This window comes from Dryobates pubescens, chromosome 33, assembly GCF_014839835.1.
Source record: "Dryobates pubescens isolate bDryPub1 chromosome 33, bDryPub1.pri, whole genome shotgun sequence".
In the NCBI taxonomy this organism is placed as follows: domain Eukaryota; kingdom Metazoa; phylum Chordata; class Aves; order Piciformes; family Picidae; genus Dryobates; species Dryobates pubescens.
Genome location: NC_071644.1, coordinates 3261057 through 3321822, shown reverse-complemented (window position 1 = coordinate 3321822; position 60766 = coordinate 3261057). Strand labels below are relative to the sequence as shown.

General features: G+C 59.9%; 4 protein-coding genes across 4 annotated transcripts; 3 read left to right on the top strand and 1 right to left on the bottom strand.

Annotated features, from left to right (window-relative positions):
- Positions 1-6591: 6591 nt before the first annotated feature.
- On the top strand, positions 6592-9993 carry LOC104302523 (phospholipase A2, membrane associated). The gene is made up of 4 exons (XM_054175911.1): positions 6592-6634; positions 8492-8636; positions 8825-8931; positions 9848-9993. The coding sequence occupies exons 1-4, from the start codon at positions 6598-6600 to the stop codon at positions 9991-9993; spliced, it is 435 nt and encodes a 144-aa protein (XP_054031886.1). The 5' UTR covers positions 6592-6597.
- A 1932-nt stretch (positions 9994-11925) lies between these two features.
- On the top strand, positions 11926-15339 carry LOC104302522 (basic phospholipase A2 sphenotoxin subunit B). The gene is made up of 5 exons (XM_009903037.2): positions 11926-11936; positions 12305-12357; positions 12768-12912; positions 13937-14046; positions 15215-15339. Exons 2-5 carry the CDS (start codon positions 12318-12320, stop codon positions 15337-15339), a joined length of 420 nt encoding a protein of 139 aa, XP_009901339.2. The 5' UTR covers positions 11926-11936; positions 12305-12317.
- A 19489-nt stretch (positions 15340-34828) lies between these two features.
- OTUD3 (OTU deubiquitinase 3) lies at positions 34829-46478 on the bottom strand. The gene is made up of 8 exons (XM_054175918.1): positions 46312-46478; positions 44800-44948; positions 43683-43795; positions 39088-39210; positions 37623-37748; positions 36990-37086; positions 36559-36740; positions 34829-35136 (listed from the first exon to the last, which is right to left on the bottom strand). Exons 1-8 carry the CDS (start codon positions 46476-46478, stop codon positions 34960-34962), a joined length of 1134 nt encoding a protein of 377 aa, XP_054031893.1. The 3' UTR covers positions 34829-34959.
- A 5805-nt stretch (positions 46479-52283) lies between these two features.
- Positions 52284-53168, top strand: RNF186 (ring finger protein 186). Its single transcript, XM_009903036.2, has one exon. It carries the CDS (start codon positions 52284-52286, stop codon positions 53166-53168), a length of 885 nt encoding a protein of 294 aa, XP_009901338.2.
- The last annotated feature ends 7598 nt before the right edge of the window (positions 53169-60766 follow it).

Genomic DNA, 60766 nt, shown 5'->3' with positions numbered 1-60766 from the left:
AGCCCACTTCCGGTCGCGCGTCAGGCAGGCCCCGCCCCGCAACCACCGAGACGAGGCGGCCGGAGCGGCGCCGCGCGCGGGCCTGCGCCGCCGGCCCCGGAGCCGCGAGCCAGAGCGGGGCAGCGACAGAGCGACCGGGGGGGAGGGGACCCTGACCGTGCCCAGCACTGGCCAAGCCGAACCTCAGCCCCGTGCCCAGCGATGGCCAAGCCGAACCTGAGCCCTGTGCCCAGCGATGGCCAAGCCGAACCTCAGCCCCGTGCCCAGCACTGGCCAAGCCCAACCTGAGCCCCGTGCCCAGCAATGGCCAAGCCCAACCTGAGCCCCGTGCCCAGCAATGGCCAAGCCCAACCTCAGCCCCGTGCCCAGCACTGGCCAAGCCGAACCTGAGCCCTGTGCCCAGCAATGGCCAAGCCGAACCTGAGCCCCGTGCCCAGCGATGGCCAAGCCGAACCTGAGCCCTGTGCCCAGCGATGGCCAAGCCGAACCTGAGCCCTGTGCCCAGCAATGGCCAAGCCGAACCTGAGCCCCGTGCCCAGCAATGGCCAAGCCGAACCTGAGCCCTGTGCCCAGCAATGGCCAAGCCGAACCTGAGCCCTGTGCCCAGCGATGGCCAAGCCGACCCTCAGCCCTGTGCCCAGCGATGGCCAAGCCGACCCTCAGCCCTGTGCCCAGCAATGGCCAAGCCGACCCTCAGCCCTGTGCCCAGCAATGGCCAAGCCGAACCTCAGCCCCGTGCTCAGCACTGGCCAAGCCGAACCTCAGCCCCGTGCCCAGCACTGGCCAAGCCGACCCTCAGCCCTGTGCCCAGCGATGGCCAAGCTGACCCTCAGCCCTGTGCCCAGCGATGGCCAAGCCGACCCTCAGCCCTGTGCCCAGCAATGGCCAAGCCGACCCTCAGCCCTGTGCCCAGCAATGGCCAAGCCGAACCTGAGCCCCGTGCCCAGCGATGGCCAAGCCGAACCTCAGCCCCGTGCCCAGCACTGGCCAAGCCGACCCTCAGCCCTGTGCCCAGCGATGGCCAAGCTGACCCTCAGCCCTGTGCCCAGCAATGGCCAAGCCGAACCTGAGCCCCGTGCCCAGCGATGGCCAAGCCGACCCTCAGCCCCGTGCCCAGCAATGGCCAAGCTGACCCTCAGCCCGTGCCCAGCGATGGCCAAGCCGAACCTGAGCCCCGTGCCCAGCGATGGCCAAGCCGACCCTCAGCCCTGTGCCCAGCACTGGCCAAGCCGACCCTCAGCCCTGTGCCCAGTTCTGGGCTCCTCAGGTTAGGAAAGAGGTTGAGCTGCTGGAAGGTGTCCAGAGAAGGGCAACAAAGCTGGGGAGGGGTCTGGAGCACAGCCCTGGGAGGAGAGGCTGAGGGAGCTGGGGTTGCTTAGCCTGCAGAAGAGGAGGCTCAGGGGAGACCTTCTTGCTCTCTCCAACTCCCTGCAGGGAGGTTGGAGCCAGGTGGGGGTTGGTCTCTTCTCCCAGGCAGGCACCCAGCACCAGAACAAGAGGCCACAGTCTCAAGCTGTGCCAGGGGAGGTTCAGGCTGGAGGTGAGGAGAAAGTTCTTCCCAGCAAGAGTCATAGAATCAACAAGGTTGGCAAAGACCTCAGAGCTCAGCAAGTCCAAGCTGTCACCCAACACCTCCTGACAACTAAACCATGGCTCCAAGTGCCACATCCAGGCTCCTCTTGAACACCCCCAGGGATGGGGACTCCACCACCTCCTGGGCAGCACATTCCTATGGCCAATTCCTCTGTCCCTGGAGGTGTTCAAGAGGGGCTTGGCTGTGGCACTCTGAGCCATGGATTAGTGGTCAGGAGCTGTTGGGTGGCAGGTTGGAGTCGCTGATCTCTGAGGTCTTTGCCAACCTTATTGATTCCATGATTCCCTGGTGAGTGTGATCCTGGTGTGACCGAACAGCTTCCACCCCTGAGCAGTCTCTGACCTCACTGATGTCTCTGACAGCCCTTTCAAACTAACTACACTTTATGCCCAAGGTCATCCAGGGACCTAACAAAGCTTCTCCGGAGGACTTCCTAAGCCTGTGTAGGAGAAGAGCTGCAGCTGACAGGGAGCCTCCCTGATCTCCCCACCCCCTCCAAGCTATAAAGGATCCCCCAGCGAGTTTTCCCGGTGGGAACACACCACCCCACCGCTGACATTTCCATCCCTCCCTCCTAAGCCCCTTTTAAAGCCACTCTTCTTCAACCAGATGCTTCTCCCGCTGCCAGCTGCCTCCCAGAGGCAATGAATGACTGCAGATAAAGTATCTGCCCCGCAGCTGGGAGAAGATCAAGGCCCTACCCCCGACTAAAGAGGGAGGAAGATCGTTGCCTATCAGCTGCTCCCATCCAGGGGGTGTTCAGCACAGTCGCACCCCAGGCACCATTTGCAGATCAAAGCCTTGGGCACATTTGCACTTCAAGAAGGCCCCCAACAAACAGCCGTTTGAGTGGATCCTTCCCTTTGCTCCACTGGAAGGCTGGAAAAAAAAACCCCTACTTGCATGGCTCCTAAGTTCCAGGGCTGGTTTGCGAGCCCCTGGGCTCGGTGGAAAGAGAGTTTAGCTCTGTGGGGTTGCTCTCCTGAGATCCCCTGCAGAAAGGGAGGGCTTAAAATGAAGGGGATTTGGTTGAAGCCACCTGGGGAATGGGAAGGGAAGGGAAGGGAAGGGAAAAGGGAAGGGAAGGGAAAAGGGAAGGGAAGGGAAGGGAAGGGAAGGGAAGGGAAGGGAAGGGAAGGGAAGGGAAGGGAAGGGAAGGGAAGGGAAGGGAAGGGAAGGGAAGGGAAGGGAAGGGAAGAGGGAAGGGAAGGGAAGAAGGAAGGGAAGGGAAGAGGGAAGGGAAGGGAAGGGAAGAGGGAAGGGAAGGGAAGAGGGAAGGGAAGGGAAGGGAAGAGGGAAGGGAAGGGAAGAGGGAAGGGAAGGGAAGAGGGAAGGGAAGGGAAGAGGGAAGGGAAGGGAAAAGGGAAGGGAAGAGGAGAGGAGGGGAGGAGGGGAGGGGAGGAGAGGAAAGGGGAGGGGAGGGGAGGGGAGGGGAGGGGAGGGGAGGGGAGGGGAGGGGAGGGGAGGGGAGGGGAGGGGAGGGGAGGGGAGGGGAGAGGAGGGAGAGGAGGGGAGGGGAGGGGAGGGGAGGGGAGAGGAGAGGAGAGGAGAGGAGAGGAGAGGAGAGGAGAGGAGAGGAGAGGAGAGGAGAGGAGAGGAGAGGAGAGGAGAGGAGAGGAGAGGAGAGGAGAGGAGAGGAGAGGAGAGGAGAGGAGAGGAGAGGAGAGGAGAGGAGAGGAGAGGAGAGGAGAGGAGAGGAGAGGAGAGGAGAGGAGAGGAGAGGAGAGGAGAGGAGAGGAGAGGAGAGGAGGGGAGGGGAGGGGAGGGGAGGGGAGGGGAGGGGCAAAGGCATGGGGTGACAGGGTGAGAGGTGATGGCTTCAAACTGGAAGAAGCTGGATTTAGATCAGACAGGAGGAAGAAATTCCTCCCCATGAGGAGGCACTGGAAGAGGCTGCCCAGAGAAGTTGTGAAGGCTGCAAGCCTGAAAGTGTTGAAAGCCAGGTTGGATGAGGCCTTGGATGGGGTCTAGCAGGAGGTGTCCCTGCCTGTGGCAGGGGGGTTACAGCAGACAGAATGAACCAGGTTGGGAAAGAGCTTTGAGCTCATCCAGTCCAACCTCTCACCCAACACCTCCTGACAACTCAACCATGGCACCAAGGGCCTCAGCCAGGCTCTTCCTAAACCCCTCCAGGGATGAGGACTCCACCACCTCCCTGGGAGGCACATTCCCAGGGCCAATCTCTCTTGCTGGGAAGAACTTCTTCCTCACATCCAACCTGAACCTCCCCTGGCACAGCTTGAGACTGGGTCCTCCTGTTCTGGGGCTGGGTGCCTGGGAGAAGAGCCCAACCCCCAGCTGGCTCCAAGCTCTCTTCAGGGAGTTGCAGAGAGCAAGAAGGTCTCCCCTGAGCCTCCTCTTCTGCAGGCTAAGCAACCCCAGCTCCCTCAGCCTCTCCTCCCAGGGCTGTGCTCCAGACCCCTCCCCAGCTTTCTTGCCCTTCCCTGGACAGCAGCTTGGATCCCCAGGGTTGCAGCCCTCGACTCTTCCTTCGGAGCCCCAGCCTGTGCCTTTCGCGCAGGTTGAGCCAAGCTCCCCAGCGCTGGAGTGGGCGCAGGCTCCCCAGAGCCCAGTTCCCTTACCCCCTCCCCCGCCGTGCCCTGCTGCATTGCCTTTCCCAGCAGCCTGGGTCGCCGCTGATCCTCTTCCAGGGGGCTGATAGAGCTCCTTTGTCCTCCCTGTTTGCCCTCCGCCCTGCGGTGTCGCCAGGCAGATAGCAGCTTTTGTTCCTTATCTCCCCTGCTGCTCTGCCTCCCTCAGCTCTCTCTATCAGCCTCTCAGCCCCGGTGATTCAATAAACTCTGCTCCCCAAAGCAATTCCAAGTCGGGAAAGGCTGATGCCCCCATCAGGGGGCATCAGCCTTTCCCGACTTGGAATTGCTTTGGGGAGCAGAGTGGGGGGATGTGATCTCACCACCCCTGCTCCCCACCTGCCCCTGCAGGCTCCTGAGCGCCCCCAGAATCCATCCTTTGCCTCCCCCTTGCAGCTTGGTGTGGGCAGGTTGGGTGCAGAGGTGGATTTGGGGAGGGGGAGGGAAGGAGAGAAGGGAAGGGGGGGAGGGAGGGAGGAAAGGGAAGGGAGGGAGGAAAGGGAAGGGAGGGAGGGAGGGAAGGGAAGGGGGGGAGGGAGGGAACAGTGCAGGGAAATCCCCAAGGGAAAACACCTCTGAGGGTGCAGAGAGTGGGGAGGCAAAGGCAAGCACCCACTCAAGGCCCAAGTGTCATTCTGTGATGCCCAAGTGCCACTCTGTAGGGCCCAAGTGCCACTCTGTGATGCCCAAGTGCCACTCTGTAGGGCCCTAGTGCCACTCTGTGATGCCCAAGTGCCACTCTGTAGGGCCCTAGTGCCACTCTGTGATGCCCAAGTGCCACTCTGTGGGGCCCTAGTGCCACTCTGTGATGCCCTAGTGCCACTCTGTGATGCCCAAGTGCCACTCTGTAGGGCCCTAGTGCCACTCTATGATGCCCAAGTGCCACTCTGTGGGGCCCTAGTGCCACTCTATGATGCCCAAGTGCCACTCTGTGATGCCCAAGTGCCACTCTGTGGGGCCCTAGTGCCACTCTGTGATGCCCAAGTGCCACTCTGTGATGCCCAAGTGCCACTCTGTGGGGCCCTAGTGCCACTCTGTGATGCCCAAGTGCCACTCTGTAGGGCCCTAGTGCCACTCTGTGATGCCCTATTGCCACTCTGTGGGGCCCAAATGCCACCTCTGTGGCTGCAACACAGATCCAACAACCTCTGCAGTGCCAGCTGGGCACCTGCTGCCCACAAATCTCTTTGGTCATGACCTTTCAGCCACCAAATTCAGGGCAAGACCTTGCCTGGCATCATCCAGAAGCTGCATTACCCCCAGGTGCTGCCAGCCTCATGCCAGGGCAAGGAGCAGGAGGGGGATGGAGGAGGGAACTCCAGGTGCTGAGGAGGAGGAGGAGGAGGCCCTGGGCTGAGGAGCAGGAGGGGGATGGAGGAGGGAACTCCAGGTGCTGAGGAGGAGGAGGATGGAGCCCTGGGCCCAGGAGCAGGAGGGAGATGGAGGAGGGAACTCCAGGTGCTGAGGAGGAGGAGGATGGAGCCCTGGGCCCAGGAGCAGGAGGGAGATGGAGGAGGGAACTCCAGGTGCTGAGGAGGAGGAGGAGGATGGAGCCCTGGGTTCAGGAGCAGGAGGGGGATGGAGGAGGGAACTCCAGGTGCTGAGGAGGAGGAGGAGGATGGAGCCCTGGGCTCAGGAGCAGGAGGGGGATGGAGGAGGGAACTCCAGGTGCCGACGAGGAGGAGGATGGAGCCCTGGGCTCAGGAGCAGGAGGGGGACGGAGGAGGGAACTCCAGGTGCTGAGGAGGAGGAGGATGGAGCCCTGGGCCCAGGAGCAGGAGGGGGATGGAGGAGGGAACTCCAGGTGCCGACGAGGAGGAGGATGGAGCCCTGGGCTCAGGAGCAGGAGGGGGACGGAGGAGGGAACTCCAGGTGCTGAGGAGGAGGAGGAGGATGGAGCCCTGGGCCCAGGAGCAGGAGGGGGATGGAGGAGGGAACTCCAGGTGCTGAGGAGGAGGAGGAGGATGGAGCCCTGGGCCCAGGAGCAGGAGCTGCTGGCTGACAAATTGCACCATCAGCCTGGGCAGGGAGGGTTGGCCCTCCCCCAGCACATAAAGCCACCCCACTCCCAGCGGGCTCGGAGCTGCCAGGTCCAGCCGCGGTAAGGAGCGGAGGGACTGCTGCTGCCCTCTGCTCTCAGCAGCTGGCTCCAGGGGTGCTGGGGGCGCGCAGCAGAGGGCCAGCTTCTCCATCAGCCTCCCCTTAACCTCTCTGCCGAGCTCTGGATCCCCCAGCCCCAGCCTGAAGCCCCCACCGGGAGCCAGCTGTGTGCCCTCCGGGGTGCTGGGCATCCCCGGGGGCACTCGTGCCTCCCCCTGCTGCTGGCTGGGCACAGGAGCGGCCTCGGCCGCGGCCCCGGGGCGCTGCTGCTGGCACATCACTCTGCTTTCCTCCTCCAGGAGCAGCCTGAGGATGAGGAATCTCCTCTTTGCCGTGCTCTTGGCTTGTGGTGAGTGCCCCAGGGTCACTGGGCTGCCTTGGGAGCTCCTCTGTGCGGCAGGGGTTAAAAGGACCTCACCCCCCCCCCCCACCTCCCCCCGAGTCTTTGTGCGTGGTCTGGGGGCTTGGTTTCAACCTGGCTGCTTCTCTCTGGTGCTTCAGGGGGCAGTGCTCTGCGTGCCAGGGAAGCTCTGGGGCTGCTCAGATCCAGGGGTTTCATGCCCAGGAGCCCTGCAGCCTGTTGGGAACCTGCTTGCCTGGGGCTGAGCCTGGCAAGGGGGCATTGGCAGCCAGCAATGGCATCAGCTGCCAGGCTGGGGCAGGCTGCCCAGAGAGCCTCTGCAGGCATTCCAGCCCCCAGCTGGCTCTGCTCCTGGGTGACCTGCTCCTGGTGCTCCTGCTCTGGCAGGGGGGGGTGGACTGGATGAGGGGTTTTTTTGGGGGGGTTCCCTTCCTCATGGGGAAGAAACTTCTTCCTAACATCCAATCTGATGGGAGGTGGGAGATGGGATAGGGGATAGGGGAGATGGGATAGGGGAGATGGGATATGCTCTGGTTTGTGCCTGCTATCACCTGGCTTTGGAATAGGGGATATGGGATATGGGATATAGGATAGGGGATGGGGATATGGGGTAGGGGATATGGGATATGGGGCAGGGGATATGGGATAGTGGATAGGGGATAGGGGACATGGGGTAGGGCATAGGGGGTAGGGGATATGGGATAGGGGATATGGGGTAGGGGATAGGGGGTAGGGAATATGGGATAGGGGATATGGAGTAGGGAATAGGGGGTAGGGGATATGGGATAGGGGATATGGGGTAGGGGATAGGGGATATGGGATAGGGGATATAGGATAGGGGATATGGGATAGGGGATATAGGATAGGGGATAGGGGATATGGGATAGAGGATATGGGATAGGGGATAGGGGATAGGGGATAGGGGATAGGGGATAGGGGATAGGGGATAGGGGATATGGGATAGGGGATAGGGGATAGGGGATAGGGGATATGGGATAGAGGATATGGGGTAGGGGATATGGGATAGGGGATAGGGGATATGGGATAGAGGATAGGGGATAGGGGATAGGGGATATGGGATAAGGGATAGGAGTTATGGGATAGGGGATAAGAGGTATGGGATATGGGATATGGGATCTGGGATCTGCCCTAGTTTGTGCCTGCAGTCACCTGGCTTTGGGAAAAATCCCTGCTGGAGCTGTTTCACCAAGGGCTGCAGCCTGCCTCTCCATACCCATGTGGGTTGTGCAGGCTGGAGAGGAGAAGGCTCCCAGGGAGACCTCATTGTGCCCTTCCAGGATCTGCAGGGGGCTCCAAGAAAGCTGGGGAGGGACTTTTGAGGGTGTCAGGGAGGGATAGGACTGGGGGGGATGGAGCAAAAGTAGAAGTGGGGAGATTGAGGTTGGCTGTGAGGAAGAAGTTGTTCCCCAGGAGGGTGGTGAGAGCCTGGCACAGGCTGCCCAGGGAGGTGGTGGAAGCCTCCTGCCTGGAGGTGTTTGCAGCCAGGCTGGAGGTGGCTGTGAGCAACCTGCTGCGGTGTGAGGTGTCCCTGCCCATGGCAGGGGGGTTGGAGCTGGCTGAGCCTGGAGCTCCCTTCCAACCCTGACGATTCTGTGGTTCTGTGACTGTGATGCTGTGAGCTGGGAGGCTGCACACAGCACACAGCAGCCTGGGGAGGTGTTTGCAGGGGTTGGTGGTGGTGGTTTGGAGCTTCTCAGGGCTCACCTCCCTGGCAGGCTCTGCTTCCAGCAAGCCCCAGACTTATTTAACGCAGGGCACCGCAGTCAGCCTGGCCCTCTGTCCTTCTGTCCCTCTGTCCTTCCGTCCCTCCCGTCCCCGGCTCAGGGCTGCTGCCCGCTCGCAGCAGCGTCGTGGAGCTGGAGCGGATGATCCGGGCGAGCACCGGCAGAAGCGCCCTCTGGTCCTACAGCTGGTACGGCTGCTTCTGCGGCATCGGGGGCAGAGGCACCCCGCTGGACTCCACCGACCGGTGAGGACCCGAAGAGCATCTCCCCCCCCTGCCCCACTGCCCCCCCAAACCTCCTCACCAGCAGCCTCGGAGGGGGGGAGGTTGGGGCCGTGCCGCATCTCGCCGCTGCCTGATCACCCCCTGCAACCTGAGGCTCGGGAGCCAAGGGAGGCTTGCAGGGCAGCGCTGTGATGTGGTCCTTCCCCCAGCTGCTGCCAGGCACACGACTGCTGCTACAGGAGGCTGAGGGAGGGCAGCTGCAGCCCCCTGGTCACCCCCTACCACTTCAGCACCACCGATGGAGACATCGTCTGCAGTGAGTACTGGGAGAGCAGAGTGGGTCAGGCTTGGAAGGGACCTTCAAGATCAGCCAGTTCCAAGCCCCCTGCCACGGGCAGGGACCCCTCCCACCAGCCCAGGCTGCTCAAGGCCTCATCCAGCCTGGCCCTGAGCACCTCCAGGGAGGGGGCAGCCACAGCCTCCCTGGGCAGCCTGTGCCAGTGGCTCCCCAGCCTCACTCTGTAAAGCTTTCCTGCCCAGCCTCCAGTCTCAACCTCCCCAGTCTCCAGTCTCAACCTCCCCAGTCTCCAGTCTCAATCTCCCCAACCTCCAGTCTCAGTCTCCCCAGTCTCCAGTCTCAGCCTCCCCAGTCTCCAGTCTCAGTCTCCCCAGCCTCCAGTCTCAGCCTCCCCAGTCTCCAGTCTCAGTCTCCCCAGTCTCCAGTCTCAGTCTCCCCAGCCTCCAGTCTCAGTCTCCCCAATCTCCAGTTTCAGTCTCCCCAGTCTCCAGTCTCAGTCTCTCCAGTCTCAACCTCCCCAACCTCCAGTCTCAGTCTCCCCAGCCTCCAGTCTCAACCTCCCCTCTCCCAGCTCCAATCCATTCCCTCTTGCCCTCCCCCAAGCCCTTGTGAGGAGTCCCTCCCCAGCTTCCTCCTAAGCCCCTTTCAGGCAGCAGGTCCCAGAGAGGTGGGGAACCAGCACTGCTCCCCCACAGCACCCCAGCCCCAGAGCAAGGCACACAGGAGGGCATCCCCCTGGGGACCAACCCAGCCTGGTGCTCAGCCTGGGGGGCACACAGGGCATGAGAAACCAGTGGGCACCGTGGGGGGCACGGGCAGCCTGGAGCCTGCTTGTGCACTTCCCCTGGGCACTGGGGAGCCCTGAGGGGACTCCATCACCCCTGGCAGCCCCCAAGGCCACCAGAGAGCGTTGTGTTTGCCTCCACACACACAGGTAAAGAGCAGAGCTGGTGCAGGAGAGAGACCTGCCTGTGTGACAAGGAGGTGGCATCCTGCTTCGCCAGCGCCCTGGGGTCCTACAACAGCTCCTACCGCTTCTACTTCAGGCTGAGGTGCAGAGGAAGCAAGCTCCAGTGCTGAGGGAGGCAAAGCTGTGCCCAGCTTCCCAGGTTGGGACTGGTTTTACCCCTGGCTACAGCCTGATGTGGGGGCTGAAGGGACCTGGAGCCACCGAGGCTCCCTGCGAGGTGCTTGGGGTGAGGAGAGGCCAGGGATGGACTTCCCCCCCCTGGCGCCCACAGAGCACAGCAGCTGCCCCTGGGGGGTCCTTCCTCCCCTCTCTTTCGCTTCTCATTTGGTTTCCCAGCAAAGATGACTCAATAAAAGGTGTCCAGGAGGATTCTCTGGGGTGCCTTTGTCTGTCATGGTGGCATCTGTGGGCAGCTTACTGGAGAGCAGCCCCCAAGAAAGAGCCTTGGGGGTGCAGGGTGCTGAGCAGCTCCCCAGCAGCCAGCAGTGCCCTCCTGCAGCCCTGCAGGCAGCTGTGTGCTGGCTGCAGCCACAGCAGGGTGGGCAGCAGAGGGGATTCTGCCCCTGGGCTCTGCTCTGCTCACACCTCACCTCCAAGCCTGCCTCCAGCTCTGCTGTCCCCAGCAGCAGAAGGACACAGAGCTGCTGGAGGCAGTCCAGAGGAGGCCACAGAGAGGATCCACAGTGTGCTCAGGGCCACATCTGGTTTGACCTTGGATGTCTCCAGGCATGAGGCTTCCAGCCCCTCTCTGGGCAACCTGTGCCAGTCTTTCACTGCCCTCAGTGTGAAGAACTTCCTCTGGGGGAACCCAGGACTGACCTTGAATCACCTTCCCAGCATGGCCAAGGGACATCTCCCAGGCCCTTGAAAAGCTCAAATCTGCTTCACTCCCACAAGCAGAGAATGGTTGGGGCTGGAAGGGACCTCCAAAGGGCATCCAGTCCATGCCCCTGCAGTCAGCAGGGACATCCTCCCCTAGAGCAGGTTGCCCAGAGCTCTGTTGAGCCTCACCTTGAGTATCCCCAGGGATGGGACCTCAGCTCCCTCCCTGGGCAGCCTGCTGCAGTGTTCCAGCAGCCTCCTGGTGCAGAACTTGTTCCTCACATCCAATCTAACTCTGCTCTGCTCTCATTTCAAACCACTGCTCCTCATCCTGTCCCTGCAGGCCTTTGCAAACAGCCTCTCTGCAGCCTTCCTGTAGCCCCCTTCAGGTCCTGGCAGGCTGCTGCTGGGATGCAGAAGCTGACTCAGGGTTTTGCTTGAGTCCTGTGTCCAGCTCTGGGCTCCTCAGGTCAGGAAAGAGGTTGAGCTGCTGGAAGGTGTCCAGAGAAGGGCAACAAAGCTGGGGAGGGGTCTGGAGCACAGCCCTGGGAGGAGAGGCTGAGGGAGCTGGGGTTGCTTAGCCTGCAGAAGAGGAGGCTCAGGGGAGACCTTCTTGCTCTCTCCAACTCCCTGAAGGGAGCTTGGAGCCAGATGGGGGTTGGGCTCTTCTCCCAGCAGCAGAACAAGAGGACACAGTCTCAAGCTGTGCCAGGGGAGGTTTAGGCTGGTGGTGAAGAGAAAGTTCTTCCCAGCAAGAGACATTGGCCATGGGAATGTGCTGCCCAGGGAGGTGGTGGAGTCCCCAGCCCTGGAGGTGTTCAAGAGGGGCCTGGATGTGGCCCTTGGAGCCATGGTGTAGCTGTCAGGAGGTGCTGGGTGCCAGCTTGGACTTGCTGAGCTCTGAGCTCTTTTCCAGCCTTACTGACTGTATGATTCCACCCCCCCCCAGTGCACCACTGTGGCCCTGAGGCTCCTCAGCTGGGGGCAGAGTGTGAGCTTCCTCCTCGGGGTGGAAATGCTGCTGCCTGGCCAGCTCACCCCACCCAGTGCCAGGGTGCTGGGGGTATTTCTGGGGTTCCTGTGAAGAGGAAGGATGGCACTTGGGCTTCTGCAGAAGAGCCCAGTCAGCAGCTTGTGGGTGAAACGAACCTCCCCCTGCAGGCAGCACAGCCTATATAAAGCAGGTCCTGCTGGCTGCAGGCTCCTGAGAGCAGGGGGAGGCTTTCCTGAGGTGAGCAGGGATGGAGGAGAAGCCTCTCCTCCTGGAACCAGAAGCCGTGGGGAGAGGGCATCCCTGCTGGGAAGCAGGAGGAGAAGCCAGGCCAGCTGGGATGCCAGCCCCGAGGCAGAGCCCCACGGCCCTCAGGGGCTGTTCCTTCCTCCAGCTGCTCTTCCTTCCCCTTCACCTTGCTTTTCCCCCAGCCTGCTGCCTCCTGCTGCCTCTCCCTCCCCACCCCTGAGCACACTTTGCCCCTCTCCAGCTGCCCCAGCCCCTGGAGGTGGGGAGCAGCTCTGCCCCCGGGCAGGGGGAGGGAAGCACAGCAGGCAGGGGTCTGTGGAAGGGGTTAATGGTTTGGTTTCCTTCCCCCCCACCCCCAGGGCTGTCAGAAGGATGAACTCTCTCCTGGCCTTCACTCTGCTGCTTGCTCTGGGTAAGTGTCCTCTCCCACACCGTGCCCAGGCCCTCCTGCAGGATGCATCCCTGGCCAGCAGGACCGGGCTGGGGATGGCTTCACCCTCCCCCACCCCCACCCCTGCCCTCAGCTGGCAGTGGCTCTGCATCTGCTCCTTCCCAAGGCTCACAGGCACCTGCCTGCTGCCCATCTAGGGGCTGGAGGGGTCTGGGGATGCCAGTGGGGAGCTGGGCTGGCATCCCAGCTGGCCTGGCTTCTCCTCCTGCTTCCCAGCAGGGATGCCCTCTCCCCACAGTCCCAGGAGGAAAGGCAGGAGAGGCTTCTCCTCCATCCCTGCCCACCCCAGGAAAGCCTCCCCCTGCTCTCAGGAGCCTGCAGCCAGCAGGATCTGCTTCACCTAGGGTTTGCTGCCTGCTTTTCCCACCCAGGCTTGGCCCCAGCTGGTGGAGGAATCCTGCAGCTCTACAAGATGATCAAAAAAGCCACAGGGAAGAATGCTCTGCTGCATTACTCCTCCTATGGCTGCTACTGTGGCCTGGGGGGCAGGGGGACACCCATGGATGCCACAGACAGGTAAGTGCCCACCTCAGAACCCCACAATGGTTGGGGGCAGTGGGCTGAACTTTCCTCCCCAGCACACAGGGGTTGGAAGGGACCCCTGGAGACCATCAGGGCAGGTCCCACAGGAATGCATCCAGGTGGCTCTTGAATGCCCCCACACCAGGAGACTCCCTGGGCAGCCTGCTCCAGGCCTCCAGCACCCTCACACCAAGCAGCTTTCTCCTCCTGCTCAGGTGGAACCTCCTGAGTGCCAGTTTGTGCTCCTTGGGCTGTCCCTGGGCACCACTGAGCAGAGCCTGGCCCCAGCCTCTTGCCCCCCAGCCTTTAGCTCTTGCTGAGCATTGCTCAGCTGCCCTCTGGGGCTGCTCTTCCCCAGGCTCAGCAGCCTGGAGGGCTCTCAGCCCCTCTCAGTTTCTCCTTGTGTTGAGATGGAACTTCCTGGGCTCCACTTTGTGTCTGGTTCCCTTCATCTCCTCACAGGAGACCCCTGGGAAGAGCAGCCTGGCCCCTTCCTCTTGACACCCACCCTCCAGAGTCCCAGCAACCTTCCCCTGCCCTCCTCTCAGCCTTCCCTTCTCCAGGCTAAACAGCTCCAGGGCTCTCTGCCTGCACAAACCCTTCACAGAATCAACCAGGCTGGAAAAGAGCTCAGAGCTCAGCAAGTCCAAGCTGGCACCCAGCACCTCCTGGCAGCTAAACCATGGCTCCAAGGGCCACAGCCAAGCCCCTCTTGAACACCTCCAGGGCTGGGGACTCCACCACCTCCCTGGGCAGCACATCCCAATGGCCAAAAGAACTTTCTCCTCCCCTCCAGCCTGGCACAGCTTGAGGCTGTGTCCTCTTGTTCTGCTGCTGGGTGCCTGGGGCAAGAACCCAACCCCCACCTGGCTCCAAGCTCCCTTCAGGGGGTTGGGGAGAGCAAGAAGGTCTCCCCTGAGCCTCCCCTTCTGCAGGCTCTCCAAATATGGGGAGGGAAGGAGAGGGGTTAAAAATAAACCCAACCCAACCTCCCCCCCAACCTCTCTCTGCCCCTCAGGTGCTGCCAGCTGCATGATCAGTGCTACAGCAGCCTCCTGCAGAGGTACCACTGCGATGCCAAGGTGCAGAGCTACAGCTTCAGCTGGCTTGGGGGCCACCCCACCTGCAGTAAGTGAGACCTGGGGGGGGGGGTTTTAGGCTGTGCCTTTAACATGTGTCCTCCCCTCCCCAGATCCTGAGCAGGGGGTGGTAGGATGTGAATCAAATCCCCACTGGGTGTAAACCAAACAAATAAAGAGAGGGGGGAATGATGATGAGCTCTAAGCAATCCCTCTGGCCAGATCATGGGCATGAAGTTAGGTGTCAGGATCTGCAAGGGGCTCCAGGGAAGCTGGGGAGGGACTTCTGAGGCTGTCAGGGAGGGATAGGGCTGGGGGGGATGGAGCAAAAGTAGAAGTGGAGAGGCTGAGATTGGATGTGAGGCAGAAGTTGTTCCCCAGGAGGGTGGTGAGAGCCTGGCACAGGCTGCCCAGGGAGGTGGTGGAAGCCTCCTGCCTGGAGGTGTTTGCAGCCAGGCTGGAGGTGGCTGTGAGCAACCTGCTGTGGTGTGAGGTGTCCCTGCCCATGGCAGGGGGTTGGGGCTGGCTGAGCCTTGAGCTCCCTTCCAGCCCTGCCAGTTCTGTGAGTCTGTGATGTGTACACTAAATTTTCTCTCTTTTTTTGCTGCTTCCTCACTCTGGGGAGCACTGACTGTGCTTCTGCTGGCTCTTTTCTGACCTTGGCTGCATTGCTTTGCTTTGGCTAAGTCTAACAGAACATGAGCAGAGGGCTGGAGCTGCTCTGCTGTGAGCACAGCCTGAGGGAGTTGGGGTTGTGCAGGCTGGAGAGGAGAAGGCTCCCAGGAGACCTCATTGTGGCCTTCCAGGATCTGAAGGGGGCTGCAAGAAAGCTGGGGAGGGACTTTTGAGGCTGTCAGGGAGGGATAGGACTGGGGGGGATGGAGCAAAACTAGAAGTGGGGAGATTGAGATTGGCTGTGAGGAAGAAGTTGTTCCTCAGGAGGGTGGTGAGAGCCTGGCACAGGCTGCCCAGGGAGGTGGTGGAAGCCTCCTGCCTGGAGGTGTTTGCAGCCAGGCTGGAGGTGGCTGTGAGCAACCTGCTGCGGTGTGAGGTGTCCCTGCCCATGGCAGGGGGTTGGAGCTGGCTGAGCCTTGAGCTCCCTTCCAACCCTGACCATTCTGTGAGTGTAACCAGGACCCTGGCCCAGGAGCTGTGCTCTGTCTGTCCCCTACCTTCCCAAAAGCCAAAGCTGACCCTGGGCTGCCTTCTGCCTGCAGATGAGGAGTCCTGGTGCAGCCACCACTCCTGTGAGTGTGACCTCAGCCTGGCTCTCTGCCTCAAGAGGAACATCAGGAGCTACAAGGTGAAGCACCTCTTCCACAAGAGGAACAAGTGCTACTGAGGGGAGCTGGGATGTGTGGCTGGAGCGTGGAGCAGCCCTGCAGCCTCCTCCTGCATGGAGCAGCTCTGCAGCCTCCTCCTGCATGGAGCAGCTCTGCAGCCTCCTCCTGCATGGAGCAGCCCTGCAGCCTCCTCCTGCATGGAGCAGCCCTGCAGCCTCCTCCTGCATGGAGCAGCCCTGCAGCCTCCTCCTGCATAGAGCAGCCCTGCAGCCTCCTCCTGCATGGAGCCCCCCTGCAGCCTCCTCCTGCATGGAGCCCCCCTGCAGCCTCCTCCTGCATAGAGCAGCCCTGCAGCCTCCTCCTGCATGGAGCCCCCCTGCAGCCTCCTCCTGCATGGAGCCCCCCTGCAGCCTCCTCCTGCATGGAGCCCCCCTGCAGCCTCCTCCTGCATGGGGCACCCCTGCAGCCTCCTCCTGCATGGAGCCCCCCTGCAGCCTCCTCCTGCATAGAGCAGCTCTGCAGCCTCCTCCTGCATGGGGCACCCCTGCAGCCTCCTCCTGCAGCCTCCTCCAGCTCAGTGCTGCTGGAAATGTAATCGGTGTGACAATAAACCAGCTGCTCAAAGCAGCCCAGGCCTCTGTCAGCTGCTGCTGGCCAGAGAGAGAACTCCTCATCAGTTCAGGGCTTCACAGAATGGTTTGGGATGGAAGGGACCTTAAAGTCCATCCAGTCCCAGCCCCCCTGCCATGGGCAGGGACACCTCCCACTGGGGCAGGTCGCTCCAGGTCTCATCCAGCCTGGCCTTGAGCACCTCCAGGGAGGAGGCAGCCACAGCCTCCCTGGGCAGCCTGTGCCAGGCTCTCCCTACCCTCACTGTGAAGAATTTCTTCCTCATCTCCAGTCTCAATCTCCCCTCCCCAGGCTTCACTCCATTCCCTCTCATCCTACCCCTGCAAGCCCTTAGGAAGAGTTCCCTCCCCAGCTCCCCTGCAGCCCCCTTGGGGTACTGGCAGGCTGCTGTGAGGCTCTCCCCGGAGCCTTCTCTCCTCCAGGCTGCACAGCCCCAACTTGTTTCGATGCTGTGCTTCAAGCCTGGCCTGCAAACACTCCAAGTCCTCCTCCCCCGAACCACCGAGGAGCTCCAGCTCGGCCCCTGCGTCACTCGGGGCCCGGGGGGAGAGGGCTGGGAGGGGGCTGTGGCCTCGGCCAGGGAGGGAAGGGGCGTAGCACCGAGTGGGTTTGGGACCGAGGAATCGCTTCAGCGCTTCCACTTTGGAGCCTGCAAAGGCTGGAGACAGAGGGCAGCCTCTCCCCTGGCAGCGAGGAAGCAGAGCTGGAGCAAATCCCCCCCAGCCCCCTCCCCCGGTGAGCAGCTCCCACCCCGGTCCCACCGCGGAGGGAGGGATGCTGGCAGGAGGGAGCAGGAGGGCTGCCTGCTGCTTGCTTCCCGTGGCAGGAGATGAAGAGGCAGAGCTTTCAGCCTGAAGCAAGCAAAAGAGAGCCAAAAAGCAGCTGGGGAGTTGCAGCTCTGCTGCTGGGAAGTGCCAAAAGGGGTGGGATGGGAGGTGGGAGATGCTGGGGGGGTGGGATGGGAGGTGGGATGGGAGGTGGGAGATGCTGGGGAGGTGGGATGGGAGGTGGGAGATGCTGGGGGGTGGGATGGGAGGTGGGAGATGCTGAGGGGGTGGGATGGGAGGTGGGAGATGCTGGGGGGTGGGATGGGAGGTGGGAGATGCTGGGGAGGTGGGATGGGAGGTGGGAGATGCTGGGGGGAGGGGGGACAGCTTCAGGAAGGGTTTGCTTCTGGCCAGCAGGCAGCAACATTTGTCAGCAGGAGGAGATGGCCTCAAGCTGCACCAGGAGAGGTTTAGCTTGGCCATGAGGGATGATCTCCTCCCCTCAGGGCCTGGCCCAGGCTGCCCAGGGCAGGTGGAGCCCCCATCCCTGGAGGGGTGTCAGAGCTGGGGGGGATGTGGTGCTGAGGGGCACTGCTCAGTGGTGCCCTGGCAGGGCTGGGGTGAAGGGTTGGATGTGGTGGTCTCAAAGGTCCCTTCCAACCACAAGGGCTCTGTGGCTCTGGCACAGATGCAGGAGGCCTTTGGCTGCCTTCCTCCCTCCAAATTTTGGGGTCCCCTGACTTGTTTTCAGAAGGAGCAGGCTTGCATGGCAGCCCCTGTCAGCCAGCCCTGCTGTGGGGCTCAGCCTGTCCTCTCCTTCTCCTCCCAGGCTCTGCTGAGAGGAAGATGAAGGTCCTGCTGGTGCTGGGGATGCTGCTTGCCTGCAGTAAGTGCAGCCATTCCCCATCCCCACGCCTGGGAGCCAAGCTGTGGCCCCACACCAACGTAGGGAGCACCCCCAGACCCCTCTGAGCATCCCCCTGGGAGCCAAGCTGTGGCCCCACAAAGGGAGCACCCCCAAACCCCTCTGAGCATCCCCCTGGGAGCCAAGCTGTGGGGCCACATAGGGAGCACCCCCAAACCCCTCTGAGCATCCTCCTGGGAACCAAGCTGTGGCCCCACATAGGGAGCACCCCCAAACCCCTCTGAGCATCCTCCTGGGAACCAAGCTGTGGCCCCACATAGGGAGCACCCCCAAACCCCTCTGAGCATCCTCCTGGGAGCCAAGCTGTGGCCCCACATAGGGAGCACCCCCAAACCCCTCTGAGCATCCCCCTGGGAGCCAAGCTGTGGCCCCACATAGGGAGCACCCCCAAACCCCTCTGAGCATCCTCCTGGGAGCCAAGCTGTGGGGCCACATAGGGAGCACCTCCAAACCCCTCTGAGCATCCCCAGCTCCCCCAGCAAAGCCTTTTTCTCCCTGCTGGCTCCCCAGGCCTCATTACAAACAGAACCTGCCCCCCAAAACAGCCTTTCTCTGGTCACCCCAGGTGTGTTCTCAGCTCAGGGGAAGCACCCAAGTGCCATTGCCCCGGGACTGGAGGGAAGCACTGTAGGAAACCTGACAGCCCTGAGCTGCTACTCAGGACGGGGCAGAGGCACAGCCAGGGCTTCCCTGGACAGGTACAGCCAACACCAAACCCCGGGAGGGCTAATGCTGGCCCGGGGGAGGGCTAATACTGGCCCGGGGGAGGGCTAATGCTGACCCCGGGCGAGGGCTAAGCTCATGGCTTTCAGCAGCCCCAGCAGCACCCTCTGAAGCTCTGCACAGATGCAGGACAAGGCAAAGGGCAGCAGCGGGAAGGGAACAGGTTTTAGGGAAGGGGTAGGGGTGGTGGGGGGAAAGCAAGGCGGTGTTCCCCCCTCCCCTAATCGCAGCCCTGGGGGCAGGAGGGTTGTGCGGGTGAGGAGCGGCTGAAGCCAGCGGGGCGGCGCCGGAGGATGGGGACAGCTCCCAGCACGAAGCCAGGAGGCGCAGGGGCTCCAGGGCCCGGGCAGGGGCTCCGGTACCCGGGCAAGGGCTCCTGGACCCGGGCAGGGGCTCCAGGGCCCGGGCAGGGGCTCCGGCACCCGGGCAAGGGCTCCTGGACCCGGGCAGGGGCTCCAGGGCCCGGGCAGGGGCTCCGGTACCCGGGCAGGGGCTCCTGGACCCGGGCAGGGGCTCCGGCACCCGGGCAGGGGCTCCGGCACCCGGGCAGGGGCTGTATGGGGAAACGAAGCAGCAGCTGGGTGTGGGAAGGGGGCTGGAAAGAGCAGCTCCCGGGTGGCTCGGGGCAGCAGGAGGGACGCAGACGGCGGTGGCTTTTCTCTCCCCGCACGCAGAGCCTGTTGCAGGTAGGTTAGAAGCAGCCGGTGCCCCCCCGGGGGATGAGGCCAGGCTCTGCCTCTCGCCACAGGTGCTGCCTGCTCCGCTCCTGCTGCTACGCCAGGCTGGCTGCTCGGCGCTGCCGTCTGGGACCCATCCAGCCCCTCTCAGCATCCCAGCCCGGCATCCCCAGCTGCAGTGAGTTGCCTGCAGCCCTGGTTTGGGACGGCTCTCCCCGCACCGCCTCCCTCCTTTGCGCTGCCCTCCTTTTTTTTGGGGGGGGGGGAGGGCAGCACCCTGGGGACCTTGAGGAGAAGGTCTGAGGGGTGCTTTCTCTCCGCTCCCCGCAGGATCGGGGTCCTGGTGCCAGCGGGGAGCCTGCAGGTGCGAGCGGGCAGCTCGGCTCTGCCGGCTGCGCGGCCGGGGGCTGCCGCAGCCTCGCCGCAAGTGCCGGGGCCCAGCCGGGCGCTGCTGAAACCACCTCCGGGCTGATAAGCGAAGGGGCGGCCGGAGCGTTTCCCAAGCCCTGGCGGGGGCTCCTCCTTGGGGCCCTGGTGTTTTTTCTCTGGCTGGGGGCGGGAGGAGAGCAGCCCTCCGGGGAGGTTGAGTCAGCGGCCACCGGCTGCGGGGAGGGCGAGCGGCGCAGATGCAACCTTTCAGCCGAGAAAAACAAGGGAGGGAGGGAGGGAAGGGAAAAGGGAAGGGAAGGGGGAAGGGAAAAGGGAAGGGAAGGGAAAAGGGAAGGGAAGGGAAAAGGGAAGGGAAGGGAAAAGGGAAGGGAAGGGAAAAGGGAAGGGAAAAGGGAAGGGAAAAGGGAAGGGAAAAGGGAAGGGGGAAGGGAAGGGAAGGGAAGGGAAGGGAAGGGAAGGGAAGGGAAGGGAAGGGAAGGGAAGGGAAGGGAAGGGAAGGGAAGGGAAGGGAAGGGAAGGGAAGGGAAGGGAAGGGAAGGGAAGGGAAGGGAAGGGAAGGGGGGACACCTGCGCTGCCGAGGGTGCAATGGAAACCAGCGAGGCTCATTTCCCCTCGGCTCAGCTTCCCACGCAGCCTCCCAGCTCCCTCGGAGCATTTTGTTTTTAACTATCATTCATTTTTAGGGGGGGTTTGGGGGGTGGTTCTCTTTGTTTTGCTTCACCGCAGCTTCTGCTGCTGCTGCCGGGAAATAAAAGCAGAGGGTTGCAAAACTTCTGTCCTCGGTGTGACGATGTGAGCCCAGCCGCCAGCAGCCATCCCCCCTCGCAGGCAGCAGGGGGAGGATGACCTCTTAGCTCCCAAGGAAACCACCGAATCTCAGCGTGGTAAGGGTTGGAAGGGACCTCTGGAGCTCCTCCAGCCCAAGCCCCCTGCTCCAGCAGGGCTCCCCCAGCACCCTGCCCAGCAGCACAATGCCCCAGGAGGGGGTTGGGAGCTCTCCACACCAGGAGACTCCACAGCCTCTCTGGGCAGCCTGCTCCAGGGCTCCAGCACCCTCACACCTAACAACTTTCTCCTCCTGGGTTCCAGTTTGTGCCCACTGCCCCTTGGTCTGTCCCTGGGCACCACTGACAGGCATCTGGCCCCAGCCTCTTGCCCCCCAGCCTTTAGCTCTTGCTGAGCATTGCTCAGCTCCCCTCTGGGGCTGCTCTTCTCCAGGGGCTCTCAGCCTTTGCTCTTCACAGAGCTGCTCCAGGCCCCTCAGCATCTCTGTAGCCTCTGCTGGACTCTCTCCAGCAGTTCCCTGTCTCTCCTGAACCAGAGCCCACAGCTACACCCACACCTCCAGATGAGGCCTCACTAGGGCAGAGGAGAGGGGGAAAAGAACCTCCCTCATCCTGCTGGCCACCCTCTTCTTGATGCACCCCAGGACACCACTGCCCTTCCTGGCCCTGAGCTCAACCTGTGGGCTCATGGTGACCTTCTTGGGCATCAACACACTGAGAAGAGGAGCAGCAGAGAGCAAAGCAGCTGCCAGAGAGTGCTGACTGCAACCCAGCTAGCAGGAGCTTCCTGAGTGCCACATGGCCCTGGGGAAGGTTTGCATGGGGGAAGCCACAGCTGGGGCAGCAATGCAGCAGCAGCACTGCACTCCCTCAGCAGTTCCCTGTCTCTCCTGAGCTGCTGAGCCCGAAGCTGTGCTCAGCACTGCAGCTGTGGCCTCAGCCCCGCGGAGCAGAGGGGATCCCCACCACGAGATGACACCTGAGAGGTGATGCACTCCCCCCCACCAAGAAGCCTCTGCCCCTCTGCTCAAGCCCTGCAGCCTCCAGGCTCTGAGCCCTTGGGGCAGGACAGAGCCATCAGAGGCCAGAGGCGGTGCAGGGGGCCGCGGGCAGGCGAGGAGCCGCGGCAGGGCCGGGCGCTGGCAACCTCTGCTGCGGTGGGGTGGCCACAGCTGGCTTCACAGCCAGAGCACAGCAAAACATCTCTCTCACCAGACAAGAATGTTTTGGCCCAATTCTGCACCAGCCCCCTAGGAAAAGGCAGTTCAGGCGGTGGCTGCTTCCCCCCTGCCCGCTGCAGCATCCCCACGGCGTTGGTGCTCTGTCCTGCAGAGCAGCCCAGCAGGGCTGAGCCCAGGGAGGTGTCAGTGCTGCTGACCCCTGGGAGGTGTCAGTGCTGCTGAGCCCTGGGGAGGTGTCAGTGCTGCTGAGCCCAGGGAGGTGTCAGTGCTGCTGACCCCTGGGAGGTGTCACTGCTGCTGACCCCTGGGGAGGTGTCAGTGCTGCTGAGCCCAGGGAGGTGTCAGTGCTGCTGACCCCTGGGAGGTGTCAGTGCTGCTGACCCCTGGGAGGTGTCAGTGCTGCTGAGCCCTGGGGAGTGTCAGTGCTGCTGACCCCTGGGGAGGTGTCAGTGCTGCTGACCCCTGGGGAGGTGTCAGTGCTGCTGACCCCTGGGGAGGTGTCAGTGCTGCTGAGCCCTGGGGAGGTGTCAGTGCTGCTGAGCCCTGGGAGGTGTCAGTGCTGCTGACCCCTGGGGGGTGTCAGTGCTGCTGACCCCTGGGAGGTGTCAGTGCTGCTGACCCCTGGGAGGTGTCAGTGCTGCTGAGCCCAGGGAGGTGTCAGTGCTGCTGAGCCCAGGGAGGTGTCAGTGCTGCTGAGCCCTGGGAGGTGTCAGTGCTGCTGAGCCCTGGGGAGGTGTCAGTGCTGCTGAGCCCAGGGAGGTGTCAGTGCTGCTGACCCCTGGGAGGTGTCACTGCTGCTGACCCCTGGGGAGGTGTCAGTGCTGCTGAGCCCAGGGAGGTGTCAGTGCTGCTGACCCCTGGGAGGTGTCACTGCTGCTGACCCCTGGGGAGGTGTCAGTGCTGCTGAGCCCTGGGAGGTGTCAGTGCTGCTGACCCCTGGGAGGTGTCAGTGCTGCTGACCCCTGGGAGGTGTCAGTGCTGCTGAGCCCTGGGGAGTGTCAGTGCTGCTGACCCCTGGGGAGGTGTCAGTGCTGCTGACCCCTGGGGAGGTGTCAGTGCTGCTGAGCCCTGGGGAGGTGTCAGTGCTGCTGACCCCTGGGAGGTGTCAGTGCTGCTGAGCCCTGGGAGGTGTCAGTGCTGCTGACCCCTGGGGAGGTGTCAGTGCTGCTGAGCCCTGGGAGGTGTCAGTGCTGCTGACCCCTGGGAGGTGTCAGTGCTGCTGAGCCCAGGGAGGTGTCAGTGCTGCTGACCCCTGGGAGGTGTCAGTGCTGCTGAGCCCAGGGAGGTGTCAGTGCTGCTGAGCCCAGGGAGGTGTCAGTGCTGCTGACCCCTGGGAGGTGTCAGTGCTGCTGACCCCTGGGGAGGTGTCAGTGCTGCTGACCCCAGGGAGGTGTCAGTGCTGCTGAGCCCAGGGAGGTGTCAGTGCTGCTGAGCCCAGGGAGGTGTCAGTGCTGCTGAGCCCTGGGAGGTGTCAGTGCTGCTGAGCCCAGGGAGGTGTCAGTGCTGCTGACCCCTGGGGAGTGTCAGTGCTGCTGACCCCTGGGAGGTGTCAGTGCTGCTGACCCCTGGGGAGGTGTCAGTGCTGCTGAGCCCTGGGAGGTGTCAGTGCTGCTGAGCCCAGGGAGGTGTCAGTGCTGCTGAGCCCAGGGAGGTGTCAGTGCTGCTGAGCCCTGGGAGGTGTCAGTGCTGCTGAGCCCAGGGAGGTGTCAGTGCTGCTGACCCCTGGGGAGTGTCAGTGCTGCTGACCCCTGGGAGGTGTCAGTGCTGCTGAGCCCTGGGAGGTGTCAGTGCTGCTGACCCCTGGGAGGTGTCAGTGCTGCTGACCCCTGGGGAGTGTCAGTGCTGCTGACCCCTGGGGAGTGTCAGTGCTGCTGACCCCGGGGAGGTGTCAGTGCTGCTGAGCCCAGGGAGGTGTCAGTGCTGCTGACCCCTGGGAGGTGTCACTGCTGCTGACCCCTGGGAGGTGTCAGTGCTGCTGAGCCCAGGGAGGTGTCAGTGCTGCTGACCCCTGGGAGGTGTCAGTGCTGCTGACCCCTGGGAGGTGTCACTGCTGCTGACCCCTGGGAGGTGTCAGTGCTGCTGACCCCTGGGGAGGTGTCAGTGCTGCTGACCCCTGGGGAGGTGTCAGTGCTGCTGAGCCCTGGGGAGGTGTCAGTGCTGCTGACCCCTATCCTGTGGGGCTGAGCAAGGGAATCTGGCCACAGCAGCAGCCAGGAGACACTTTCTTTCCTTGAGGACTGGTGCTCTGGGCAGCTGCAATTCCAGCCTTGGTTTGCCCCAAAGCTGAAGCCAGCAGCTTCAGGAAATCTGCCTTCAACCAGGCAGAAACCTTTGCCACCCTCCTCACCTAGCAGCATTCAGTCCTGGGGCTGACCAGGAACAAAGAGCTGCTGTTGGCAAGGCACAAATCATGGCTCAGACTCTCCTTGAGGTGGGAGAGGGTAGATCACACAGGCAGGTTGCAGGCCAGGATGAGCTGAAACCTGCTCTCCCTGATTCAGGTCTCCCTTTTGGATTCAGGTCTCCCTGTTTCAGACCTCCCTCTTTCAGGTCTCCCTGCTTGATTCAGGTCTCCCGGTTTCAGATGCTCCTCCTCAGGTTAGGAAAGAGGTTGAGCTGCTGGAAGCTGTCCAGGGAAGGGCAACAAAGCTGGGGAGGGGTCTGGAGCACAGCCCTGGGAGGAGAGGCTGAGGGAGCTGGGGTTGCTTAGCCTGGAGAAGAGGAGGCTCAGGGGAGACCTTCTTGCTCTCTCCAACTCCCTGAAGGGAGCTTGGAGCCAGGTGGGGGTTGGTCTCTTCTCCCAGGCAGGCACCCAGCCCCAGAACAAGAGGACACAGTCTCAAGCTGTGCCAGGGAAGGTTCAGGCTGGATGTGAGGAAGAAATTCTTCCCAGGAAGAGAGATTGGCCATGGGAATGTGCTGCCCAGGGAGGTGGTGGAGTCCCCATCCCTGGAGGTGTTTAGGAAGAGCCTGGCTGAGGCACTTGGAGCCATGGTTGAGTTGATCAGATGGTGCTGGGGGAGAGGTTGGACTGGATGAGCTCAAAACTCTTTTCCAACCTGGTCTGGTCTATTCTATTCTATTCTATTCTATTCTATTCTATTCTATTCTATTCTATTCTATTCTATTCTATTCTATTCCATTCCATTCCATTCCATTCCATTCCATTCCATTCCATTCTACCCCAAGAGTGCTCCCAGCTGAGGGGGGAGACAGAATCAGGGAGTCACAGAACAGTTTGGGTTGGCAAAGACCTTTAAGCTCACCCAGGCCAACCATTCTCTAACTCTACCAAGCCCAGGGCTAAACCCTGGCCCTCAGCACCACAGCTCTGGGGCTTTGAAGCCCCTCCAAGGATGGGGACTCCCCCACCTCCCTGGGCAGCCCTTGTCAGTCTTTGAGAACCTTCTCAGGGAAGAAGTTTCTTCTAATGCCCAACTTAAACCTCTCCTGGCTCAAGCTGAGGCCATTTCCTCTTGTCTTATTGCTTAGCAGCAGGGAGAAGGGATCAACCCCCACCTGCCTCCATGGTCCTTACAGTACAGAGCCAGAAGCTCTGCCCCCAGCCTCCTCTTCCCCAGGCTCAACACCCCCAGCTCCCTCAGCCCTGCTCTCCAGACCCTTCCCCAGCTTTGTTGGCCCTCTCTGGACCTGCTCCAACCTCTCAGTGTCCTCCTTGGAGCGAGGAGCCCAAGCCTGACCCCAGCAGCAGGTCAGCCTTCCCCCTGTGACCTCCAAGGCTCTCCCTCAGGCTCCTGAGGTGATCGACTTGGGGCAGTGTTTTTCCATTTTGGCCCCAGTCCTCTGTCAGGAGATTCTGGGCCTTTCCAGGGCAGGCTGTGCTCCAGGCAGCAGGAGCTGCAGCTTAGGGAGTGCCTGATTGTCCCAGCTCCCTGCCCTCAGGTAACCAAGACAAGAAAGAGGCAGATTGGAAGCCAGATAAGAAGGTGCCAGCTGGTCCCAGCCCGCTGCCCTCGTAACCAAGACAAGAGGACAATGTTGGCTCCTCCTGGCATTGCAACAGGGGCCAGGCAGGGGGGGGTCTGCAGCACCAGGCTGCCCCCAGGAGCAGGGCATCCCTCGGGCAGGGCCTCCTTCCAGTGCCCACAGCGCAGCAGCTCCGGGCAGGACTGTCAATATTTGCCCTCTTGGGGCTCTCCACAGGAGGGGCCCCAGCAGGCAGGCAGGCACAGAGGGAGAGCCTTAAAAAGGGGTCAGCAGCAGCACCTGGGGCTCCCCTCAGCGCTGCAGCTGCCACCACCCCCAGCAGCAGCAGCCATGAAGATCTTCTTGCTGCTCCTTTTGTGTGAGTACCACCCCCGGGGCCAGCTCTCAGCCTTGCTGCCAGGAGGCTGAGCAGAGGAGGGCTGGAGCTGCCCTCCTGTGGGGACAGGCTGAGGGAGCTGGGGTTGTGCAGGCTGGAGAGGAGAAGGCTCCCAGGAGACCTCATTGTGGCCTTCCAGGATCTGCAGGGGGCTCCAAGAAAGCTGGGGAGGGACTTGGAGGTTGGACTTGCTGAGCTCTGAGGTCTTTTCCAACCTTATTGATTCTCTGATTCTAGGATTCTGTGGCTCTGGAGGGTGTCAGGGAGTGAGAGAATCAGAGAATCAGTAAGGTTGGCAAAGACCTCAGAGCTCAGCAAGTCCAAGCTGGCACCCAGCACCTCCTGACAGCTAAACCATGGCTCCAAGGGCCACATCCAAGCCCCTCTTGAACACCTCCAGGGATGGGGACTCCACCACCTCCCTGGGACTGGGGGGGGGTAGAGCAAAACTAGAAGTGGGGAGATTGAGATTGGCTGTGAGGAAGAAGTTGTTCCCCAGGAGGGTGGTGAGAGCCTGGCACAGGCTGCCCAGGGAGGTGGTGGAAGCCTCCTGCCTGGAGGTGTTTGCAGCCAGGCTGGAGGTGGCTGTGAGCAACCTGCTGTGGTGTGAGGTGTCCCTGCCCATGGCAGGGGGTTGGGGCTGGCTGAGCCTTGAGCTCCCTTCCAACCCTGACAATTCTATGAGGCAGTGGGGGGAAGCCCAATGCTTGCAGTGTCCTCTCCACAAACATATATTTGCCCAGGGAGGTGGTGGAGTCCCCATCCCTGGAGGTGTTTAGGAAGAGCCTGGCTGAGGCACTTGGTGCCATGGTTGAGTTGATCAGATGGTGCTGGGTGAGAGGTTGGACTGGATGATCTCAAAGGTCTTTTCCAACCTGCTCTGCTTCGCTTCGCTTCTCTTCTCTTCTCTTCTCTTCTCTTCTCTTCTCTTCTCTTCTCTTCTCTTCTCTTCTTCTTCTCTTCTTCTTCTCTTCCTCTTCTCTTCTCTCTTCTCTTCTTACTCCATTCCAATTCTATTCCATTCCATCCTATCCCATCCTACCCTATCCTATCCTATCCTACCCTATCCTATCCTACCCTACCCTATCCTATCCTATCCTATCCTCTCCTACCCTAACCCTACCCTTCTGGGGGGAAGGGGAAGATGCTCCTTTTTGCCCCAGCAGGGTGGGATGGGTGTTTGCTTCATTCCTAAGCCCTCCCCATCCCCACCTGCAGTCACAGGGCTGGTCCCCACCAGCTGCAACGTGATCCAGTTTGGCTCCATGATCAAGCACAAGACAGGGAAGTCGCCGCTGGCCTACAACGGCTACGGCTGCTACTGCGGCCTGGGGGGCTCCAAGCAGCCAGTGGACAAGACTGACTGGTAAGTGAGGGCCTGGAGAAGGCCCCAGAGGGGGCCCCCCCAGCCCTTCTCACATCCCCCCCACCCCTGGGTGCAGCTCCTGGGAGCTGAGGTAGCAATAGGTGGGGTTGGGGGTGGGCAGTAAAAATCCTTGCTGGTCATCCTCCTCTCTTTCATTGAGGAGGTGCTGAGTGGCAGGAGGGGAACAGGGCTTTGGCACCCCAGCAGCACTGGGGCTGGGGCCAGCCAGCACCTGGGCTGACAAAGCAGCCACGAGGTGTCCTGCAAGGCTGCAGCAGCAGGGTGCAGGGAGAGCTGTGCTTTGAGTCCCCCTCCCTGCCTCCTGCAGCGTGGGCAGCGCCGAGGGGAGCCCTGCCCCTAAACCCAGCACCCATGGAAGAGGTTCCTCAGCAGGGCTGGGGCCCCACGAGGTGTTCACCACCCTGGCGTGGCCCCCAGTGCTCCCCCTCCTGTCCTTGCTGTGTGAAGGGGAGACCTTGCTCCCTACAGCTCCCTGAAGGCAGGGTGGAGCCAGGTGGGGGTTGGGCTCTTCTCCCAGGCACCCAGCACCAGAACAAGAGGACACAGTCTCAAGCTGTGCCAGGGGAGGTTTAGGCTGGAGGTTAGGAAGGTGCTTTATTGGTTGATAGTAGGCTGAACATGAGCCAGCAGTGTGCCCAGGCAGCCAAGAAGGCAGCCTGGCCTGCAGCAGGAAGAGTGTGGCCAGCAGGAGCAGGGAGCTCATCCTGCCCTGTGCTCAGCACTGCTGAGGCCACACCTGGAGTCCTGTGCCCAGTTCTGGGCTCCTCAGGTTAGGAAAGAGGTTGAGCTGCTGGAAGGTGTCCAGAGAAGGGCAACAGAGCTGGGGAGGGGTCTGGAGCACAGCCCTGGGAGGAGAGGCTGAGGGAGCTGGGGTTGCTGAGCCTGCAGAAGAGGAGGCTCAGGGGAGACCTTCTTGCTCTCTGCAACTCCCTGAAGGGAGCTTGGAGCCAGGTGGGGGTTGGTCTCTTCTGCCAGGCACCAGAACAAGAGGCCACAGTCTCAAGCTGTGCCAGGGGAGGTTCAGGCTGGATATCAGGAGAAGTTCTTCCCAGCCAGAGAGATTGGCCATGGGAATGTGCTGCCCAGGGAGGTGGTGGAGTCCCCATCCCTGGAGGTGTTTAGGAAGAGCCTGGCTGAGGCACTTGGTGCCATGGCTGAGCTGATCAGATGGTGCTGGGTGAGAGGTTGGATTTGGTGATCTCAGAGGTCTCTTCCAACTTGGTTAATTCTCTCCCCTCTCCTCTCCCTCTCCTTCTCCTCTCCCCTCCTCCCTCTCCCCCTCCTCTCCCCTCCTCCCTCCCCCAGGTGCTGCCATGCCCACGACTGCTGCTACAGGAGGCTGTCTGCTTCTCGCTGCAACGCCAAAGTGGCCACCTACAAATACTCCATCAGTGGCAGCAAGATAACCTGCAGTAAGAGGCAGTGTGGCCTCGGGGAGGGCTTCCTCTTCCCAGACGTCCTGCAGGCCAGCCCGGCTGGGAAGCCACTGCCTGGGGGAGGGGGTGGAAAGGAGCCAGAAGCGGCAGGAGCAGGGGAGGGTGGCTGGGGCAGGCTGCTCGGGGCCGGGGTGGTGCAGTCACCATCCCTGCAGGTGCTCAGGGAATGTGTGGAGGTGGCACTTGGGGCCAGGGGCTACTGGCCACGGGGTGGTGGTCGGGCTGGATGAGCTCAGGGCCTGGAGAGCTGCCCAAGGAGCAGCCCTGCCCTTCTGCACTGCAGGCCTGAGGTGACCCTCTCCGCCTTGGGTGGGCACCTGGCACTGCCCCCCTGGCTCCCACACAGCAAACACTGCTCGTGCAGGGTGAGTGCCTCAGAACAAAGCCCTTCCCTGGAGAGATCCACAGATATTTATCTGGGCATTCATAGGGCGAGGAAGCAAAGTAAATCAGGTAAGAGGAGGGCCAGGGGCAAGAGGAGAGCAGAGGAGGGCCAGGGGCAAGAGGAGAGCAGAGGAGGGAAGAGGAGGGCCAGGGGCAAGAGGAGAGCAGAGGAGAGCCAGGGGCAAGAGGAGAGGAGAGGAGAGCCAGGGGCAAGAGGAGAGGAGAGGAGAGCCAGGGGCAAGAGGAGAGCAGAGGAGAGCCAGGGGCAAGAGGAGAGCAGAGGAGAGCCAGGGGCAAGAGGAGAGCAGAGGAGGGCCAGGGGCAAGAGGAGAGGAGAGGAGAGCCAGGGGCAAGAGGAGAGCAGAGGAGGGCCAGGGGCAAGAGGAGAGCAGAGGAGGGAAGAGGAGGGCCAGGGGCAAGAGGAGAGCAGAGGAGAGCAGAGGAGAGCCAGGGGCAAGAGGAGAGCAGAGGAGAGCCAGGGGCAAGAGGAGAGCAGAGGAGGGCCAGGGGCAAGAGGAGAGCAGAGGAGGGAAGAGGAGGGCCAGGGGCAAGAGGAGAGCAGAGGAGAGCAGAGGAGAGCCAGGGGCAAGAGGAGAGCAGAGGAGAGCCAGGGGCAAGAGGAGAGCAGAGGAGAGCCAGGGGCAAGAGGAGAGCAGAGGAGAGCCAGGGGCAAGAGGAGAGCAGAGGAGAGCCAGGGGCAAGAGGAGAGCAGAGGAGGGCCAGGGGCAAGAGGAGAGGAGAGGAGAGCCAGGGGCAAGAGGAGAGCAGAGGAGGGCCAGGGGCAAGAGGAGAGCAGAGGAGAGGAGAGGAGGGCCAGGGGCAAGAGCAGAGCAGAGCAGAGGAGGGCCAGGGGCAAGAGCAGAGCAGAGGAGAGGAGGGCCAGGGGCAAGAGCAGAGCAGAGGAGAGGAGGGCCAGGGGCAAGAGCAGAGCAGAGCAGAGGAGGGCCAGGGGCAAGAGCAGAGCAGAGCAGAGGAGGGCCAGGGGCAAGAGGAGAGCCAGGGGCAAGAGGAGAGCAGAGGAGGGCCAGGGCCAAGAGCAGAGGAGAGCCACCCAAGACACCTCCCAATCCACGCCACGGGGATGGCCCCAAAGCCACCAGCCCAGCCCCTCACACCCTTCACCTGACCCCCAGCTCCCCCAATTTCCTTCCAGAGTCCGGGAACTGGTGCCAAAGGCAGAGCTGTGAGTGCGACAAGAGGGCAGCAGAGTGCTTCCAGAGGACAGCCAGCACCTACCGCACCTCCTACAAGCACTACCCCAACTCCCGCTGCAAGGGCAAGGCTCCCCGCTGCTAGGCTGCACACCAGCCGGAGGGGATGGAAAGTAGGGGCTGGGGGGAGGGGATTTTGCCTTCTCCTTGGTCAAATGAGGGCACAGCCTAACCCTGTGGCACCAAGACGACCTCCCCCTGGAGCTGGTGCCCAAGGGAAAGCCACTCCCCGGGATTCAACCCAAGGGAATCCCTGCAAGCAAATAAAGAGCTCTCCCAAGGCAGCTTCTGGAGCTGTTTGTGCTTTGGGGATGGGTAAGAAGCAGCCTGGGGGGGGGGGGGTCACAGCCTGGGGGGGTCACAGCTGGGGGGTTCTGAAGTTTACACCCAGCCAGTTTTGCCTTTTCTGTGGTTTATGTCCTCAAAAAGCTTTGCCAGGAGGTTTTGGCAGCCAGGTGGTGAACCTCAGGGGATAAAAATCAGCAACAGAAGCAGCAAGAGGCTGCTCAACCCCAACCCAACCCCAAACCAAACCCCAACTCTGATCTCAACCCCAGCTACAGCTTCAATCCCAATCTCAACTCCAGCTCCAACCCCAATCTCAACCCCAGCTCCAACCCCAACTCCAAACCAAACCCAACCCCAGCTCCAATTCCAGCTCCAACCCCAATCTCAACCCCAGCTCCAACTCCAGCTCCAAACCCCAGTCTCAACCCCAGCTCCAACCTAAACACAAACCCAATCTCAACCCCAGATCCAATCCCAATCTCAACTCCAAAACCAATCTCAACCCCAGCTCCAACCCCAACCCCAACCCAAACCCAACCCCAGCTCCAATTCCAACCCAATCCCAATCTCAACCCCAGCTCCAATCCCAAACCAAACCCAACTCCAGCTCCAAACCCAATCCCAATCTCAACCCCAGCTCCAACCCCAACCCCAACCCAAACCCAACCCCAGCTCCAATTCCAACCCAATCCCAATCTCAACGCAGCTCCAATCCCAAACCAAACCCAACTCCAGCTCCAAACCCAAACCCAATCTCAACCCCAGCTCCAACCCCAACCCCAAACCAAACCCAACCCCAGCTCCAATTCCAACCCAATCCCAATCTCAACCCCAGCTCCAATCCCAAACCAAACCCAACCCCAGCTCCAACCCAAACCCAATCCCAGTTTCAACCCCAGATCCAATCTCAACCCCAACCCCCAAACCAAACCCAACCCCAATCTCAACCCCAAACCAAACCCCAATCTCAACCCCAGGTCCAACCTAAACCCAAACCCAGCTCCAAACCAACCCCAACCCCAATCTCAACCCCAACCCCAATCTCAACCCCAAACCCAACCCCATCTCCAACCCCAACCCCAGCTCCAACCCCTAACCCAAATCAACCCCAACCCTCAAACCAAGCTCCAACCCCAGTTCCCCTCAGGCAGCTTGGCCACATCCCAGCTCCATCCTGCTCCTAATGACCCTTTGAGCAATTAACACTCAGCACAGCTGTGGTGGTGTTTCACTTTCACCACCATCTCCAGCCCTTCCTCAGGCTTCCCAGAGGGATCTTGGTGTCTTTGTGGCTCCCAAGCACTCCCTTTGTCCTCTTATCTTCTGGGCTCTGGGATGAGGGAGGAGAGAGCAGGGAGAGAGCTGAGGAAGCCAATGCTGCCCTCTGAAGGTCTGTGCCTGCAAACAGGCTCCCCACAGGCACAAACCATTCCTGGTTCACACAGCCAGGGGCAACGACTCTGATTTCCTCCCCTCAGGCACAGAGCCACAGAATCGTTGTGGATGGAACAGACCTTTAAGCTCACCCAGCCCAACCATCCTCTGACTCTGCCAAGCCCAGGGCTAAGCCCTGGCCCTCAGCACCACAGCTCTGGGGCTCTGAAACCCCTCCAGGGCTGGGGATTCAACCAAGCCCAGGGCTAAACCCTGGCCCTCAGCACCACAGCTCTGGGGCTCTGAAACTCCTCCAGGGCTGGGGATTCAACCAAGCCCAGGGCTAAGCCCTGACCCTCAGCACCACAGCTCTGGGGCTCTGAAACCCCTCCAGGCATGGGGATTCAACCACCTGCCTGGGCAGCCTGGGCCAGGCTTTGAGAAGTCTTTCAGGGAAGAATTTTCCTCTAATGCCCAACCTAAACCTCCTCTGGTGCAGCTTGAGGCCATTTCCCCTTGTTCCCTGGGAGAAGAGCCCAACCCCCACCTGCCTCCAGCCTCCTTTCAGGGAGCTGCAGAGAGCCAGCAGCTCTCCCCTCAGCCTCCTCTTCTCCAGGCTCAACACCCCCAGCTCCCTCAGCTGCTCCTCCCCAGCCCTGCTCTCCAGACCCTTCCCCAGCTCTGTTGCCCTTCTCTGGCCTTGCCCCAGCCTCTCAATGTCCTTCTTGGAGTGAGGAGCCCAAACCTGCCCCCAGTGCTCAAGCTGTGGCCTCCCCAGTGCCCAGCCCAGGGGGACCATCACTTCCCTGCTCCTGCTGGCCACACTCTTGCTGATCCAAGCCAGGCTGCTGGTGGCCACCTGGGCACCCCCTGGCTCATCTTCAGCTGCCTGTTGACCAACACCCTCAGGGGCTTTCCCTGCTGGGCAGTCTCCAACCACTCTGCCTCAAGGCCTGGAGCATTTCATGGGGCTGAAATCCCAGGCAGGTGCCCTGCAACCACACATCACTGAGCACAGTGAGCTCCAGGGGAGAGCCAACAGGAGCTGTAACCATGCTCCTCTGCTCCTGTTTCCCTGTTTCCTGCCTCCCCCAGGGACAAACCTCCCTGACCTGCACAGAAAGCAAGTCCTTTGCACAAAGCTGAGTTCCCTGAAGAATGTTGCATAAGGATTCCCTAGAAAACAAAGGGCACAGAGAATCCCAGAACCCCCCAGCATGTTAGGGGTTGGGAGGGACCTCTGGAGATCATTTGAGTCCATTCCCCCCCTGCCAGAGCAGGGTCACACAGGGCAGGTCACACAGGAACACAGCCAGATGGGGCTTGAAAGGCTCCAGGCTGCACCACCTCTCTGGGCAGCCTGCTCCAGCAGGGCTCCAGCACCTTCAGGCTGGAGAACTTTGCCCTCAAGCTGAAGTGAAACACCTCCACTTCCAGCTCCTTTCCTTCTACCCTTGGGAAGCAGCAGTGTGAGGAAGTTTTAACTCAGACCTGGGCAGCTCAGACAAAAAAAAAAGGCCTTTTTATTTCCATGCTGCTTGGGGAACTTCCAAGAACACACAGAGTTTGTTCCAAGGCAACCTCCTTTCCTCTCAACCAAGCCACTTCCCCCCCTGCCCTGGCTGAGGAGGGGTCTCCTGACCTCTGCTGTGCAAGTGCACCCAAGCTAAGTGCTTCAGGCCCAATCCAAACCCCTGAGTGAAGCTGAATCCCTGAGGGCCCTAATCCCAGAGTCCTTAGCCCAGTCCTGTGGTGGGAAGCATCCCAGGACTCAAGCTGGGGATTTTGCAGTGCTTGGTGACCTTAAGGGAGAGGAATTTCAGAGGGAGCCAACCCTGCCCTGCAAAAGCCTTGCCTGCTGGAGTGAGGCAGGCAAGCTTCCCACTCATCACCACTGCGTGGAAGCTTGGTTCCAGGGACTCCTCAGCCCTGGGCCACCCCAATTGCACTGAGGCTAACAAGTGTCAAGTTGCTGGCTTGGATGAAAGCTCTGGAGAAGCCCAAAAGCCCCAGGGCATGGCAAAGGAGCTGAGATTCCAGCTGCTCAGTGGAAGTCTCCTGGCTGCTCCTGTCATGTTTTACAAGCTCATTAGGCTGCACCAGGTTGGATGAATCAGCCCTCTGGTCCCAGGAGTCCACTGGGATGATTTCTTCCCCTTAACAGCCAGCAAAGATGCTGGCTCTCAAGTTAAGCCAGAATCAAGCACAGACAAGGCAATCCCCTTCTCCTTTCTCACTCCTGGAACACCACCACTGGGCAAATCTAAGCTGAAGCCAGCATTCCTACATGGACAGGAAGGAGGAAATCCCTCTGGACACAGAGCTGGCTGAGACCCTTGGCTTTGGAAAGGATTCTGGGATCCTGTTCATTTTATTGACAGGAGAGGAGGGGGAGAAGGAGAAGAGAGAAGGGGGAGAAGGAGAAGAGAGAAGGGGGAGAAGGAGAAGAGAGAAGGGGGAGAAGGAGAAGAGAGAAGGGGGAGAAGGAGAAGAGAGGAGGGGGAGAAGGAGAAGAGAGGAGGGGGAGAAGGAGAGGAGGGGGAGAAGGAGAGGAGAGGAGGGGGAGAAGGAGAGGAGAGGAGGGGGAGAAGGAGAGGAGAGAAGAGAGGAGAAGGAGAAGAGAGGAGAAGGAGAAGAGAGGAGAAGGAGAAGAGAGGAGAAGGAGAAGAGAGAAGAAGAAGAGAGAAGAGAGAAGAGAGAAGAAGAAGAGAGAAGAGAGAAGAGAGAAGAGAGAAGAAGGAGAAGAGAGAAGAGAGAAGAAGGAGAAGAGAGAAGAGAGAAGAAGGAGAAGAGAGGAGAGAGACCACAACACATTCCTGAGGTAAGAATTGAGGAGCAGGGCAAACCCAAGCTCCTCCAAGCCCAGCCAAGTCCCAGGCTGATGTAACCCCTACAATAACCTGAGCCCATCAAGAGATGTCAAAGCAAATCTCTCACCTTCTCCTAACTCCAAAGCCATAAATCCAAGGCTCTACTTTCTGGGGAGTTCAAACAACTCTCCTGACACAGAGGTCAAAGCAGGATCAGAGAGCAATTGTTCTCCCCTCCCCACCCCACCCCCCAAGTGAAGAAGCAGGAAGTTCACCCTGAGCTCAGAGGGGATCAGCAGGTAACAGTGGGTGCTTGGCAATGTGCTCCAGGGCAGCTCTGTCTCCACCAGGTTTATTTGCTCCAGGGCCACCCAGAACACATTCAGTCAGATGTTTAGAGCTGCCATGGCCTTCACCAAGGTGACATGGCTGGTGGAGTCTGTCTCTCTCCTGCTGCTGTCTGCACAGTTGCTCTTGGTGGCCAGGACCTTCTGCCTGTGCCTCTCCTCCTGGCGTTTCTTCTTCTCCAGCCGCTGCTGCTCCTTCCTCTGCTTCTTGGACACCTGAGAGGTGAAAACACAGAGCTGGAAGCACATCTCCTGTCCAGAGGGGGAAACCAACACAGAACCCTGGAATCCCAGCAGGGAGGGGACCTCTGGAGCTCATCCAGTCCACAGCACCCACAGCACCCTGCCCAGCAGCACAATGGCCCAGGAGGGGGTTGGAAGCTCTCCACACCAGGAGACTCCACAGCCTCTCTGGGCAGCCTGCCCCAGGGCTCAGCACCCTCACACCAAACAACTTTCTCCCCCTGTTCAGATGCAGCCTCCTGGGTTCCAGTTTGTGCCCCCTGCCCCTTGGCCTGTCCCTGGGCACCACTGACAGGCATCTGGCCCCAGCCTCTTGCCCCCCACAGCTCCTTTAGCTCTTGCTGAGCATTGCTCAGCTCCCCTCTGGGGCTGCTCTTCTCCAGGGGCTCTCAGCCTTTGCTCTTCACATTGCTGCTCCAGGCCCCTCAGCATCTCTGTAGCCTCTGCTGGACTCTCTCCAGCAGTTCCCTGTCTCTCCTGAACCAGAGAGCCCACAGCTACACCCACACCTCCAGATGAGGCCTCACTAGGGCAGAGGAGAGGGGGAAAAGAACCTCCCTCATCCTGCTGGCCACCCTCTTCTTGATGCACCCCAGGACACCACTGCCCTTCCTGGCCCTGAGCTCAACCTGTGGGCTCATGGTGACCTTCTTGGGCATCAACACTCTGAGAAGAGGAGCAGCAGAGAGCAAAGCAGCTGCCAGAGAGTGCTGACTGCAACCCAGCTAGCAGGAGCTTCCTGAGTGCCACATGGCCCTGGGGAAGGTTTGCATGGGGGAAGCCACAGCTGGGGCAGCAATGCAGCAGCAGCAGCAGCTCTCTTTAATTCCAAGCAGAATAACAGAATCAATAAGGTTGGAAAAGACCTCAGAGATCATCAAGTCCAAGCTGGCACCCAACACCTCCTGACAACTAAACCATGGCTCCAAGTGCCACATCCCATCCCTTTTTGAACACCTCCAGGGATGGAGACTCCACCACCTCCCTGGGCAGCACATTCCAATGGCCAATTCCTCTTGCTGGGAAGAATTTTCTCCTCACCTCCAGCCTAAACTCCCCTGGCACAGCTTGAGACTGTGTCCTCTTGTTCTGGGGCTGGGTGCCTGGGAGAAGAGCCCAACCCCCACCTGGCTCCAACCTCCCTTCAGGGAGTTGCAGAGAGCAAGAAGGTCTCCCCTGAGCCTCCTCTTCTGCAAGCTAAGCAACCCCAGCTCCCTCAGCCTCTCCTCCCAGGGCTGTGCTCCAGACCCCTCCCCAGCTTTGCTGCCTTTCTCTGGACACCTTCAAGTCTCTCAGTGTCCTTCTTGTACTGTGTCCAGTTCTGGGCTCCTCAATGCAAGACAGCTGCTGGTTGAGCAATCCCTGCTGCAGGGTGTGTAAGCCACCCTCACACACCTTTGGGTTCCTGCCAGCTCGCTCCTCTTCCTCAGGTCCAGGCTGTCCTTTGCTGCCTGCAGTCTCCCCTGGGTGCAGGCTCTGCTTTCCTTGGCCTCTGGCCCCGCTGCCGGCCTCCCTCCGCGGCGCTCTGCCACCCCACTCCTCAGCTCCGCTCTGGCCATCAGGCTGCTCCTCAGCACCTACCAACAGCAGAGGGCTCTCTCAGGCACAAGCTGCCCCACCATCAGCCACTTCCTTCCTCCAGAACCCCTGGTGGGTTTTTGGCAGCTGGATGGAACCTGCCCTCGCTCCCCTGGGCACGGCAGGGCTGAGGCAGCAGCACTGCCGACAGCAAGCTTCGGGCTCCGCCGTCCTCGCTGAGCTGCTGCCTGCAGCTAACCCTTCACACCAGGAACCCTTCTGAGGTGCCACAGCCTCCACCTACTCACCCATTCTGTCCACCTCCTTCACTTGCAAGATGGCAAAGACTGCAGAGTCCACATTGTAGTCTTCCTCTTCCAGAACCCGGCTTACTAACTCCACGTCCTGTCCGCGACAGGAGAGGGAGAGAGAGGCCGCTCAGGAGCACCCACAGGACCACAGAGAGGTTTGGGTTGGCAAAAGGAGAAGAGCCCAACCCCCACCCAGCCCCAACCTCCTTTCAGGGAGCTGTAGAGAGCCAGAAAGCCTCCCCTCAGCCTCCCCTTTTCCAGGCTGAACACCCCCAGTCCCCTCAGCTGCTCCCCACCAGCCCTCCCCCAGCTTCAGCGCTCTTCTCTGGACACACTCCAACGTCCTCCTTGGAGGGAAGGGTCTCTAAAAGAGTCACTTGGGGTCCTCAGATCACTTCAGATGCTGCAGAGTTCCTTTCAAAGTGAATGTGCAGAGAGGCTGCCACACAAATCTTGCCCAAATTCTTCGTTCCCCTGGTTGGATCTGGCTTGAAGGCTCGGGCCTGGGATGGAGCCCATCCTGGTTTGTGCTGCTGGTGCTGAAAGGCTCCAGGATTGGTATTGTTTAGAGCCCTTCCCCCACCTGTCCCAAGGAGGTTTTAAGCCCAGCCAGGCTTCCTCAACACTTACTGCACACCCTGTTGCACTGCAGACTTTTTGCACTGCATCTTCCAGTTCACCTTCAGTCTCATCTTCAGAGTCACCCCTCGGGGCCTTCACTTCCTCCTCCTTGGCAGAATCCCTTCTAGGAAGCATCTGCAAGCAAAGCCAAGGCCAGCAGCTCACACAACCATGCCACAATCTCAGCCTCTGCATCAAAAACCCCACTGCACATCAGCCTCAGGTGGGTGATGGCTGAATGGGGCACAGAACCATAGAACTGTCAGGGTTGGAAGGGAGCTCAAGGCTCAGCCAGCTCCAACCCCCCTGCCAAGGGCAGGGACACCTCACACTGCAGCAGGTTGCTCACAGCCACACTCCAATCCCCACCTCACTGCAGCCTCCCTCCAGGGAGCTGTAGAGAGCCAGAAGCTCTCCCCTCTGCCTCCTCTTCCCCAGGCTCAACAACCCCAGCTCCCTCAGCTGCTCCTCCCCAGCCCTTCTTCCCCAACCTCTTTGCCTTTCTCATTCCAGGTCCCACACAGAGCTGGTGCAGCTTCATCCCAACACACTGCAGGCACAGCCCTGCTGCAGCTTCCCTTCCATACTCCTCAACTCCCCACACAGGTTTCCTTTAAGCCTGGCTCAAATTCCCAGCAGCAAATCACCCAGCTGTAGTCTGACCTTCAGGAGAGACATATCCTAGAATGGGTTGGGGTTGGAAGGGACCTTCAAGATCAGCCAGTTCCAACCCCCTGCCACAGGCAGGGACACCTCCCACCAGCCCAGGCTGCTCAAGGCCTCATCCAGCCTGGCCTTGAACACCTCCAGGGAGGGGGCAGCCACAACCTCCCTGGGCAGCCTGTGTCTCCCCACCCTCACAGCAATGTCAAACCATTCAAAGCACACAACTGCTGTAATCTCAGCAGCCAGAACCTAACCCAAACTGCACACTGGCCACAGCAACCCCAGGCAGTGCTACAGGCTGGGGGCAGAGTGGCTGAGAGCAGCCAGGCAGAGAGGGACCTGGGTAACAGCCTGGAAACAGGATTGACATGGAAACAGGATTGGCATGGGAACATGGATTGGCATGGAAACATGGATTGGCATGGAAACATGGATTGGCATGGAAACATGGATTGGCATGGAAACATGGACTGACAAGTGAAGTATGGAGAGGACTGCTGCACCCAGCTGCTGCTTTTCCAGCTCCTTCCTCCCTCCCCTTTGTATCTGAACTCAGAGTGCATGAGTATGGGGCTGCTTCATGACATCCACAGTCTCAGCTTTGATGTTCAGGGATTTAGACACTTCCCAGCCTGTCTCCAGGAGGGCAAACAGCACCAATTATGCAGGCCCTGGGGGCTCTCCTGGCCTCAGCATGACACAGGGACCAAACTCTCCTCAACCTCGGCAGAAGGAAATCCCCTGGCAGCACTCATCTGTTTGATCTCTCACCCAGAGGGTGACTCAGGGCCATTGTGTCACAACCAACCTCCATCTGAAGATTTGCTGGAGCTTCAGAGTCATCATTGATTCTCCTCACACTGTCATAGTGCTCTCCATCACGATAGGCAATGTGCAGCTCCCTGACGCTGCTCTTGTCCGTGCCCCGGATCTGCAGGGAAGGAAGCAAACTGCAGATGAGGACCTGGGGCTCAGCTTCAGCACTGCTTTGTCATCAGAGAATCAGTCAGGCTGGAAAAGAGCTCAGAGCTCAGCAAGTCCAAGCTGGCACCCAGCACCTCCTGACAACTAAACCATGGCTCCAAGTGCCACATCCAAGCCCCTCTTGAACACCTCCAGGGATGGGGACTCCACCACCTCCCTGGACAGCACATTCCCATGGCCAATCTCTCTTGCTGGGAAGAATTCCTTCCAAACATCCAGCCTGAACCTCCCCTGGCACAGCTTGAGACTGTGTCCTCTTGTTCTGGGGCTGGGTGCCTGCCTGGGAGAAGAGACCAACCCCCACCTGGCTACAACCTCCCTTCAGGGAGTTGGAGAGAGCAAGAAGGTCTCCCCTGAGCCTCCTCTTCTCCAGGCTAAGCAACCCCAGCTCCCTCAGCCTCTCCTCCCAGGGCTGTGCTCCAGACCCCTCCCCAGCTCTGTTGCCCTTCTCTGGACACCTTCCAGCAGCTCAACCTCTTTCCTAACCTGAGGAGCCCAGAGCTGGACACAGGACTCCAGGTGTGGCCTCAGCAGTGCTGAGCACAGGGCACAAGGACTTCCCTGCTCCTGCTGGCCACACTCTTCCTGCTGCAGGCCAGGATGCCCTTGGCCTTCTTGGCCACCTGGGCACACTGCTGGCTCCTGTTCAGCTGCTGTCCACCAGCACCCCCAGGTCCCTTTCTGCCTGGCTGCTCTCAGCCACTCTGCCCCTGGCCTGCAGCACTGCCTGGGGTTGCTGTGGCCAACAGACCTCTCCCCAGCCTCATTGCCCTTCTCTGGACACATTCAAGTGTCTCAATGTCCTTCTTAAACTGAGGGGCCCAGAACTGGACACAGTACATTGCTGAAGCACTGAGCAACTCTGGGCTGGGAAGCAAAGCACTGAAGAGCATCCTGAAACACAAAGTGTTGAGCAGATGCACCTGCAGCAGTGGCAGAGCTCCTGCCTCAAAGATAAAGCAGAGGCACAAGGTTGGGTCTGTTGCATCAGAGCAAACAGAGCATGGAATGAAGAGGTCTGAGTGGGAAGCTCAGAGCTGGCTTTCCACTTTCCACAGGAGCTGCTGGGTGTCAGTGGCTCTGAGCAGACAGTGCTTTGGTTTTGCCTTCAAACATGAAGGGGGAGAAAAAAGAATCTCTGTTACCCAGAGGAGGTTTTGCTCTGCAGCTGGGACAAGAGGCTGAACCAGGTCACTTTGGTGTGTGGTAGGGTTTAAAAGGTGAACAGCACCCTAGAATGGGTTGGCTTGCAAGGGAGCTTCAGGATCAGCCAGTTCCAACCCCCTTGCCATGGGCAGGGACACCTCCCAGCAGCCCAGCTTGCTCAAGCCTCCACCCAACCTGGCTTTCCACACTTCCAGGTTTGAAGCTTCCCCAGCTTCTCTGGGCAATCTGTTCCAGTGCCTCAGCACCCTCATGGGGAAGAGTTTCTTCCTCATGGCTCATCTAAATCCAGCTTCTTCCACCACTCCTCAGTCCTGTCACCCCATGCCCTTGGAAAAAGTGCCCCCCACAGCTCTCCTGCAGCCCCCTTCAAGTCCTGGCATGCTCCTCTAAGGTCTCCCTGGAGCCTTCTCTTCTCCAGGCTGCACAACCCCAACTCTCCCAGCCTGGCCTCCCAGCAGAGGGCTTCCAGCCCTGCCAGCACTGCTGTGGCCTCCTCTGGCCCTGCTCCACCAGGTCCCTGTCTGTGCTGAGGACTCCAGAGCTGCCCCAGCACTGCAGGGAGGTCTCAGCAGAGCACAGCAGAGGGGCAGAATCCCCTCCCTGCCCCTGCTGTCCACACTGCTGGGGCTCAGCCCAGGCCAGGGCTGTGTCTGGGCTGCGAGAGCGCATTGCCAGCTCATGCTGAGCTTCTCACCCCCAAGTCCTCCTCCTCCACAGAAGCAAAGCCAAGCCATGAGAATGCATGCACTCCACTCCTCAGGAGCCCTGGTACCAACCAACTCCTGCCTTTGCTTTGTCAGCACTGAGCACAGCAGCTTCCACAGACAACTCCTGCTCGGGGTCTTACCCGAGCTTATGCAAGAAGAATTCTGACCCCGCTCACCCCTGCCTCAGCCTGCTGGCTGCAAGCCTGCAGCACCCCAGCTTTGCAAGGAATGCAGTAAAACCACCCTGCAGGGGCAGAGCCCCTCTGCTCACCTGCTGAGCCAGAGGGCAAAGAGCTGAGAGCTCTGCTGGGGAAGACGTCAGCGAAGCCAAGGGCAAGAAACCCTGGCGGCAGGGCCCCAGGCTTGCCCAATCCCTCTTACGTCTTGGACTCAGCTCATCCCCAGCTCACAGAACATACACCCAGGCACCCCTCCACCACCTCTGTGGCATGGCTGCCACTGCTGGCCTGCAGGGTTCACAACAAGAGAGTTTCCATTCATCTCTTCCACACTTAGGACTCCTGGAGCCACTGAATGGGTTGGGTTGGAAAAGCTCTTTAGGGTCACGCAGTCCAAGCGGCCTCTGACTCTGCCGAGCCCGGGGCTAAACCCTGGCCCTCAGCACCACACCTCTGGGGCTCTGAAGCACCTCCAGGGATGGGGACTCAACCACCTCCCTGGGGAGCCTGTGCCAGGCTTTGAGAACCCTCTCAGTGAAGAGATTTCTTCTAACACCCAACCTACCCCCCCACCCCAGCACAATTTCAGGCCATTTGCTTTCAGTTTATCTCCTGACACCAGGACAAAGGAGACCAAGCCCCACCTCACTGCAGCCTCCCTCCAGGGAGCTGTAGAGAGCCAGAAGCTCTCCCCTCTGCCTCCTCTTCCCCAGGCTCAACAACCCCAGCTCCCTCAGCTGCTCCTCCCCAGCCCTTCTTCCCCAACCTCTTTGCCTTTCTCATTCCAGGTCCCACACAGAGCTGGTGCAGCTTCATCCCAACACACTGCAGCCACAGCCCTGCTGCAGCTTCCCTTCCATACTCCTCAACTCCCCACACAGGTTTCCTTTAAGCCTGGCTCAAATTCCCAGCAGCAAATCACCCAGCTGTAGTCTGACCTTCAGGAGAGACATATCCTAGAATGGGTTGGGGTTGGAAGGGACCTTCAAGATCAGCCAGTTCCAACCCCCTGCCACGGGCAGGGACACCTCCCACCAGCCCAGGCTGCTCAAGGCCTCATCCAGCCTGGCCTTGAACACCTCCAGGGAGGGGGCAGCCACAACCTCCCTGGGCAGCCTGTGCCTCCCCACCCTCACAGCAATGTCAAACCATTCAAAGCACACAACTGCTGTAATCTCAGCAGCCAGCAGCCTGAACCTAACCCAAACTGCACACTGGCCACAGCAACCCCAGGCAGTGCTACAGGCTGGGGGCAGAGTGGCTGAGAGCAGCCAGGCAGAAAGGGACCTGGGGGTACTGGGTGAGAGAAGCTGAACATCAGCCAGCAGTGTGCCCAGGGGGCCAAGAAGGCCAAGGGCAGCCTGGCCTGCAGCAGGAAGAGTGTGGCCAGCAGGAGCAGGGAAGTCCTTGTGCCCTGTGCTCAGCACTGCTGAGGCCACACCTGGAGTCCTGTGTCCAGTTCTGGGCTCCTCAGGTTAGGAAAGAGGTTGAGCTGCTGGAAGGTGTCCAGAGAAGGGCAACAAAGCTGGGGAGGGGTCTGGAGCACAGCCCTGGGAGGAGAGGCTGAGGGAGCTGGGGTTGCTTAGCCTGCAGAAGAGGAGGCTCAGGGGAGACCTTCTTGCTCTCTGCAACTCCCTGAAGGGAGCTTGGAGCCAGGTGGGGGTTGGGCTCTTCGCCCAGGCAGGCAGGCAGCCCCAGAACAAGAGGACACAGTCTCAAGCTGTGCCAGGGGAGGTTCAGGCTGGATGTTTGGAAGGAATTCTTCCCAGCAAGAGCGATTGGCCATGGGAATGTGCTGCCCAGGGAGGTGGTGGAGTCCCCATCCCTGGAGGTGTTTAGGAAGAGCCTGACTGAGGCACTTGGTGCCATGGTTGAGTTGATCAGATGGTGCTGGGGGATAGGTTGGACTGGATGATCTCAAAGGTCTTTTCCAACCTGGTTAATGCTATCCTATCCAATTCTATCCTGTTCTGTTCTATCCTATCCTATCCTATTCCATTCCATTCTACACTATTCTATTCTATTCCATTCCATTCTACTCTATTCTATCCAATTCAAACCATGCTGCTCTGCCTCCACATGCTCCCCTCCCAAGGCATTCCAGGTTTTCTTTCACTCCCTCCCCTCCTGGCTGAAACCTGGAGCATTTCACCCCAAGGCTCCAAGAGCAAACAGAGCTCTACCCTGTGCCCAGCCAGCCACAGCTACTGCCTGCCCTCTTTGACAGATCAGGAACCCCCCTCCATGGCAGGGGGGCTGGAACTGGCTGATCCCTGAGGTCCCTTCCAACCCTGCCTGTTCTATGATAGATTCTAAGTTTCAGCAGCCACAACTTGAGGCCAAAATGTGCAAGTTTGGGTTCTCACCTGCCAGAGTGGAGCATTAAGCTGATGAATAACCACATTCATCTGATGGTTCCTTGCAAAGGCCACAATAGCATCGTTGCCAGCAAAGGTGCCAGGCTTTGCCAGGTTGGTAACTGGAGGGGGGAAGAGAAAACATTCACAAAGGGGTTGGAAACCTTCCTGACACTTGCAAAAAGGAGGGGGAGAGAGAGAGGGGGGGGAAAAAAACCTGCCAGCCTAAGCCCAGGAAAGGGAAGACCAGCTGTGAAACAGGCTGCTGAGGCAAGGGTTTGGCAGCAGCAAGGGGTTAATGAGCCTTGAATGACCACAGACACCTCTGAAACACCCAGAGTTAAGAGTGTGTGAGGCTGGGAGCTCTGGGTTAGCTCAGAAGGTAGAGTGCCAAGCACTGAATGAGCCAACAGCTTTCATGTCTCACCTGAATGGCACTTGGGAAGGTCATAGAATCACAGAGTGGTTTGGGCTGGAAGGGACCTTAGAGATGGAGAGGGAGCCCTCCACTACAGCAGGTTGCTCAAGGCTTCATCCAGCCTGGCCTTGAGCACCTCCAGGGAGGGAGGACCCAAACTGTTCCTGTATTTCACCACTCTCACTGTGCAGAACTAACCTCCTGATGTCCAAGCTAAACCTCCCCTGCTCCACTTTCAAACCACTGCCCCTTCTCCCATCCCCACAGCCCCTCCCCAGCCTGCCTGCAGCTCCCCTTCAGGGATTGAAATGCAGCTCTGAGGTCTCCCTGGAGCCTTCTCTTCCCCAGGTATCTCAGCCTATCCCCACAGCAGAGCTTCTCCAGCCCTCTGATCATCTCTGTGGCCTCCTCTGGACTTTCTCCAGCAGGTCCTTGTGTTGGGGGCTCCAGACACAGCCCTGCAGGTGAGGTCTCCCCAGAGCAGAGCAGAGAGGGCAGGATCCCCTCTCTCTATCTCTGGCAATGGGCACTGGCAGCCCAGAAGGCCAATGGCAGCTTGCCAGTGCCCATTGCAGGCTCCTGGCCAGCTTCTCCCCCACCAGCACCCCCAAACTCCTTTCCTGCAGGGCTGCTCTCAATCAAGCCCAGCCCTTCACCTAGCCATGCCCCACAGCAAGCCCTCTCACCAGTGCCCTACAGAGCCCATACCATGCTTGTCAAAGGGCACATCATCCTCCACAAAAGGCTCAAAATCCTCCCTCTGCTTGACCATGTAATCCACTGTCTCCTGGCGGTGCCTGAGGTGGTTCCTGGAGTGCCCTTCCAGCTGGTCCCCCAGGGCTCGAAACAAACAGTTGCTAGAGGGAGAGAAACCACAAAGTGAGGGGGCTCTGAAGCAGAGCTAACAGCCAGGGCATGGAGCCAGTGACCTGGGAAGGGCACCACACTAATGGGAGAAGGGAAAGAGTTAACCTGTGCCTGCTGTGATGAGGAGAATCGCTGGTGTGAGCAGGCAGGGCTGGAGCAAATGTCACCAGCTCCAACAGGGGGAGTTAAGGGCAGAGAGGGCACTGGGCCAGGCCTGGCTTAAAAGCTGACACCAAGACAAATGACATAATGCAACAAAGGACAACAGAATGACCTGCTGAGCAGTTCCTCAGCAGACACATCTAATGGCCCTTTCACCCCAAACTTATGGGCCTTGCTCTGCTCAGCAGGGCAGTGGAGCCCTCAGCCCCTCTGGGCATCAGGACCAGGACTAGCAGAGCCCTCAGATCAGGAAGGGACAAGCTAAGGGAACCCTCATTCCCCCTGGGGATCAGGACCAGGACTAGCAGAGCCCTCAGCCCAGCAGGTGACAGAGCAAGGGATCCTGCCTGGGGATGGAGTCCAGGACCAGCTGAGACCCCAGGCCAGCAGCTGAGATGCCAAGGGAGCACTCATCCGGCTGGGGATGGGGTCCAGGACCAGCTGAGACCCTAGGCCAGCAGCTGAGATGCCAAGGGAGCATTCATCCGGCTGGGGATGGGGTCCAGGACCAGCTGAGACCCCAGGCCAGCAGCTGAGACGCCAAGGGAACACTCATCCGGCTGGGGATGGGGTCCAGGACCAGCTGAGACCCCAGGCCAGCAGCTGAGATGCCAAGGGAGCACTCATCCGGCTGGGGATGGGGTCCAGGACCAGCTGAGCCCCCAGCCCAGCAGGTGAGAGGCCAAGGGAGCACTCATCCGGCTGGGGATGGGGTCCAGGACCAGCTGAGACCCCAGGCCAGCAGCTGAGACGCCAAGGGAGCACTCATCCGGCTGGGGATGGGGTCCAGGACCAGCTGAGCCCCCAGCCCCGCAGGTGAGAGGCCAAGGGAGCACTTATCCTACCTGGGGATCAAGTCCAGCACTAGCAGAGCCCTCAGCCCCGCAGGTGGGAGGCCAAGGGAGCACTTATCCTACCTGGGGATCAAGTCCAGCACTAGCAGAGCCCTCAGCCCCGCAGGTGAGCGGCCAAGGACCCGCAGCGCCACGGACCAGGGGCTTTGCACAACCGCAGAGCAGGGCCCCTGCTCCCCACGGGGAGAAGCTCTGACTCCCGCGGAGCACTGGTCCCGCTCAAGCCCGCCGGGGGCCGCAGGCTCCTCGCCAGCCCGAGGGGCAGGACCCTCCCCCCCGGGAAGAGGAGGCGCAGGGAAGGGCAGGGGCTCCCGGGCAGCCCGGTCGCGGCGCTCACCCATCGCCCGGCACCTCCCGCAGCTTGAGGCCCAGGGCCCGCAGCTGCCTGGCCAGCCCCCCGCCGCCCGCCGCGGGGCCGGGAGCCTGCCCGGCCGGGGGCTGCCGGGGCCGCCTCGCCTTGCGGGCTGCGGCGGGCCGGGCCCTGGCCGCCGGCTTGCGGGACATCCCCGGCGGCAGGCACGGCGCCTGCGCCGCCTCCGCGTCACTACCCAGCGGCGCCCGCTGCCCCGGCGCGGCGCCCGCTGCCCCGGCGCGGCGCCCGCTGCCCCGGCGCGGCGCCCGCTGCCCCGGCGCGGCGCCCGCTGCCCCGGCGCGGCGCCCGCTGCCCCGGCGCGGCGCCCGCTGCCCCGGCGCGGCGCCCGCTGCCCCGGCGCGGCGCCCGCTGCCCCGGCGCGGCGCCCGCTGCCCCGGCGCCACGGAGCGCAGAGAGCGCTGCTGGGGCTGTGCCGAGCGCCCGGCAGAAGGGTGAGCCGTGGGGATGGTGCTGGGGAGGCTGCCGAGCACCTCCAGGTGCGGGTGCTGAGCCGAAATGCTTCGCCCCGGCTGTCGGCTTCCGCACCGCCGGCCTGAGCTTCGCCCCGGCCGCAGAGACAGGGCAGGAGCCCCGGCGCGGCTGCCAGGGGATGAATGCCCTGAGGAGCTGGACGCTGCCCTCCTTCTCCAGTGAACTCCAGGATGTGCCTGTTCGGCACCCAGCCAGCGCCCTGGCACGAAGGAAACGAGCTGGAACGAAGAGAGTGGGGAAGCGGATCAAGTACCCGCGAGGTGGCACCACGGGAACACGGCCGATGGCAGAGCAGACCCGAGAGCGACGATTAATTAACTGTGTAATGAAGGGAACCTTCGTGGCTGAGTTCCCTGAGGGAGACTCTGGGATGCCAAAGGGGCACACAGCACGGTGGTGGTGGGGACTGATGTCCTTGTGAACAGGATAGGATAGAATAGAATAGAATTAGAATAGAAGACGAGAAGAGGAGACTCGAGAAGAGGAAGAGAAGAGGGAGAGAAGAGAAGAGAGGAGAGGTTCGGAGAGGAGAGGTTCGGAGAGAGAAGAAGGGAAGAGAAGGGAAGGGAAGAGAAGGGAAGGGAAGAGAAGAGAAGGGAAGGGAAGAGAAGAGAAGGGAAGGGAAGAGAAGGGAAGGGAAGAGAAGGGAAGGGAAGAGAAGGGAAGGGAAGAGAAGAGAGGGGAAGAGAAGAGAGAGGAAGAGAAGAAAGGAAGAGAAGAGGAATAGAATGGAATAGAATGAAACAGGTTGGAAAAGACCTTTGAGATCATCGAGTCCAACCTATCACCCAACACCATCTGATCCATGGCACCAAGTGCCTCATCCAGGCTCTTCTTAAACACCTCCAGGGATGGTGACTCCACCACCTCCCTGGGCAGCACATCCCAATCTCTCTGGGAAGAATTTCTTCCTAACATCCAGCCCAAACCTCCCCTGACACAGCTTGAGAGTATGTCCTCTTGTTCTGGGGCTGGTTGTCTTCTGCCATTGTCCCCACAGCCACCAGTTAAAGAAGTCCTCCCTCACGACACACCCCCCCCCCCCCCCCCCCCCCCATGTGGCCCTCATCAGCTTCACTATTCTGCCCCTTGACTTTGTTTTCTCTCCCCTGCTTCTCCCTGTGGCTATCGTGACAGAGTCTGCCAGATGCTGGGGGGTGGGGGGGGAAGCCCAGCAGATGATGCACAGTAAACTGCCAGCTCCCTGCTTTGCTCACACATACACAGGGTGACAGAAGGCAAGCAGAGGCTTCACATCAGCCATTGGCACAGGCTGCCCAGGGAGGTGGTGGAGTCCCCAGCCCTGGAGGTGGGCAAGAACCCTGTGGCCGTGGCACCTGGGGCCGTGGTTTGGTGGCCAGGGTGGTGTCAGGTGAATGGTTGGAACTGGATGATCTTAGAAGCCTTTCCCAACCAAAACAGTTCCACGCTTCCACAACTCCATGACAACCATTATTGATGATCCTGGAGGTCTTTTCCAACCTCATTGATTCTCTGATTTCTTACTTTAAGGTCCTCCTGCCCAGCTCACAGCGATGCGAAGGGCAGCCTGAGCGCGGCGAGAAGCTCCTGGGCCCGTCACCAGCACCTCCCTGGGTGGTTGGAATGTTCTCCTGCTCCCAGCCCCACTCCAAGCCAGGCTTGGACTCTCCAAAATGACACAGCTGCTGTGTCCTGCCCATTTCCTGGCATAAACAAGGGCCACCCAAGAGCCACATTTGCTTATGCAAACGGACTCGAGGCGGGAAAAGGAGATGAGCAAACTGCCTGCAAATGATTAATCCAACAGCAATTAGCCCCAGCAGCAGGAAAGGGCCACAGGCAATCGGGGCAAACCCCACCTGCATTGCTCACAATGCCACAGACAAGCCCAGCCAACACCAGGGCAAGTCCTTTGACACTTGGTGGCCAGTTTCATCAGTGGATGGACATGTCTGACCCCAAATGACCGGCCAAAAACACCGGGCAGAGGGCCCATGCCCTGCCTGAACTGTGCTGCTGAAACCACAGCCTGGGAATCAGAGTGGTAGGGGTTGGAAGGGACCTCTGGAGATCAGCAAGTCCAACTCCCCTGCTGGAAGGGAGCTCTGCAGATGATCAAGTCCAACCCCCCTGCTGGAAGGGACCTCTGGAGATGATCAAGTCCAACCCCCCTGCTGGAAGGGACCTCAGGAGATGATCAAGTCCAACCCCCTGCTGGAAGGGACCTCTGGAGATGATCAAGTCCAACCCCCTGCTGGAAGGGACCTCTGGAGATGATCAAGTCCAACCCCCTGCTGGAAGGGACCTCTGGAGATGATCAAGTCCAACCCCCCTGCTGGAAGGGAGCTCTGGAGATGATCAAGTCCAACCCCCTGCTGGAAGGGACCTCTGGAGATGATCAAGTCCAACCCCCTGCTGGAAGGGACCTCTGGAGATGATCAAGTCCAACCCCCTGCTGGAAGGGACCTCAGGAGATGATCAAGTCCAACCCCCTGCTGGAAGGGACCTCTGGAGATGATCAAGTCCAACCCCCTGCTGGAAGGGACCTCTGGAGATGATCAAGTCCAACCCCCTGCTGGAAGGGACCTCAGGAGATGATCAAGTCCAACCCCCCTGCCAGAGCAGGATCACCTAGAGCAGGTCCCACAGGAACACATCCAGATGGGGCTTGAAAGGCTCCAGAGCAGGAGACTCCACAACCTCTCTGGGCAGCCTGCTCCAGGCCTCCAGCACCCTCACACCAAAGAGTTTTCTCCTAGTGTTAAAGTGGAGCTGGGTTCTGGTTTGTGTCTGCTGTCCCTTGTGCTGTCCCTGGGCACCACTGAAAATAAGCCTGGCCCCTTCTTCTTGACACCCACCCTTCAGATACTTGTAACCATTGATCAGGTCCCCTCTCAGGCTGCCCTTCTCCAGGCTCAACAGCCCCAGGGCTCTCAGCCTTTAGAATCATAGAATCCCTAAGGTTGGAAAAGACCTCAGAGCTCAGCAAGTCTTTCCTCACAGAGATGTTCCATTCCCTTAACCATTCTTGTAGCCTCTGTTGGACTCTCCCCAGTACTTCCTTGTCCCTCTTGAACTGGGGAGCTCACAGCTCTGTCCTCATCAGTGCAGAGTGAAGGTTGCATGGCTCCTGAGACAACCCCCCCCCATAACCCTATCACATTTCCTCCCCTGGGGCCTGTGACCCACCAAGAGAAGCATGAGGACCTTCCTGGAGCACACTGCCCTCCACCTCCCTTCCCCTGCAGCAAGTTGGCCTGGCTGCTGACACACATCTGTAGCCAACCAACCACACCTGTCCACCAGCTCTCACCCCCCACCCACTGCTGGAAGACAGAGCAAACAGCCATGGAGGCAGGCTCCATCCCACCCAGTTTGAAACTGAAAAGTCTGAGTTAATGTTTAAGTTGGGAGCTGCTCCTCTTGGTGCCTGTTCCCAAACACCTTCACGCCAGTTTCATGCTGTTCCAGTGGTTCCTCAGTCTGTACATTTCCATTCTGGCCCCAGGAACTGAATGCCGAAGCTTCTTGAAGCCCTGTGCAGCTGGCAGCTGTGTCTTCTGTCTGCCCAGGCCTTCTCTTTCTAACTTTAAAACCAACCCAGAGGTTTGTGAACTGCAAGGGAAAATCCTCCTCTGTTGACACCAAAAGGAGCCCAGCAGCTGGCCAGCCCGCTCCTTCCACTCTTGACTCCACTTCTGCACCTGCAAGGCCTTAAAGCTCCTAAAGTCTGGGGTCACCTAAAAGTTCCACAAACACCACAGCATGCCAGGGCAGCAGAAACACAGCAGGAGTGCCCCAAGGCTCACAGCGGCTTTGCTTACGACAAACCTGCTACTATTTCTCAGCAAAGAACAAGGTCTGCTCACCTCACCCCCCCCAACCAGTGAGTTCATGAGATTAGACTCTTCCTGAACTCCCTGCCCTCCCCAGCTGCTGTTGTTTCACCTCCTTCTGCTGAAGGTAGGGGCTGGTACATGGCAGCACACAGCGTGGGGCACTTGAGGCTACTGGCTCAGGGCTGGGTGTTTTCAGCTGGCAACACCGACCTAGCCCAGCTCTCTGGGACCCTTCCCTTTTTCACCTTCCTTCTTTCCTTCCATAGAATCACAGAATGGTAGGGGCTGGAAGGGGCCTCTGGAGATCATCAAGTCCAAACCCCTGCAGGAAGGGACCGCTGGAGATCGTCCAGTCCAACCCCCCTGCTGGAAGGGACCTCAGGAGATCACCCAGTCCAACCCCCCTGCCAGAGCAGGATCACCTAGACTAGGTCCCACAGGAACACATCCAGATGGGGCTTGAAAGGCTCCAGAGCAGGAGACTCCACAACCTCTCTGGGCAGCCTGCTCCAGGCCTCCAGCACCCTCACCCCAAAGAAGTGTCTCCTCACGTTGAGGTGGAACCTCCTGGGTTCCAGTTTGTAGCCATTGCTCCTTGTCCTATCACTGAGAAGAGCCTGGCCCCTTCTTCCTGCCCCCCACCCTTCAGATAAACATTCCCCCTCTCAGATAAGATCTCAGTGGGATTCTCACTGACAAAACATTTGTGTAGCACCCCTCAAATGAAAACACAGAGGGGAGGGTGAGGGATTTTCCCCAGGCATTTATTTTCCAGAGGAGGTGGCTAATCATGGGGGGGTTGATTGGAGTCCCTGAGTGCAGGAGGTTCTCCTCTGAACACCCTGGCACGGTGAAGGTGGTCCCACCACAACAATAACCTTCCTTTTCATCTCTCAGGCACTCTCTGGGACCTGATGTGACCCTCAGTCGTGCTCAGTTCCCATCTGGAGCCCTCTGAGGACAGAACCCATGAGGGATGCTCCTTTGGATGAAAGAGTTGGTACTAATTGGACATTCACCACTCAATAATCATGGAATGGTTTGGGTTGGGAGGGGAAATCAAAGACAATCTACTTCCAACCCCCTGCTATGTTCAGGGCCACCTTCCACTAGACCAGATTGCTCAAGGCCTCAGCCAGCCTGGCCTTGAACACCTCCAGGGAGGGGGCAGCCACAACCTCCCTGGGCAACCTGTTCCAGTGTCTCCCCACCCTCACTGGAAAGAATTCCATCCTAACCATCTCCTTCTTGGTGCTGCAGGGTATTCAACCCACCGATACTGCAGTAATTCCTCCCAAACTCTCCTTGTCCATCAAAGCAGCATTTAGAAACCCATTCAATTGCTTTCAATGATTAAAGTACTAATTGAATAACCCTGGCAGTGTCTGGCTCTGGGTCTGCTCTGCCACGGGGTCTGTTTCCGGGCAGGAATTGCTCAGGGCCGTTATCAGCCGTTGTAAAATGTCTTGGCCACGAAGTTAATCATTAGTTCGGGTCCCCAGGTCGTAAAGACGTCCTACTGTCAAAGCACAACACACTTAAAGCTGTCACTAATCAATCACCCATGCAACAGGAACAGAGCAGCAGCACATAAAAGGAGCCAGCAGCTCAGCAACCGCTCAGACCGCTCTGAGCTTTATCACCATGGAGAGATCCACCGAGAAGCCAAACAATGCCCCCGGGCTACCACAGGCTGGGCAGGACGGCCCTGTGCCCGCAGAGGGGAGCAGTGGGGGACCCCTCAGGGCAACTGCTGCAGGCGGGAACAGGCTGGAACTCACTGGAGAAGGCACTAAAGAAACGGAGAGTCCTGCAGGCACGGAGCAAGGTGGTCCTGACACCTTCGCAGCAGCGCCCGCGGAAGGCGAGTGCCCGAACTCAAAGCCTCTCCTTACGGGCTCCAAGCCTCCCGCGGTGTGCAGCTTCGCGACGAGCCCCCCGAGCTCACCCCCGGCACACACGGACATGGACTGCCTGATCTGCTTCAACAAGTACAACATCTACAGGGTGCCCAAGCTCCTGGAGTGCCAGCACAGCTTCTGCGCCGTCTGCCTCAAGCTGATCCTGCGGCGGGAGCAGGGCGCCTGGCTCATCACCTGCCCCCTCTGCAGGAAGGCCACCGCGGTGGCAGGCGGCCTCATCCGCACGCTGCAGGACAAAGAGGACATCATGGAGCACTTGGAAAGCCCAGACTCAAACCTGGAGGTGCACATCTCTGCCCTAGGGCTGGACAACACCAGCTGGACCCTGAGCAGCCAAGACACTTTGTACAGAGAGGACACTGCCCCGGCAGACAACAGGCTGGCCGTGCAGAGGCTGGTGCTGCTGCTGCTGCTGCTGGTGATCCTCACCATCCTCATCCTCCCCTTCATGTACTCTGGCCTGATCAAATGGGTGATTTGCCTGATGCTCACCCTGGGCTTGCTCATGTCGATGGTGCTTTGCTGCACTCCTAAGCTCTACTGGAGGTGTAACAGGGACTCGCTCACCTCCTGCCACAAGGAGACCCACATCGCTGCCATCGCCTGAGACCGCTCGCCGGCGCCGCTGCCGGCCACGGGGCACTGCTTCTGCTGGAAAAGCTGAGTGGCAGGTGCCAGGCAGGGACAGGACTTTGAAAGCAATTAATTCATGTAATTCATTCCAGAGCTGACTACCTAGCTGCACCTGGACAGCAGTGCACTGTGTGGTTCAGCTTTCTGCCTGGAAACGCTGTCAAGTATTTATGTTTAGGAGATAAAACCCGTGGGGCTTCCCCACCAGGTTTATCCCAGGCTAATCCTGTTGTTGTTTTGCCTCTGTCACTTTGTTGTTGCTCCTGTTCACCTCCTGATTGGTGCTGGTGAAGCCACACCTTGAGCACTGGAGGGGGGTTTGAGCCTCTCACTCCAAGAAGGACACGGAGGCGCTGGAGCGGGTCCGGAGAAGGGCCAACAAAGCCTGGAGAACAGGGCTGGTGAGGGAGCTGGGGATGCTCAGCCTGGAGAGAGGGAGGCTGAGGGGAGACCTCATGGCTCTCTGCAACTCCCTGAAAGGAGCCTGGAGTTGGGCTTGGTCTCTTTTCCCTAGCTACAAGTGATAGGACAAAAGGAAATGGCCTCAAGCTGCACCAGGGGAGGTTTAGGCTGGACATGAGGAGAAACTTCTTCCCTGAAAGGGTTCTCTAAGACTGGAGCAGGCTGCCCAGGGAGGTTGTTGACTCCCTCTCCCTGGAGGTGCTTAAAAGCCACAGAGCTGTGGTGCTGAGGGCCATGGTTTAGCCCCAGCCTTGGAAGAGCTAGAGAATGGTTGGACTGGATGACCTTAAACATCGTTTGCAATCCAAGTGTCAGTTGGTGCCGTCTGAAGTTGCATGTGAAAGGGAGAGGAAGAGGTAAAATGAACACTGAACACTCCTCATCTTGAGTTTATGGCTTGCAAACTCTCCAGGGCTCTTGAAACTCCAATCCCTGGTGTTATTTAAGGCAGAAGTAATTCCTCACACCTAAACCCTTACATCTCACTACCTGCACCACTTCCCTTCTCACCCTCTTCACATGACAGGGCCCAGAACTCTCCTCCTAAACAGCAATACACCAACAGCTCCACCTCCCATGGGTTATAGATCAGACTCTTCCTGAACTCCCTGCCCTCCCCAGCTGCTGTTGTTTCACCTCCTTCTGCTGAAGGTAGGGGCTGGTACACGGCAGCACACAGCTTGGGGCACTTGAGGCTACTGGCTCAGGGCTGGGTGTTTTCAGCTGGTAACACCGACCTAGCCCAGCTCTCTGGGACCCTTCCTTTTTCACCTTCCTTCTTTCCTTCCATAGAATGGTAGGGGCTGGAAAGGACCTCTGGATATCATCAAGTCCAACCCCCCTGCTGGAAGGGACCTCAGGAGATCACCCAGTCCAACCCCCCTGCTGGAAGGGACCTCAGGAGATCACCCAGCCCAACCCCCCTGCTGGAAGGGACCTCAGGAGATCACCCAGCCCAACCCCCCTGCTGGAAGGGACCTCAGGAGATCACCCAGCCCAACCCCCCTGCTGGAAGGGACCTCAGGAGATCACCCAGCCCAACCCCCCTGCTGGAAGGGACCTCAGGAGATCACCCAGTCCAACCCCCCTGCCAGAGCAGGATCACCTAGACTAGGTCCCACAGGAACACATCCAGATGGGGCTTGAAAGGCTCCAGAGCAGGAGACTCCACAACCTCTCTGGGCAGCCTGCTCCAGGCTTCCAGCACCCTCACCCCAGGGAAGTGTCTCCTCACGTTGAGGTGGAACCTCCTGGGTTCCAGTTACATGACAGTGCCCAGAGTGCTCCTTCTAAACAGCAATGCACCAACTGCTGCACCTCCCAGGGGCTATTTTGATGTGGAAAGTGGCCATTAAAGTCCAATGATGTTAACTGCTCACTGACTTCTGTGTTTCAATTCCTCCCTGCCACTGAGCTGTCAAAACATGTCAGAGTTTCCTCACTGACAGGAGGTACAGCTGAGAAAGCAGATTCAGGAGGCTGCACAACCAAGGTGGTGGAGGGGAGGAAAGGAAAGCACAACTGTTAGACTTTGTTTCCCTGTGATTTGATTCCCTTTGAGTTGCTAAGAAAATATCCAATAAGCCAAGTAAAATTAAAGTGGGGGTGGGGAGGGTGGGGGAAAACCTAAGTTTGCTCCAGTTCAGTTAAAGTTTCCAGAGCACTCTGGATCTCAGCAGACCTTGGATCAGCCTTCTGGTAAATATTTGAGCTTGATAAGGCTGGAAACTGAAGTGCTCCACTTGCCCAGTGTATAAATATACACAGTGTCTCCCCAGCAGATAGAACAGATTAGACTGGGAGGGTGAGGAGCTGCCCTCTGCCCAGAGTTTGGCAAAAACAGCTCTGCTTCTGCCTGAGAACAAGAACTTCCAAGGGAAATAAATGCTTTGGTTTTTCCCCTCATCTATTTGGACAGCAAGTGGCTTATGGCAGAGCACACAGGGAAGTAACATTTGCTAAGAGCCAGACAGGGGGGGGGGGAAAAGAGCTCTGCAGGTAGCTTGAAACCCAAATGCTGACTGAACACAAACAAAAAGGCCTGGCAGATGTTAACCTGTCCTGGAAAACCACTTCAGAAACTCTTGGCAAGTGTTTCACTCACAGAACCCTAGAACCACAGAGTCATTTGGGGCTGGAAAGGGCCTTTAAGCTCATTCAGCCCAACCATTCTCTAGCTCCACCAAGTCTGGGCCTGAAGCATGTCTCTCAGCACCACATCTCTGCAGCTTTTCAACACTTCCAAGGATGGAGATTCAATGGCACAATCACAGAAGGGTAGGGGTTGGAAGGGACCTCTGGAGATCATTCAGTCCAAGCCCCCTGCCAGAGCAGGTTCATCCACAGCAGGCTGCACAGGGCAGCACCCAGGTGGGTTTTGAATGACTCCAGAGATGGAGACTCCATCACCTCTCTAGGCAGCCTGTTCCAATGCTCCACCACACTCAAATGAAACAAATGTCTCCTCCTGTTCAGGTGGAACCTCCTGGGTTCCAGTTTGTGCCCACTGCCCCTTGGTCTGCCACTGGGCACCACTGATAAGAGTCTGGCCCCAGCCTCTTGCCTTCCCCACCCTTCAGCATTGCTCAGATCCCCTCTTGGGTTGCTCTTCTCCAGGCTCAACAGCCCCAGGGCTCAGCCTTTCCATTTAGATTTAATGGCTGCAGGGCCAAGCAATAAAGCCAGCAGAAAAGGTCTTCCCTCAAGGCAGTAAACAGCAGTGAAAGACACAAGTGAAGTGTACACCTTTGAAACAGCCCCTATGGATCCATACAGTGAGCTCAATAGCCCTGAACATCCAAGTTTCCACTCCAGCTGCTTTGTAGCAGCACCTTCCAAGCCTGCATTCATCAGTTCCACCAAACTGTTCCTTCAGCCTTTGGAGAGCCACCCCCAACCAGCCCATTCCAAGTTCCAGGCTCTTGGTGGAGCCACCAGAACCCCAGTATTTTATTTTGTCACCTGACAAGCTAAGGCTTGATGACAAAACAAACCTCTGAACCAGCAACAAAAAGGCCATCAGAGCTGTATTGCCATGCCAAACCATAAAAGGCTTGCTCATGGTTTTAACCCATGCCAGTCTTCCTGGCCAAGCTCCCATGGAAGAGACCTCTAAGCTACCCAACACCTCCAATTAACCACAATGGAACAAAGGAACAAATGGAATGGGCTGCCCAGGGAGGTGGTGGAGTCTCCATCCCTGGAGGTGTTCAAGAGGGGACTGGATGTGGCACTGGGTGCCATGGTTTAGTAGTCATGAGGTTTTGGGTGACAGGTTGGACTTGATGAGGTCTCTTGCAGCCTTATTGATTCTAGGATTCTATGACAGCCTCCTGAGCAGACTGTGTCAGTAACCCCACTCCTGTCAGAAGCAAAACATACATGACCCTCAAAACTTTTTACACTGAAGGTGGGGAGACCCTGGCCCAGGTGGCAGATGCCCCCATTCCTGGAAACATTACAGGTCAGGCTGGGTTGGGGCTCTGAGCAACCTGTTGGGGATGTCCCTGCCAAATAGCAGGGGGTTGGAATAGAATAGAATAGAGGAAGAGGAGAAGAGGAAGAGGAGAAGAGGAAGAGGAGAAGAGGAAGAGGAGAAGAGGAAGAGGAGAAGAGGAAGAGGAGAAGAGGAAGAGGAGAAGAGGAAGAGGAGAAGAGGAAGAGGAGAAGAGGAAGAGGGGAAGAGGAGAAGAGGAAGAGGAGAAGAGGAGAAGAGGAAGAGGAGAAGAGGAAGAGGAGAAGAGGAAGAGGAGAAGAGGAAGAGGGTCAGACCTTTGAGATCAAGTCCAACCTATCATCCAGCACCATCTGATCAACTAAACCATGGCACAAAGTGCCTCATCCAGGCTCTTCCTAAACACCTCCAGGGATGGGGACTCCACCACCTCCCTGGGCAGCACATCCCAATGGCCAATCTCTCTTTCTATGAAGAACTTCTTCCTCACATCCAGCCTGGATGAGCTTTAAAGGTCCCTTCCAAGGCAAAGCAGTCTGATCCACACAGAGACTTATCATCCAGCTGCTCTTCACCCAGCTTTGGGACCCCACCTGGTGACACAGCACCAAGTGCCAGGCACCTCTGGAGCCTTCCTTTGCCTCACAGACACCAACCTGTCCTGCACGAAGGTGGCAAAGCAGTCTCGGGGCAGCATCTTCACCAAACGGGCATCCCTCTGCCTGCAGCCCTCCCTCGGGGCGGGAGGAGCTGTCCCAAGGAAGAGCTTTAAAGGGAGGGAAAGGGCTGGGGCCCAGCTAGGCCTTGGGCCCAGGTAGGCCTTCATCCTGAGCAGGCCACCAACGGGGGCAGACACGACCCAGAATGGCAGATAAAGGCGAGCAGCGAGGCAAGGGCAGCTACAACCCATCTGGTGGCGGACACGGCCCTACCGCCGAGCCCGCGCAGGGGCCGGGAGGCCGGGGGGAGGCCCTCAGCTGGCCGCCGGCCCCCGCCGCCACCTCGGCCCAAGGCGGCTCCGCAAGCTACGCGGCGCCCTGCGCCAGTGGCGTAGGGCAGCCCAGGGCAGCGCGGCGCCGTACGCAGAGTGCGCAGTGGCGTGGGGCAGCCCAGGGCAGCCCGGCGCCGTACGCAGAGTGCGCAGTGGCGTGGGGCAGCCCAGGGCAGCGCGGCGCCGTACGCAGAGTGCGCAGTGGCGTGGGGCAGCCCAGGGCAGCGCGGCGCCGTACGCAGAGTGCGCAGTGGCGTGGGGCAGCCCAGGGCAGCGCGGCGCCGTACGCAGAGTGCGCAGTGGCGTGGGGCAGCCCAGGGCAGCCCGGCGCCGTACGCAGAGTGCGCAGTGGCGGAGAGCAGGGCAGCCCGGCGCCGTACGCAGAGTGCGCAGTGGCGGAGGGCAGGGCAGGAAGGGGCGGCGGGAGGCGGCGGAAGGCGGCGCGGCGGCTCGGCTGTGAGGCCGGGCAGGGGGCCGGCCCGGCAGAGGTGGGGAGAGGGGCTGGGGACGGCTGGCAGGCAGGCAGCTCCGCGGGCTGAGGGGACGGGCGGGCTCCTCTCAGGGAGGGGAAGGCAGGGGCAGCGTCGCCCCGCTGCCGGGAGCCGGTTTGCTCCCCTCGGTGCCTGCCCGAAGCGCTGCTCGCTGGCAGCAGAGGTTCCAAACGCCCAGGGGCTGCTGTGAGAGCTGCTGTGGGCAGCTGTGGAGAGGCTGTGCCCAGGGGGCTGGTGCAGAATTGGGCCAAAACATTCTTGTCTGGTGAGAGAGATGTTTTGCTGTGCTCTGGCTGTGAAGCCAGCTGTGGCCACCCCACCGCAGCACAGGTTGCCAGCGCCCGGCCCTGCCGCGGCTCCTCGCCTGCCCGCGGCCCCCTGCACCGCCTCTGGCCTCTGATGGCTCTGTCCTGCCCCACGGCTCAGAGCCTGGAGGCTGCAGGGCTTGAGCAGAGGGGCAGAGGCTTCTTAGGGGGGGAGTGCATCACCTCTCAGGTGTCATCTCTTGGTGGGGATCCCCTCTGCTCCGCGGGGCTGAGGCCACAGCTGGAGTTCAGGAGAGACAGGGAACTGCTGAGGGTGCTGCACTTTGGCCACGGCAACCCCAGGCAGAGCTACAGGCTGGGGGCAGAGTGGCTGAGAGCAGCCAAACAGAGGGACCTGGGGGTGCTGATTGACAGCTGCCTGAACATGAGCCAGCAGTGTGCCCAGGGGGCCAAGAAGGCCAAGGGCATCCTGGCCTGCAGCAGGAAGAGTGTGGCCAGCAGGAGCAGGGAGCTCATTGTGCCCTGTGCTCAGCACTGCTGAGGCCACACCTGGACTCCTGTGTCCAGTTCTGGGCTCCTCAGGTTAGGAAGGACATTGAGAGACTTGGAGGTGCCCAGAGAAGGGCAACAAAGCTGGGGAGAGGCCTTGAGCATAGCCCTGAGAGGAGAGGCTGAGGGAGCTGGGGTTGCTTAGCCTGCAGAAGAGGAGGCTCAGGGGAGACCTTCTTGCTCTCTCCAACTCCCTGAAGGGAGCTTGGAGCCAGCTGGGGGTTGGTCTCTTCTGCCAGGCAGGCACCCAGCAGCAGAACAAGAGGACACAGTCTCAAGCTGTGCCAGGGGAGGTTTAGGCTGGAGGTGAAGAGAAAGTTCTTCCCAGCAAGAGAGATTGGCCATGGGAATGTGCTGCCCAGGGAGGTGGTGGAGTCCCCATCCCTGGAGGTGTTCAAGAGGGGACTGGATGTGGCCCTTGGAGCCATGGTTTAGCTGTCAGGAGGTGCTGGGTGCCAGCTTGGACTTGCTGATCTCTGAGGTCTTTCCCAACCTTATTGATTCTGTGATTCTCTGTGGCTCAGCCAGGCTCAGCTTTGCTGCTCTGGGAGCTGTTATCTTCCCCAGAGCCCCAGCCCCTCACTCCCTGCTCTCTCTTTGGCATCCAACATGTGTTTCCCTGGCACCTGGCTGTAGCCCATTTCTGTGGCTTTATGGCAAGGTAGGGTTTTATCTGGGGCTGGATTAATTGCTGCTGCTGTTTGAGCTTCCTATCTGGGGATGAAAAGTGAAGGTCGTGGTGCTCCTGCCCTGTAGGCATGTCTGCCTCCATGCCCAAAGGTTTCCCCCAGGCATGGTGACTGATGCTTAAGCCACAGTTCAGCTGTGCTGTCCCATGTTAAAGGACTTTTTGGCCAGCCCCATCTGGATGGTTCCCTGCAGGCACTTGTCTGAAGTTCTGTTCTATTCAGGAGGTTCAACAAGACCAAGGGCAAGGCCCTGCAGCTGGGGCAGGGCAATCCCAGGCACTGCTAGAGGCTGGGCAGGGACTGGCTGGAGGGCAGCCCTGAAGAAAAGGACTTGGGGGTGCTGGGGGAGGAGAAGCTCAACAGGAGCCAGCAGGGAGCACTTGCAGCCCAGAGAGCCAAGCAGAGCCTGGGCTGCAGCAAGAGAAGTGTGGCCAGCAAGGCCAGGGAGGGGATTCTGCCCCTCTGCTCCACTCTGCTGAGACCACAGCTGGAGCTCTGGGGCCAGTTCTGGAGCCTCTGTGCCAGGAAGGATCTGGAGAGGCTGGAAGGTGTCCAGAGAAGGGCCATGAGGAGGAGCAGAGGGCTGGAGCTGCTCTGCTCTGGAGACAGCCTGAGAGAGTTGGGGTTGTGCAGTCTGGAGAGGAGAAGGCTCCCAGGAGACCTAATTGTG

Coding starts and splice junctions, on each gene's coding strand:
- LOC104302523 (XM_054175911.1), top strand. CDS start 6,598: ATGAGGAATCTCCTCTTTGCCGTGCTCTTGGCTTGTG. Junction 6,635..8,491: donor TGCCGTGCTCTTGGCTTGTG/GTGAGTGCCCCA, acceptor TCCCCGGCTCAG/GGCTGCTGCCCGCTCGCAGC. Junction 8,637..8,824: donor CCGCTGGACTCCACCGACCG/GTGAGGACCCGA, acceptor TCCTTCCCCCAG/CTGCTGCCAGGCACACGACT.
- LOC104302522 (XM_009903037.2), top strand. CDS start 12,318: ATGAACTCTCTCCTGGCCTTCACTCTGCTGCTTGCTCTGG. Junction 12,358..12,767: donor CACTCTGCTGCTTGCTCTGG/GTAAGTGTCCTC, acceptor TTTCCCACCCAG/GCTTGGCCCCAGCTGGTGGA. Junction 12,913..13,936: donor CCCATGGATGCCACAGACAG/GTAAGTGCCCAC, acceptor TCTGCCCCTCAG/GTGCTGCCAGCTGCATGATC.
- OTUD3 (XM_054175918.1), bottom strand. CDS start 46,478: ATGTCCCGCAAGCCGGCGGCCAGGGCCCGGCCCGCCGCAGCCCGCAAG. Junction 37,749..39,087: donor CAGCAAATCTTCAGATGGAG/GTTGGTTGTGAC, acceptor CTTTGCTTGCAG/ATGCTTCCTAGAAGGGATTC. Junction 37,087..37,622: donor GCAGTGCAACAGGGTGTGCA/GTAAGTGTTGAG, acceptor TGTCGCGGACAG/GACGTGGAGTTAGTAAGCCG.
- RNF186 (XM_009903036.2), top strand. CDS start 52,284: ATGGAGAGATCCACCGAGAAGCCAAACAATGCCCCCGGGCTACCACAG.